Here is a 72,089-nt window from a genome sequence, read left to right on the forward strand (position 1 = left end):
GACTTGGTATATTAAAGATTGCACAACTTCTTTAACAACTTTACTATCAGCCAATCAAATTGGAGGGTTTCAGTAGCTTTCAACGGTTATTGCAAATTTATTATCATAGCCAGTTTTATGAAACAGGCCCCTGATATCTCCATTAGATATGAAACTACTAGATATCTTCCTAATGACTTCAAACTTCAGAGAGAACAAAACCAAACTTTTTTATACATCCTTTGGAATGATTTGCTTTCTTGCTAACTTTAGCTGCTTTATCTGTTCAAGACATTGGTTTTAAAGGACTTTGCATCTGCCTTTGGCCCGTTGTAGTGGAGTTGTTGAGGAGCGTTGTGGCCCAGTGGATTAGTCTCCGGACTTGGAAACAGAGGGTTGTGGGTTCAAATCCCAGCCATGGCGTAGTTTCCTTCAGCAAGAAATTTATCCACATTGTGCTGCACTCAACCCAGGTCAGGTGAATAGGTACCTGGCAGGAATTTATTCCTTGAAATGCACTGAGCGCTGGAAGGCTGCTTGAGCTACTGCTGGGGTAATAACATCCAAGTCCTTTGGAAGCTCATAGAGACATTATTCATAATGTGATATGCGCTATGAAAGAACTGTCTATTATTATTATTATTATTATTATCATTATTAGTGTACTGTAGGGACATGCGTAGCTATGTGTTATGCTCTCTAAAAGAAAATATTATTATTCTACTTCTACGATGATACTCAGCAGGATCCATAAGTCAGGATGTAGTGCTAAGGAAATATCTTGGGTGCTCATCTGCAGTGCATACTTGTCGGTGCTTTTAAAACTTTGTGCTGTTTGTGCAAATACAAATCTAGTTCCTTGGTTTAGATGTTGGTTGGAAGCGCCCCCCTGAAGGCCTCCAATGAAGGGGCATCAAGGATGGTTTGAGGAAGCACAAAATTATTATTATTAGTATTGTTGTTGTTTTTGTCATCATCGTTGTTGTTGTGCTGGTGGTGGTGGTGGTTGTGGATATTGTTTTTGTCGTTAGCAATTGGCCCAACAAATTTCTCCATGTATCTAAAACACATCCCCCTTCTTGTCTTCCCCTCAGTAGTCCTTATCATTATTCCTGCTCACTTTCATTAGCTAGCATTAAAAACGGAGGCCTATATCATATTTCCATTGGAACATTTTTCTGTATGACCGTGTAGCTTGTATAAACATTTCTTTGTTTGACCTTGTAACTTGTATAAACATTTCTCTGTATGACCTTGTAACTTGTATAAACATTTCTCTGTATGACCTTGTAACTTGTATATTTATTTATATACTGATATATGATCTGGTAGTCAGATTGGTCACATGGGAAATATAACAGACACGGCATCATAGTTCACTGATGATGGCTTATTCTTGCTTGAACAAGTAATAAGAGAACTGACACAGCATGCTTGACAGGTCAGGGATTTCATCAAAACAATATTTACTTTATAAAATAATGTCTGAACCACCAACTCATGTCTTATACAGCAGTAATATAATTTTTTTTGCTTATTCATTTATGACAAAATGTAAATGAAAATCCTTATTTTATTGTTCGAAATAAACATGAAATGAAATACTCCGAAAATTTGCTTTGCCCAATTGATCGTAGGCCTGGCAGCCACTGTGCAGTGCCGGATCGGTGAGGCTGTATCCCTTAAATAATTGAACGCGAAACAGGTTAGCAGCTTTTGGTCTGATGCAGGTGGGGGTTCAAACTTCCGAATGTGAGACGGACGCTTTACCAACTGAGCCAACACACCGGCTAATCTAAGTTATTTGTTATGTCTTTTTATCATAACAAATATGTGACCTGCCACCCCAAAACCATAAATCACCAAAAGGAATTTTTAGATTTTTACTGAGTTTGAAAAAAAACATCCTGAGCTTTTGTATGATGTATAACAATAGACCTCGCTAGTACATGTACTTGATTGAATGCAGAAGAAATTCAGAGAGAGCTTTGAAAAATGAGGAGAAAACAAGGATTGAAGTTTGATGTTCAGTCCAGAAAAAATGATGTCAAAGAAACTCCAATATCTTTTTTTAAATTGAACTTTAAAATTCCAAGTTTTGACAATATAAAGAAATTGAATTATTCTGTTGGATAAGCTCATTTTCATTTTTGATGGTTGAAGACCAAAGTGCTATTTTGGCTATATACATAGAACCTTCCCAGGCGATTTATTGTCAGTTTCGGGGTTGCTGTTGACAAATGTTAAATTATATGACCAATCTGCTTTATATAGCAATTCCAAATCCAGAATTTCACCTGTTCATAACAGAATTTTGTAACCTGCCAATGAGAACATCCTAATGCTTTTGGGGCTCAGGAAAATCCATTACTAACCCTCCCTTATGAATACTGATGGTGAAAATTATATCTGGTAATGATTAGCCTACATACAAGCCTTTGTGAAAGTGGATTAAATCAATTTACTAGCTGATTAACCTACATTCAAGGACAAGACCATAGCCTTGGTGAAATTGCAATATTTCTATATTCTCAGGCATATTGCTAATCATGCTCCAAGCTATTCGTTCCTGCCTTTGTTATCAAAGGAGGGCGTCATATGTCGGCTGCTTGTAGAAAGCAGCACTGCCTGTAGATGAATTGGAAAATACCAATGCCGGCGATGCTATTTAGAAAGCACTCTACCACTTGCGAAGTAATATGTCTTAAGTTTTATTTTGTCTGGAGCTGAAAACATTGTGCGTCAAGTATGAAATATCTGAACATAACTTGTGCATATTTACGCACAGACGTTCAATCAGTTCAATTCATTTAACCCATTCACAATAAAAAAAACTATACAATATGAACATTGCAATAAGTATTGAATGTATACTGTATCAAATACATAGCACTAATACACACAAAAGCAAACCATAACATTAAAGGTCAAGTCCACCCCAGAAAAATATTGATTTGAATAAATAGAGAAAAATCAAATTAGCATAATGCTGAAAATTTCATCAAAATCGGATGTAAAATAAGAAAGTTATGACATTTTAAAGTTTCAATTATTTTTCACAAAAAGTGATATGCACAACTCAGTGACATGCAAATGCGATGGTCAATGATGTCCATCACTAACTATTTCTTTTGTTTTTTATTGTTTGAATTATACAATATTTCATTTTTTACAGATTTGACAATAGGGACCAACTCGACTGAACCATATAGTTTTAAGCATGCTAGGTCCAACTGTTCATGGAGGAATCAAGCGTTGTTTCACTTGACAATGAGGAGAAAATTAGAATATTTCATATTTCATGTAATAGAATACAAAAGAAATAGTGAGTGGATGACGTCATCAGTCTCCTAATTTGCATACCGACCAGGATGTGCGTATAACTGTTTTCTGAAATAAAGTAAAACTTTAAAATGTCATAACTTTCTTATTTTACATCCGATTTTGATGAAGTTTTCAGTGATGTGCTTGTTGGATTTTTCTCTTTTTATTAAAATCAACTTTTTGTTGGGGTGGACTTGTCCTTTAACAAACATTTACAAATCTATTGTGGATGGGGAAAGCTATAGAAGAACAAGTCTTATTGGTTAGCTGCCCTTGAGAAATTGAATATATATAATTGAGGTCAAGATGAAGAGAGAAATTGCTCATATATCTTTTTAAATGTGGTAGATGATGTATATACCATCATGAAGTTGCCATATTATGTTTCTCATTGTCCTTTTATTCAGTACTGTACTTGTTAGGTATTCTTGTTTATGTATCATTTTAATGCAAAGTGATTGATTAAGCAGATTATGATATAATGCAGTTGTTATACTTTCACAATGAAAATGACTGGAATACTTCATTCTCATTGATACAGATTGAGATGATGTGAGACGCAAGAGAGATCCAGAGTAAGAAGAAAACTATTACCATGGAAACGGATGGAAGCTCTACTCATCATCTCTCGGTGTGTCGCACCTCTACCGTAGACTCCACCACCTCGACCAACACAAACTCATCCTGTGACGACGCCCAGCAGGATGAGGTCAAAGGTGAAAGGTCACGCCAACATGAAACTGAACATTGTGTTGTTGATAACACCCCAGGAGAGGCAAGGAGGCCCTCTGTTGGGCTACGAGAGACAAGAATCATCATCAGTCAGGATGATGGGGTTGCCGTTGACAACGAGGGTGTGGTGGAGGATGAAGAGGAAGAGGAAGAGACAAGAAAAAGGGCGGAGTCACTTCATAAGCTCCATCAACAGCATGCATTAGATTCTTGGGAACAAGAAGGTAACAAGCCCAGTTTTATCTTCTTCTTGACTGATCATTCCATTTTGATTAAAAATTTAAAAGTTCATTCATGCAGTTTTATTTGTACACTTAAAAAAGAGAGATGTTACACTAACATTCAAGTCTGAATAAAGGTGCACCTTAAGTTCTCAATTGCCTGTGGTATATAATGAAATGAAATAACCGCATTGGTCAGATGCACTTCCGCATAATCATCAAACAGATTCTAGTTGAAGAATGTCCAAAGTGGGGCTTGAAAATATATTTAAGTCACTCAAATCTCTTTCTGAAACACATCCAGATTCTTTCTATGCAATGATGTGTCTTTTTCTCTCACTCTCTCTTTTTATCTGTCTTTTTATATCAATTTATTTGTCTTCATCCCTCTCTTTCATTCTCTCTCTGTCTATCTTCCTCCATTCTTTTCTCTTTTCTCTCTCCCTACCTTCTCTTATTCTCTCTCTCATCCCTCCCTCACCTTTTCCCTCTCTACCCCTTCCTCTCTCTACCCCTTCCTCTCTCTGCCACTTCCTCTCTCTATCCCTTCCCACTATCCCTCTCTCTCTTTCTAACAGGTGATTCAGCAAGTTCAAGCAGTCGATCCTCTTCCACGACCAGAATATCACCACGTCTGTCTCCATCCCCTTCCCACCGGTCTCATTACCACATTAGACATACCAGCAGCTCATTATCATCACCATCATCTTCAGCACTTCCAAACATCAATAGTAAGTGCCACTCTTATAAATTTGCAAACCTTGCTAAATTGTCATTCAGTTTGGGCATATTACATCATCATCATCTTTATCATCATACTATCATAATTTTAAACCCAATCATAGTATTTGATCGCATCCTTATCATCAGCACTTCCAAACATTAATAGTAAGTGTTGCTCATATGTTATGTAACGTTAATAAAACTAACAATGATGGAAAACAGAACATCATCATCATTACCATCATCATCATCAGCAGCAGGAGCACTTCCAAACAAGAAGAATAGGTGTTGCTCAGATCAAATCTAACATCGTTCAACTTGCTTAATTGTCATCCAGTAAGGCTCATCACATCACAGCATCATTATGACTTTTATTTTTATCAGCATTATTATCACCACTGCATTTTGTAACATCAACAATAAGTTTAACTATTTTTTGTTAATACTTGCATCATAATAATCAACTCCCCTCACCCATTTACACATATAATCAACACTACAACATTGTCATCATCATCATTATCATCATCATCATCACCATCATCATCATCATCATCATCATCATCATTGGCATTATCATAATCATCATCATTTTCTTCATTATAAGTTATTGCTGTTAATTTTGTTCTTAATATTATCATCATGATCATCATCATTCATTTCCATCATTGTTGTCATCATTTCCATCATCATTTTGTTTGGCATAACATTCTAAATTAATATGTAGTGCAATTATCCACCTTGTTAGGTGCTCACTGTGCTCCTATATTACCCCAGCTGAGCTAGTCTATCGATTTGGTGCTCACAGCTTTGAGGAATTACTTCCTGCTGGTACCCATTTACCTCACCTGGGTTGAGAGCAGTGCAACTTAGGTAAATTTCTTGCCGAAGGAAAACACGCCATGGCCGAGAATAAAACTCGCGTTCCTCAGATTGAAAGGACAAGAGTCTTAACCACTTAGACCATGACACCCCCACAATCCTGTAATATGTTCTCATGCTTATTTTCCTGCTTATCAATAATCGCTTTATTCCTGGTCTGCTTTCTAAATCAGGCTCCATCTCTTTGATGTGCTTGGGGAGTTCAGTGATGAAGGTCAAACGTCAAGGTCGTACGTCATCCAAAATGCTGTACCTTGATAACACCAGGTCTCACATCCGATGGAAACCGTCCAAGAAGGGCCACAAGGCTATAGGTAGGAATGGGGAGGGGATATTTCACAAAGCTGTTTCAATATTTACAAATTGGACCAGCCACCCCAAAAACCAACAATGAGTCACCAGGGAAGGTTCTCTTTAAATAGCCAAAATTGTAATTTTGGTCTTCCAAAAGTGAAACTTATAGGTCTGAATTCACAAAGGTGGTTTTTAAAACCATCGGTTGAACCCATGGTTATGCAGATATCCTGTATTAATTATGCTTATTTTCTGCGTGTATTGCTAGGATCGAAAGCTTAGGCCCCTTTTGACTTTCTGTATTAAAAAATGTCCAATGCTATATAATGCACGCTTTTGTCACAGTACTCCATATTGACGCCTGTTGCCTTGGATATCCACGCTATCTTATTCATGAGTCCATTGTTTTGAATTAATGAATCCACTCTTCAAATATTGAACTCATGAATGAAATAGCGTATTTAACCATGGCAACATGCGTCAATTTGGCACACTGTGACAACAGCGCATCAGCATTGGACATGTTTTAATATACGCAGTAAATAAGCGTAATTTATACAAATTTGCATAAATCATTGGTTCAACTGATGGTTTAAAAAAACATCTTTGTGGCTTCGGGCCATAGAATTTGCTTATTTGAAAGAGAAGTTCTTCTTCAGAGTGACAAAATTTGAACATAAGAAATTATTTAAAGAACAAGATATGAGACTTTTTGACACCCCATTTTTCTGGATTTCTTGGAAGTTTCATTGAGATTGCACAGTATATATCTCATACTTGAGTCAACCTGAAACTTCAAACCCTGTCTTCTTCTTATTCTTTGAAGCTCTCACTGACTTTCTTTGGTCAAGTATTTATCTTGTTTATTGTTCATCAATTTTGACAAGGTATACATCCTTTTAGAGTTTAGTATGTGCCTTTTCAAGCTCAATAAAAATCTCGAAGTTCACTTTGGGCAATTCAGTGTTGGTTAGGGGTAGCTGGTCACCTGTCATGTAGAAATTACTGATATATATATAGTGCCAAAATGTGAATATTTGTTTTTCTGATGTTGAGATATATATGATTTTTTCAAATGATTTCAGTTTGTCCTGTTTCATTGGACAGTGTTAATTCTTTTTTAATTGAAGCATGTACATGTAAGTAACTACATGTATGTTATAATTTTAAGTGAGCCCACTCATCACTTGATGTCTTAGCATTGTTTATACAAATGCAGAGTGTTGTCAAATATCTGAATATGCATATTGGAATATGCCTAAAACTTAACTGAGTGTTTTTTCGATGTATTGTTGATTGGATGCAGTTCACGTCAAGAACGTCCGGGAGATCCGAGAGGGGGCTGGCACGGACGTCTTCAAGAAGCACCTAGCCAGCGCGGCAGGGCACAAACCAAGTCATTGCTTCTCCATCATCCACGGTACCAGCTGGGAGTCATTGGACATCATAGCCGGGTCCCTCAACGAGGCCCAGGCCTGGATCAGAGGTCTGAGGCATCTGATGGAACAGGCTCAGGAAGAGACCGCCCAGAGTGATCAACTCAGAGACTCATATCCTTGAACTTATTAGCAACTGAAGATTGTTTTTAAGGGGAAGTTCACCCTGACAAAAAGTTTATTGTAAAAATAGCGAAACAAAATTATTAAAGATATTGTTGAAGGTTTGAGACAAATCCATCAAGACTGATAAAAGTTATCAGAAGTTTTTTTTTTATTTGTGATGTCATTTGCATATCCATGTATCATGAATTTAAAAAAAAATCAATGGAATGACGTTTTCTCCAAAAATTATAAACAGTGTTTTATTGTACTTTTAGAATATCAACAGATAAATCATTTCACATCTACTCCTAGAAGAAAAATATTTTAGTCATCATGAACCATTAGAAAAATTGAAATTCATGTATTTATTTTACATAACAACTAGATTAGCTGCTTGTATATGAAAACACAAATCAAAACTTAAAATTTTGATAACTTTCAAATCTTTGATGGATTTTTCTCAAACCTCCACCAATGTTTTAAATCATTTTTTCTGGTATTTTTACATCAAACTTTTCATCAGGATGAACTTCCCCTTTAACCCTGTCTATTCACTAACTAGAATATGTTTCATTTGTTCTCGTTTTAACATTATTGTTGGAGTAGCATGTGTTTTTCTTATCAAAATGAACCCTAAATTGCTACATTCATATTTACTATAAATTGGCATGAAATCTGCACACCAACCATAGTGAGCAAATTGCCATTTTGTAGCCCCCTTTGTCTCCCTTTTAGACAAACTGCTAGAAAAGGGCAAATTTGGGCAATTTACAGTGTCTCAATGGGTTTTAATACACAATACGGCTACACAACAGCCAATGTTGTCCACTTTGCATCTCCTGCAAGTGTACCATAGTGGCTTTAAGCTTTTAAGAACTAAATGTTCATATTTCGATCCATAGTGAAACATGTTTACGTGAAATGTGCAATATAAATAGCTTTTGGCTTTACTGCTTTTCTCTTTTGTTGATGCAGAGCCTAGGTTCGAAGATGTCATATGACGTAGAGTATGGCAAGGGCATACCAAAATCCCAGACAAATCCAGCTTTCTTTTAGAGATTTTTTTATTCAGCCTGCAGAGGTACGATGTTTATCCTCTGTGATACGAATACCTCCCTCGGGGGTCAACGAGGCAGCGTACTGGTTTTATCTTACCCCTCATCAGTATTATTATCTCCTCTGTGTATATACATGCTGTAGGCTCCTAATATGTCTTGATATATATGCATAATGATCAGTTTTTCAGCTATTACCATTTTTGGGGGCTGTATTATAAGCTTTCTTCATCCTTTGACAATATTTTGATTTTTTTAATATTCTTTCCTTTTTTATTGTTTTATACATGATGATTTTATGACATACGTAAAATAAGACAATTCTTATATTTTGTATTATCAATTGAAGCACTTTGTTATATAATCTAAATCATTATCATTTTCAAACTTTCATTTTATTGTCAAAATTGAATTTTTCTGCATTAGATAACATATCTCGTGAAAGGGGAGATTGATGTAGTCTCATGTTGAAGTTTTGGGAAGGTAGGAAAATGTTAGAATAAAGTTTACATAACTATTTGTCATGTATTAATTAAATCTGTAATAATAGCTTATGAGAGAGGAAGTGCTATGATAATTTTCAACACTCAGCTTCAAATTTTGCAAAGATCCAATTAATGGTCATTTATGGAAAGATAAATGGGTACCCAATAGGATGCAACTCTTGTAACTTGTAACTCTTGTTGGAATGCTCCCCAGGGAGTGGATAAAGTGCATACATTGTGTGCGGGCATGTCAGGATCAGATGACCGGGATAATAATAATTGCAATGTAAAGCAGCTTTTGTTAACAAATTTTCGGCATTACTCCTATTTGTTTCAGATCAGTATGCTCGATCTGTAAATGAAAATCATAAGATCAGTATGCTCGATCTGTAATGAGAATCATAAGATCATAAGTCAGAAAAAATTGGAACCAGTGGCATTCGAACCTGCCATCTACTGCTTTCCGGGCAGCGACTCAACCACCAGGCTATTCCGGTTCACGGCTAAGCCACGATGAACTGGAATTCAAATACCCTCGATCCTCTTCTTTCTGACTCATTAATATTCAAATACCGTTCGCCGTGGACAATAGATAGTAAATTAAGAGGCTTTTATAGGAGGAAATTATAATTTGTTATATGATCAATGATCATGATCTTATGATTTTCATTACAGATCGAGCATACTGATCTTATGATTTTCATTTACAGATCGAGCATATTATTTGAATTCCAGTTCATCATGGCTTAGCCGTGAACCGGAATAGCCTGGTGGTTGAGTCGCTGCCCGGAAAGCAGTAGATGGCAGGTTCGAATCTGATTTTCATTACAGATCGAGCATACTGATCTCATGATTTTCATTTACAGATCGAGCATACTGATCTGAAACAAATAGGAGTAATGCCGAAAATTTGTTAACAAATTATAATTTCCTCCTATAAAAGCCTCTTAATTTACTATGTAAAGCAGCTTGAAACAAAGTGTATTAAGCACTATATAAATGTAACTATTATCATCATGATTATTATGAATAATATCAAACTACAATAGTTTTAAGACTGGTATACATGTACATGTATACCCCTTCCAGTTCCGGCTAAACTCAGTCAAACATTAGAATAGACATGTCATGATACACAAAATGCATCATAACATGGCATTATAGAAATGATATGATATTAGATTTTTAAAATTAAAATAATACAAATAATTCTAAGTGTAAGTAACTTACCAGTTCCCTTTTAGAAAGTGTATTTAGTATTTCAGCATTTTAAATGATCTTTTATGTATATTGTATTTTCTTCATGTGTGGCCAAGCCAAATTTTCATTCACTACGGAAAAAATTAATGAATTGATGCAAAAATTGAACAGACTGGTATATGTGGGAATATTATAACGACTTGATTGAAGACTAACACATGTACAGTGAAACGGAGTAAAGTCACACAACAAACCGTACTACTACCCTTGTATTATCTGTTTATTCCGAGTGATTCTACATGGTGGCAGCGTCGTGATGAACAATGGAGAGTTCAAGTTTACCATTGCCAGACAGTTTTGACAAAGTAGGAGGACTAAATCAAGCTGAACAATGGCCAAAATGGGCACGACGATTTGAACGCTATCGCACGGCATCGGGCCTGGCGGCAAAACCCGACGGGGAACAGGTCAGTACACTGCTGTATGCTATGGGTGATTGTGCGGATGACATCATCGTATCTCTCGGTGTAGAAGAGAAATCAGCGAAGTATGATGAAGTGATAACGGCGTTGAATAAATACTTCAATGTACGGAAAAACATCATTGTTGAAAGAGCAAAATTCAACAAAAGAGTACAAAGACCAGGAGAGAGTGTAGACACATTTATCAATGACTTGTACAGACTTGCTGAGGACTGTGACTACAAGACGCTTAAGGAAGAGTTAATAAGAGACAGAATTGTAGTTGGAGTGCTAGATGACTCACTTTCGGATCAACTGCAGTCTAGAGAAGACCTTACTCTCACAAAAGCAGTACAGTTGAGTAGGCAAGCAGAAGCCAGGAAACAAAACAAGCCTGTCGTGAGAGGTTTTCCTGAGAGTGAGAGTTCAAACTCATCCATAGAGCATGTCAGACACAAGAGCAGGGGAAATTTCTCAAAGAAAACACCTCAAAATCTGCAGGGAAACTGCAAGTGGTGTGGAAGGCAGAATCATGTACGTGCCGACTGCCCCGCAAAAGATGCAAAATGCCATCAATGTGGAAAGATGGGTCACTTCCAGTCTGTGTGTAGAAACAAAAATCCAGGAAAAGGAAAACAAAAGGAAACAAAAGGAAAAGCTAAAGTGAGCGAAGTGGATGCTTCTGATGCTTTCGATGACATTGACATCCCCTTTCTTGGCGAAATCAGAGAGAATGAGAAGACATACTGGAGTGCAGCTATTCTTGTAGATGGGATTGAAACACACTTCAAGCTAGATACTGGAGCATCAGTTACTGTTCTGTCTGATTCTACTCTGAACAGAAATAACCTACAACCAACAAACAAGAAGTTACTTGGTCCGGGAGAAAAGGTTCTGACTGTAATTGGACAGATGACAGCAACCCTCCAGCATAGAGATAAACAGATCAAGGAAACTCTCTATGTGGTTGAAAATCAGAGATGTTCATTGCTGAGCAGGAGGGCATGTTCAGACTTGAATCTAATCTGCAAGGTGGAGGAAGTAGACTACCAAAATGGAGAAAATGCAAACTTCAAGGCTGAATTCCCACAGCTCTTCACTGGATTGGGAAAACTGAAGACAGCATACCAGATCACATTGGCTCCAGATGTCAAACCAATGTGCCTGTACACAGCCAGGAAAGTTCCGCACCCACTCCTACCCAAGGTGAAGAAAGAACTAGAGTCCATGTTGAAGCAAGGGGTAATCTCAAAAGTGACCGAACCAACAAAGTGGTGTTCAGGGATGGTTCCAGTACTAAAGCCCAATGGTTCAGTTAGAATTTGTGTAGACCTCACATCACTGAACAAAGCAGTTGAACGAGAGATTCATCCGATGTCTTCAGTGGATGAAAGCCTTGCAAAACTGGGAAAGAGTACGATCTTCACAAAGTTAGATGCCAACAGTGGTTTTTGGCAGATACCACTAAGTGATGAGTCCAAGCTGCTTACAACTTTCGTCACTCCATTTGGGAGATTCTGCTTCGACCGACTGCCATTTGCCATAACGTCTGCGCCTGAAGTCTTCCAAAGAACGATGTCAAATATCCTGGAAGGACTTGATGGAGTGATTTGCCACATGGACGATGTGCTAATCCATGGTGTAACACAAGCAGACCATGACACCAGAGTTCGAGCTGTCCTTCAACGTTTGCAGGAAGCAGGAATCACACTAAACCATGACAAGTGTGAATTCTCACAACAGAGAGTGAAGTTCCTGGGGCACTTCGTAGACAGAACTGGTGTCAAAGTTGATCCAAGCAAGACAAAAGCCATTCGTGATTTTCCAGCTCCACGTACAGTGAAGGAGTTACAAAGATTCCTAGGAATGGTGAACCAGGTGGGGAAATTCCTCCCCGCACTAGCTTCTATCAGTGAACCACTACGTCAACTTCTGAAGAAGGACAATATATGGTGCTGGACAGAAGTACAACAGAGATCTTTCAAACAGATCAAAGAGATGCTGATCTCAACAGAAGTCTTGGCTCATTATGATCCTGAACTACCAACAGTCATTGCAGCAGATGCATCCTGTGCCGGAATTGGTGCAATCCTGTATCAAGTGCAGAGAGATGGAAAACGTAGACCAGTGTGTTATGCATCTCGATCACTGACAGAGACTGAGCAGAGGTATGCTGTGATGGAAAAGGAAGCACTGGCAGCTACTTGGGCATGCGAGAGATTCTCTGAGTATGTCCTGGGTCTTCACTTCGAAGTAGAAACTGACCACAAGCCATTGGTCACACATCTGAACTCGAAGGAACTTGCCAAAATGCCTCCACGTCTCCAACGCTTCAGAATGAGAATGATGAGATTTGACGCAAAGACTCTGTATGTTCCTGGAAAACAGCAGACTTCAGCTGACACCTTGTCACGAGCGCCAGTAGAGAGGCCAGGAAGGAGTGATGTCAGTTTCATAGAGGAGGTTGAATCCTATGCGTCAACATCAACCATCAACCTACCAGTAACAGTGAAAAGACTAGATGAAATCAGAAAAGCACAAAAAGCAGATGAAGTATGTGCAAAAGTCAGGGACTACTGTATCAAGGGATGGCCAGAATATATGCCACACAACCCTATCCTGAAGAACTACTTTGAGCAGAGAGGACACTTGAGTGTGGTAGATGACTTGCTGGTCTATGATGAAAGATTGGTGATTCCAAGAGCTCTGAGACTTGATATCCTTGAGAGGCTACATCAAGGACATCTAGGAATAACCAAATGCAGAGGAAGAGCCAGAGAATCAGTGTGGTGGCCAGGTCTATCAACATCATTGGAGGAAATGATTTCAAACTGTACAGCCTGTGCTATCCATCGACAAAAAGTCCATGAGCCTTTGATGACCTCGTCCTTCCCTTCAAGGCCATGGGAACGTCTTGGAATGGACTTGTTCGAACACAAAGGAAAAACATTCCTGATAGTCGTTGACTACTACTCAAGGTGGATTGAAATCAAACAACTGCAAGGTCAGACAACAGCAGCAGTGATTTCTTCCCTGAAAGAGATCTTTGCAACACATGGGATTCCAGACCTTGTAGTAACAGACAATGGCCCACAATTTGCCAATGAGAACTTCAGAAAGCTTGCTGAAGTGTATGGATTTGTCCATACTACATGTACCAGTTCTCCAAGGTACCCACAGGCAAATGGTGAGGCAGAACGAGGAGTTCGCACTGTCAAGGCATTGCTGAAAAAGAACCATGACATCAACCTAGCCCTTCTCAGCTACCGAGTGTCTCCACTCCAAAATGGGCTAGCTCCATCAGAACTTCTCATGGGCAGGAGATTGAAAACTCAGGTTCCTGTGTTACCACACACGCTCCTGCCACAACTACAACAGCAGGACCTGAAATCTGTGAGAGAGAAAGAGGAGAAGTACCGGTCAGATCAGATGATGACCTACAACAGACGTCATGACTCACGTGAGCTTCCAGAGCTACAGCCAGGAGATCTGGTTTGGATCCGTGATCAGTCTCGCTATGGGAGAGTTATCCAGAAAGCAATACAACCAAGATCCTACCATGTCCAGACAGAGCATGGTACAATACGTCGCAATCGGAAGGCACTGATTTCCATTCAGGACCAGGCAAAGACGACAGTGCCAGATCCTTCCAGTGACGTGCCAACCAGCCCTGATGATCCTGATGGTGAGCCAGATACCCTGCAGCCTACCCAGCAGACTGGCCAGAGTCAGCAAGGTGCATCACCAACAAGAGGTATGACGGAAACACGAACAAGATCCGGACGACTTGTAAAAGCGCCCAACAGACTGTCTCTTTAAACTAAACAAGAGTTGGACAGTAATATTGGGATAGTTAATATTGAAATTAAAACAGAACTGGACTCAGACTGAAAGAACATTTTCAAGGAACTTATCAGTGAACTCTATAGCCGGATCTTTCTTTGGAATATTTTGGACTAAGTTTTTGGACTCTGGAATTAATTGGAACTTTGTGGAACTCTGGACTGTTAATAAGCTTGGGGGAGATGTGGGAATATTATAACGACTTGATTGAAGACTAACACATGTACAGTGAAACGGAGTAAAGTCACACAACAAACCGTCCTACTACCCTTGTATTATCTGTTTATTCCGAGTGATTCTACAGTATATACCATTTCTTGTTCTTTTATACTCGATAAAACATGGTTGAAATCAGTATTTGAGTCTGCAGATAAAAGTGGTGATGGTCTCCTCAGCATGGATGAAGTATTAAAACATTTATCAACCCATAGAGTAGCTTAAGACTGGTATATATCCTTTCTTGTTCCTTAACTCAATCAAACATGGTTGAAATCAGTATTTGAGTCTGCAGATAAAAGTGGTAATGGTCTCCTCAGCATGGATGAAGTATTAAGACATTTATCAATCCATGGAGTAGCTTAAGACTGGTATATATCCTTTCTTGTTCCTTAACTCAATCAAACATGGTTGAAATCAGTATTTGAGTCTGCAGATAAAAGTGGTGATGGTCTCCTCAGCATGGATGAAGTTTTGAAACTCCTTCACAAACTAAATGTCAACCTTAGCAAAAGGAAAGTCAAGCAGCTTTTCAGGGTAGGTTTCCAATTCCTCTCTAAATCCTGTTCTTTCCCTTTCTATTTTTATATAATGTATTCTCCTAATGGGTTGAGGGCTTGTATTCAATTCAAATAATTTTTTATTCCTTAACATTTTACTTTAGAAAGACAAATTTTATCCAACGTTCTTACTAAAAAGGATTGTGATGTAATCTCTTGTTGCCATGTAATGCACAATTAATTCATCTCACCAACAGCGCTGTTGAATAATTCTGCACATTTCGAGATGATTACATACAAGAAACCTTCATATACATGTGCAAAAGAGATTTCTGAATCCTCTGGCTTAAGTCTCCTTAAGAGTTGTCTGAAATGAAATAGGGTTTGGGCTAAAATTCCCAACAAAGGTCATAGATTGGAATCTCAAAATCCGCTAAGTAATAAATCTTAGTAAATCCCCATTTTTCTGAAGTGAATAATGCATTGTGTACAAACTCTGATCTCTGTCCCCATGTTCCTCTTTCTTACCTTGTTTCCTTCATCTCTTTTTTTTCCCCTTTCTCCTGCCTCCCTCTTTCTTTTAATTGTTCCCCTCTCCATCATCTGTTGTCCTTCCTCCTCTCTTCCTGTGCATTTTCTTTGCCTTCTTATATACATGTATCTCTTTCTAAAAATCATAGCGATCCTATGATATTTCTATCTATGTTCTCCTGTTAATGGATGTTAACAAAATGGCTCCGCTAATGTTTTGTTTTAAGAAAATGAATTCCATCAATATCAGAAACTATTCCATAAAGTATATATTCTACTGCGCTTTATGGGACTCATATAGATGTGTTTTGAGCTTTGATATAAAGTTTACGGATGGTGCTTTCTTAACTTCCAGGGGTAAACTATTCAAGAGCAAATGCTCGATCACCTAGTGTTACTTTTGTTTTGAAGGATGGAATCTGTAAAAGCAGAGGATCCGTTGAATTGCGCAAATTGCGACCATGATTACTGGTTTTATACCTCAATAATTCTGACTTTGAATGCTATTCTCTGCCGTATTGGTAACCTCTATATCATGAATATTACTCTAAATCACCTCAAAACATTCATATTCATCAAAACTTTCTCACAGGAAGCCGATACCAACATCGACGAGCACTTGGGCAAGCTGGACTTTGACGAGTTTGTCCACTTCTACAAGACGTTATCGATGCGCCCTGAACTCTATGCGCTCCTCAGGGAATACAGCTGCGGGAAGGAGCATATGACCCTGGAAGACGTAGACGTATTTCTGAGAAATGAACAGGATATCAACATGCTGAATGAAGAGGCCTGTCGTAGCCTCATACAAAAGTATGAACCTGTCCCAGAGAATGTGTGTAATGGCAGATTGGGCATTGATGGTGAGTTCACACAATAGTTAAACTTAAGGTTTTTTATCTGTAGCATCATTAAAATGTGTGAACCTGTCCCAGAGAATGTGTGTAATGGCAGATTGGGTATTGATGGTGAGTTCACACAAATACTTAATATTAGAAGTTTGTTTGAAAAGTGTGAACTTGTACCAAGAATGTGTGTAATGGCAGGTTTGGTATTGACGGTGAGTTCACATAAACAGTTAATACTACAAATGTGTTGTTAATGTATAATCCTGTCTCAGAGAATGTGTGTAATGTCAGATTTGGCATTGATGGTGAGTTCACACAAATTGTTAATACTATAAGTTTGTTTGAAAAGTATAAGTCCGGAGTGCACTAGGGAATGTATGTAATGGCAGGCTTGGTGTTTCTTTGCAGCAATTGCCAATTTGCCATAAAAAAAGAGAATTATAAAGTCCTCACTATACAGTAGGCCTAGTTATTTGAACTTTTCAAGCTTTGGGAAAATTGTCCTCTGCCCTTTGTGTTTTCATTGGGTGGAAATATGTGTACATGAATGTGCAGTTAAGTGAAGCTTTCATCTTTGTAAGTCTATACCTTGTTTGTCAAAGACTCATGATGTGTTAATATCATCAAACACTCTGGTTGAATAGCTTCCATCAAAAAGCAACGCGTTATCCTCACTTATGAAGAGCATCATGTTCCTTTCTCAATTCTAGAATGAAAGGAGCATTAGTGATTCAAGTGCTCTCTTTGCCCCCCCCCCCTTTCTGTACTCACTTGAAGTAGAGGAGTACATGTATTTGGACTTCATGTACCCCCTCTGTCCCTTCCCCCTCGCTTCTATAAGGAGGGGAGCATTCCCAATTCAAGTTCCCCCTGCACTCCCCCCCCCCATTCCCCTGTGTTAGGATTCAAACCTTGCTGCTTAAGTACAGCCTGTGCCCCTCCCCCACTCCTCTAAGGAAGGGAGCATTCCCACTTCAAGTTTCCTTGCACTCCCCCCTCCACTATTCGCTTACATGTATGTTAGGATTCAAGCATTGCTGCTTAAGTGCAGCCCATTTCCCTCCCCTTAACTTTATGGAGGGGAGCATTACCACTTCAAGTTCCCCCTGTACCACCCCGACTTGTCTCCTTTAATGATTGGAACATTGCTACTCAAGCGCACCCTGTGTGCCCCCACCCCAACCCCCACTAACTAATCTTTAAGTATAGGAGCATATTACTGCTTCAGGTACCCCTTTCCCCCTCCCCGTCCCCCATTCCCAGAAGGAGGGGTAATTAAAACTTAATTTATTCCCTATGCCCCCCCCCATCCACCTCTTTCGCCCACTGAAACGTGATAACGAGAGGAGGGAAAGCTCATTACTTTCTGGAACGCTTTGTTGAATTTGATGGATGAGTGTGAAGATGTAGTTGAATTTGAGGTCTTTCATGCAAAAGAACTATTGAATGCTTGTACTGGGTGTGTAACATGGCAACAGTATTTGATAGTGGTATTTTCACCTTTGATCAGACATTAGTGCATCCTTTGAAAGTATTTATGGTGATTGGTTTCTATCAATGTGTATTCATCTCTTATTCCTTTCTATAAATAACTGTCTCATTCCCACCATCCCCATCCTGTAATTCACTCTCTCCTATCTCTTTCTCTACCATTTCTTTCTCCCTCTCTCTCTATTCCCTACCCTCTTCATCTCCACCTTTCTAATCATCTCTCTTGCCACTATCCCCTCTCTCTTTCCCCTTTCACTCTCCTTCACCCCCTCCCCTCTCTTTCTTAACCCCCTCCCCTAATCATCTCTCTCTCCTGAGGATGACAAGAACACACTTGTCGAAACGTCGAGATTGAGTGGTCCTTTTCAGGACCAACACTTGCCCAAGAAAGATACATGGTGTACCGTGAAACCTACTACACTATTCTTCTTCGCCATGGAAACCTTCAGAAGTTACATCTCTCTCTCTTTCCCCTCCATCCCTCCCCCAATCTTTCTCTCCTCTCTCTATTTCCCCTTCCTACCCCCTCCCTTACATTCTCTTTTCTTCCTCCATTTTAATATAATTCAATATTTTTCAATATTCATTGGTTTTCTTCTTTTCCTTCATCCCTCCTTCACCATCTCCCCCTCTCTCTCTCTCACTCTCTCCAGGACTAATGAGGTACCTCTTGAGCGATGAGGGTGACCTCTTCAACTCAGGTCATCGAGGGGTCAACCAGGACATGACCCAGCCCCTGTCACACTATTACATTGCCTCGTCACACAACACGTATCTACTCGGCGATCAGCTGATGTCACAGTCTAGTGTGGATGTCTATGGTCTAGTCCTCCAGGCTGGATGCAGATGTGTTGAATGTAAGCAGTTATTACCTCTTTTCGGTGTTTTACCATGGCAATCATCTTCCATATTTTGCATTCTCTGCTTTCGCTGACGTCAATATCATACCATGGTTCTTCTTTTCCGGGTTTTCCCATTGACTTTGTGTGTTAATTTGCCAGCGTGCAATATTCGCAAAAAACTGGTTGAAGCGTGGTGCGCGCCTGCGCTGTATATCTATTAACGCCCCAATTATTTAGCCAGGATTGCTTCATCGAATTCATGAGCAACTTGAAATCAGAAGTAGTTTGAGTCAAGCAAACAGGCATTTAAGTTGTTCCAAATGATAGCTCGAGTTACACATTATACGGCCATAAGCATAAGTATGATAATATTGACTGGTCCTCATTCGGGGTATATCAAATATATTAGCCTTTAAATGAACCATATTGCCCTCCCCTAAAGACTCGGGCCAATATGATTCTGTTGTGGGCAATATATTTGATGTTCCCCTCAAGGCCAGTCAACATTATATAATTATGCTATAGAAAGTAATAGAGGTTGTGTATTCTTTTCCTCATCTGAGCTATGTGTTATTGAGCAGGAAAGTTGAAGGACAAATATTGAATTTGATTCAAATTGGTCCCTGGTGCGGTGCAATGCTTCAGTAATGTATAGCCAAGCTGGAGCATGGGGCCTACACACATTACACATGTGTGGGTCGCAACCTTTGAATGACTGGCTAGGTATATAGATAAAACAATATGAGGTCTTATGAAGTTCAATAATATTGCACTTTCCATTGAAATGATAGGCCTAACTTGTGCATATATAATATTAATTAGAATTTTTATGTTATTTTGCCCTCACACCCTTTCCAAGTTTGAATTAATGAATATTGGTCAAATACAAATGAAAGGGGTTTCTTAATAATGTAATACTAAGAAGGTAAATGTGCATGCTGAATTTAGTTCCATATGTTATCCTACCCCAGCAATAAAAAATAAGGATCAGTTTATATTGCAAGTTTGGCTAGGTAGAATTTCTCTTGCAAATGTAATCTACAGAAGATGTGAACTCACTCACTGTAACCAGAATATGTCTCTGTTAGCCCTAAATTGTTGATTTTAGCTTTTGAAACTATATTAATATTTTTTCTTAATTGTCATTTTATTTGTCCTGAAACATTTGTTGAATTGCACACATTTGATTAAAATTGTGATCAAGTATTAAGTTCTTCTTCTCTCTAATATTATGATAGCATTGGAATACATAAAAATTGTTATCCTTAGAAGATTTGAAATAACTACTAACATATTAAAGAAAATAATGTTCCTTGAATTGTCTCTGTTAGCCCATCCCTTTTGATATTTTTTTTTATTGCTACATATAATTTTTTTTCTTTCTTTTATTTTTATTCCAGAGAATAAAAAAAGAACCTTAATTTCATAATAAAAACGAAACAATAACGAATCAAACTATTTTACATAACTCTTTTATTTTGGCAAAACTAAAACATTTGAATCTCCTGCCCCCTCCAATATTGAGATTTAAAGTGAAAATAAAGATAAAATGGGAGCTTCAGAAATTTTCATTCTTAAGTTGAGAAAATGCTATCTAAAAAAGATATGAAGATACTTTCATTGACAATAAATATTTTAAAAATATAATTGTCTACTTTGTCACCATAAACATATCAAATGAATAGATTTTGGGGTAATTTTAATTGCCTGTATTTAAATTATTATGTAAATAATGATTAGATGTGCACTTTTGGGATTTACTTTCTGTATCATAATATGAATTTTTACTCTGAAAGAAAGGGCTCTTTTTGTCAGATCTAATTTTACTGAATAGCATTATCCAAAGAAGATATGGAGTCACTTCCATTGACATAATGTAATTAAAGAAAATATAGCATTTCTTGTCTTGTATGTCTTCACATTTTTGGTGAGGGTTTCAAATCTATGCATTATTGTAGCTGTGTAGAATTCAAAAACTTGTTTGTTTTAAACCAATTTTTTTTTTAATGTTAGCATCCACATTTCTATGATTTGATTTCCAGTGGATACGTGGGACGGAAAGGACGGTGACCCGGTCATCTACCACGGCTACACACTGACCTCCAAGATCAAGTTCCGAGACGTCATCACGGTGGTCAACAAGTATGCGTTTGTGTCCAGTCCGTACCCGGTCATCCTGTCCATTGAGAACCACTGTACATTGGAACAGCAGAAAAAGATGGCTAGATATCTATTAGAAATCCTGGGTGGTATCCTTTTGTTGATAATAAATAATGATTGCTGGATTTATTAAGCGTTTTTTGCCTGAGGATACAAAGCGCTGCTATTATTACCCCGGTTTTAGCAGTGCTGCCATATAGGCGCTGAAGAATTCAAGGAATTTCTTCCTACCGGGTACCCATTCACCTCACCTGGGTTGAGCGCAGTACAATGCAGGTAAATTTCTTGCTGAAGGAAAACCTGCCATGTCCCTCAGATTGAAAGACGAGAGTCTTAACCACTAGATGACGACTAGCTAGTCTTAAGAAATACACAGTTTGAGAAAAATTCTAATAATACAGAGATTAAATTAGCCTATGATATTAATTGTATAGATAACCATTGTATCAAGAAAAAATGTTTTTTAGAGGAAGGTGCTTGTTTTATTACTTGAATTACTTCGTTGTGAATGTATTGAGTAGTTTATTATGTTAGATTAGATGAGATTTATTTATGTCCGTTCAAAAGAATGATATAATCGAAGTAACAGTGTAAATACATGTTCAAAATAATACATACTCAAAATAATACATACAGTTCAATGACATTTCATAACAAATATTGAAGATAAATTAACTGAATCAAGAAAAGCGGAGCTTGTAAAAAAGGCAAGTCCCTAAACTTAGTTCCAATACTAATAAACATAACCTATATACAAGAGACGGACGGAAAACAAACTTAAAATACATAATATACAAAATACCAAAATTAGTGTGTTATCATTCAAGTGGGCCTATATTTCAAGACTACACTGCTCAGAAGGTTGTATTATGAGTAAGGGATCCTTAACTTGTTATTACAATCAGATCAGCTGATCATATCGAGTCCACCTGAAAGGGGTCCTGACGGTCTTCCCTCTCCTGATTCACTCAAATATAAAATCCTCATCAAGGTTGGTTTCATGTTTTTTTGTCATATTCTTTTGTCAAATGGCTTAAATCTAGTCACTTATACTTAACAAAAGATTGTAACCTGCCATTAATTACAAATTTATTTGTCATTTCTTCTTTAAGTATACACTCTTTAATTGAACCTATTTATTCTCTGTATATTTGGTATTTACCATTTTAATCACACCGTCAGATATCATCTAATTGTCATTGAAATATACCTGAATCTTCTTTATTTTAGCCCACTTTGTGTAAATTATTTCCCTCAGTCTTAATAAAAAAAATTTAATTTGCTTATTTGATTCTTTGTGGTTCCAAATCGTGGAATAGTTTGCAAGCTCATCTGAGGTTCAGTGCATCGGTAAATCTTTTTAAAAGACATCTTATAACATTTATTTCTATTGTACTGTAAATTTGGGGAGCTGTGTATGTAAAACACAAAGAGCAGTTTTAATAGGTTGTGCGCTTTAGCACCAGATTATTATTATTAATTTCTTTACTTTGCTTTTCAATTTTCTCTCTTTTTTCTTGTCCATTCCTTCTCTGCCTCTTTCTCCCCCCCCCCCTACCTTCCTTTTCCCCCCCTACCTTCCTTTCCCCCCCCCTCCCTCACTCTCTCTCCCTCTTTCCCTCTCTTTTTGATCTTTCTCTTGACTGTATCACATCTTGTGTTTTATCTTCCAGGCCAAGAAGCTTCCATTAGACCACGATGCTGATCTAGAGGCTGGTGAAGTGAGTGAGGAAGACAGTGCCGATGAACTTGATGAAGATTTCAAGGTAAATCAAAACCTCTCAATAATAATAATAATAATAATATAATAATAATAATAATAATGATCATAATTATAATAAAAGCATGTTTACTCAATGTAGCCACTTCAGTCCTGAAAACTGTTCTCCCAGTGGCCCCTGCTACTTCCTACAGCCATTAACAATGCCTTTTATCTTTCAAATCAAATATGATATTTTTATCCTACAGAAAAGAATTTAACCTTGAAATTATATTCTTGATTGTCTTTGGATGGTATGGCCTCTTACAATTTTCTTCTTACTTTTTTGGCTAATTTGCTGGCAAAGTTTCCTTCAGCAAGAAATTTATCTACACTCTGCTGTACTTGACCGACCCAGTTGAGGTAAATGGGTACCTGGAAATGCTGGTGTGCTGTAAGTAATAACAGCAGCCAAGCTAAAGCCGGGGTAATAATATCCAAGTCCTTTTAAAGCGCATAGATATGTAATAATCAAAATGCGATATGCGCTATACAAGAACCGTTTATTACATTGGTATTTATTGTTATTATTTCACGTATTCACTTCTCTACTTTTCTTTCTTCAGTTGGAAAAGACAGAGACGAGAAGTAAGTTTGAATCCATTGCCATGGCACAGCTTGCCTTGATGAGGAAGAAACCTATCTCACCATCGCAACAGGCATGGCAGAGGATAGCACACAAGGTATGGAATAATATATGATAACACACCCCTGTTAGGGCATTTAATAGTAAAAACTATAATATGTTAGGCTAGTCATTTCAAGACTTCATTTTGGTACAGTTCAATTCAGTAATTTAGATACAGGTATGCAAAAGTATTTTCAAAAAATGTTTGTGCCGATTGTCATTTTGTTATGATGATGTAAGAGGAAGACAAGGAAATTGGTATCGCTACTGTTTGTAGTATGAAATAGAAAAAAAAATGTTTTGATTACAAAATATTCCACTTCTTCCTTATATTTTGGATTCCAACAGTTACAGATTATATTTCTGTAGTGTTTTAAGATTTAAACTTTTTTCTGTATACAAAGTTTGAATAATTTTGTATCAATTGACACAATTATAATAGATCTACGCTATTAGAATTGATGGATATTTGAGGATAGGATCTGTTACTGTGCCCTTTTGTTCTAGATCTATCTATGAAATCCTTCTATTTCAGAGCTTTCTTCCTTGTTTTCAATTTCAAAATTTCTGATAATTGAAATGATCTTGCCATGCACGTGATATTCATTATCATAGTTTACATGTTGTCAAGCATGTTAATTCTCACTTTATGATTTTAAAGAATATCTCTCTTTTTTCCCTCCAATTGTCAAGCTTGGAAAAACAGGAAGTCGGCCTGAAAATAAGGTTATCAGCAGATATATACAAAATGTGAGAGTACACACGTACATAGCAAATCCATGGAAAAAGAATAGTTTCCAGCATCCCAAATATACAAGCAGAGCAGATTCATTATCGTCATTTGCTCATTCATATAGGTTTATGTTTAGGTTCCATTCATTTAGATACAAAATCTTACACTGATACATGTAGTTTGTATTCTTTACAAAAAGCAAGTTAGCCCCATCAAAGCTGTGAAGCCTGTAGTGTGTTGGTGATTTCAACTCATTATTGGTCACTGCCATAGGGTTTAGACACCATTGTTAAAACCATATGATGCTTCATTAGATTTGAAAATCATTAATAGACTCCAAAAGGGGGGAAATGTGTTTGTATATGTACCTGTTTTGTGAAAAATGCATGGCACTGATCCCTGACTAATTTTACTTCTAAGAAAATCAAGCTAATTTTTTTCCTCAACTAGTCCAGTTAAATTGTGTTCAATCTTTGTTCTGAAAATCAAATTAGAAGTGCAATTGCTTGTATACATTATGTTTTGCAATATGAAACTGCCTGTGCCACTTATAAGCAGTACAATAAATCATGTTACAAGTAATATAGTTATCATAAGCATTAAAAGCAGATGTACAGTGTTACCAAATTTTGTACCAATGCCATTTCGATCCCACCGCTGCCACCAAAAGTGATATTAAGATCTTTAGAATCAACACAGAACTAACAAATAATGATTAAACACATTTTTATGTAGATTTATTTCCTAAAGTTATTTTTCATTTAATATAACCTACAAACACACCCATATCCCCACATACACACCCACAATCACAAACCCCCACCCAACTTATACACTGCAAAAACTCCGGTGTTGATTTAACACCAGCTCGGAATCCCTATATGTCCACACCAGAGAAGTATTGAAACAACACCAATTTGGAATCAAACCGATGCTGTTTTGATACTAATTGGTGTTGTAGAAACACCTATCTGGTGTCAGACTAATACCAAAACCGGTGTTGTTTAACACTTCTCTGGTGTGGACATATATAGATTCCGGGCTGGTGTTAAATCAACACCAGAGTTTTTGCAGTGTACGTAATGATGAGAGGGAAAGCAGTATTGTAAGGATTAATATCTATCAATTCCTATATCTGTATACCCGTATATGAAAAGATTTTCTCATGTCTTAGACAAATTTATTTGAAAATGATGCAGAAAAAATAATGTATATTATACTATGACCTACATGTATTTTCACTTCATAAATATTTTGTCAGAATTTCATAATATGCCAATTTGGTATAATATTTAAACGATTTGATACATCCAACTCCCCATTTTTCTCCATCATTACTTCATTAAATGAAATACTCAAGCCATAATGATTTGAAAGCATTGCACCTCTTCAAGTGAACTACACAAGGGCCCACATATAGGGCTTGGGGCCCGTAACACAAAGCTTAGCAATGATCATAGAACATTATTCTACGATTAATTGCATTGACTACAATGTACAATCACTCTTGAAAATCAAGTGCACGATTAATCGCTAATCTTTGTGTTATGGAGCCCTGGATGTACATAGGCTATGGAATTACCCAATAGAATAATTCTTTGTTATGGACACTGGATTTGTCTGATGTCATAATTAAGATTCCTTCAGGATCTCTTCTTTTATACGCACTCTGTGATTTATTTTGGCTGTATGTAAATAATTTGAATATTGTATTTGAATTCTGTGAAGCATGTACGGCAATTAAGACATCATTTAGAATTAGAAATAGAATTTCTCCAACAAATATATTCATAATTCCAGTCTTTTTCAGATATCTGATGTAGATGCACATATTCATTAGATTCATAAATATCAGTTTTGCACGTCAGTCACAAAGAAATTACTATTCACATCTTTCTGTAAATTTTTCCCTCAATTCATTGTGTATGTCTGTATCATTTATCACTGATTATTGCACGCAGCGATTAGAGAGATTGAGAGCCCTTCTAGAAGCAACTGAGGTTTGTATGTCTGCTTATCTTTTCATTGCACATGCCATCTTTCATTGCTAACGTTTTTCATCCATAAGCCTTGCATGAACCTATTGCCTTCTAATCTAACGTATTGCTAGGATGCAGAGTATGAAGTATCCTGGAAAATTCAGGTATTTCCTGCCCAGATGGGAAACACTGGGAAAAACTTGTAAATGCTGGGAAGAACTAAGGGAGGGTACAGGAAGGTACAGTGAAATGCTAGAATATTCTTGAGAAACCTGGGTAATACCTGAAAATATTCAAGAAGTATATTTCATAGTATTTCCTTGCATTTCCAACTATTTTCCAGTTTTCCAAGAAATTATTGAAGCATTATCTACCGGTGTTTACCAGAGTATATCCACTCAGCCAACCCTTCTAGAGATGTGTGTTCATTATATGTTTCTTTTGTATTCATCAGAAATGATAAGGTACTATTGATAATCAAACATGGTTTGTTGGGTTCCATGACATTTGCTCTGGTGACAATTGCTCTGATGGAAAATCTACATGTTAAGCCAAATATAAAGCCTAATTTCCAAAACCAAGTAAACCCTTATACTTACCTTTACCATGTCTACATTATTCTAAGCCAACATCTCTTTTACAATCCTAACTACAATCCTATGCCCGCTGAGATATTAAGAGCGGAGTAGTTGTTTGCAGGAGCAAATTTCCTGTCACCGATTTGGGGTGGTGAAAATGTTAGGAAGGGGGATACATGGTGGTTAATTGCTCATTTAATAATTTGTGCTTGTTTTTACAGTCCATTTTAGAACTGGACTTCATTTACTCCATCTCTATTGAATTGTTTGTCAATTTATAACAAAAGTAATTACAGAACTACATATAAGCAAAGATCATGTAGCTGTGTGTGAAGTGATTCTGCTTAATTTTTGATATTCTTTGGTATTGTCAAATTAGATAATCAGGTCATTGTTTTCATGGAATAACATGCCAAACAATATCGGAAATATATTTCATTGGTTGAGGGCAGTGGAGTTACCTGCTTGTTTTATATAATTTATCTTTCCTTCGTTTGATGACCATGGTCAAAGAGTTGATTATTTAGGAGGGTGAATATAATATTTTGATGTTATTTCACTCATAACTAGATGTTCTAAGGAAAAACAATCATTACAAACTAAAAAAAATTGAAAATCACTTAAGCATATTCCTTCCAATTGTTAGTATTCTGATTGCAGACGAACATGAATGCGCCAATCAAGATTGGCGCATTGCACGTATGATGTCCATATTTTAGAAAACTAATGAGTCATGTGTGTAACCTCCCCTTTCCTATCAACCCTATTTTCCCTGCCCAATATAACAATCCACCCTATCTTGTATTTTTAAAGTTCCTTATCTGCCCCCACTAATATCAGATTGCAGTTTAACTCAGTCCTCATACTCAGTCCTCCTTAGTAACTCATGCGTTCCTTGCACATTACCCAGAATGCAACAAACCTTGGACCATGTCCTGGAGTTTTAAGATAGATCGAGTAATTATTTCAGTTTAAAAAAAAATCCTGAAATAATCTTCATATACCCCAGTACATTGTGTTGTTTGAATGTTTTTGATGTGATGCTACATGTATGAAAAAAAATGCTAGATTAATTGTAATCCCCCACCATCAATTGGAAACATTATTAAAAACATTATTGGAGACATTATTGTTGCTTGTACCGATCCCTAACTTTTTAAGTCAAAATATTTGGAACTGAATAGTTGCTCTGAAGGTGTTCAAAAGTTTAAAAGCCGGAGTGGTATGACGGTGTATTTGGGTGATTTTTAGGCATTTTGATAAAAGTTTGAGAAGTGTCTCTCTTGGAGAATCCTGCTCAGTCTCTTTTCCTTGCTAACTCTCCCATATTAGTATAAATTCACAAAACAATTTGGGAATTCAAGATAGTTGCACAGACCATTTTATGTTGCCAAAAGGTTAGCATGGTGGTACTGAAAAGATGGAAAATCATTGTGGTGCACAGCAAAAAATGCGGTGTTAACCGGTGTACATAGAGGACCAAACCAGTTATTTTACACCGGTGTTAAATTGACAGTGTTAGTTTAGCACCTATAGGTGTTATTGCAACACCTTTGGTTGTTACATGTACACTCTTTGGTGTTATATTCAATCTCTAGGGTGTAATTTTAATACCAGAGGGTGTGGTCCTCTATTAATACCCACTGGTGTCAGTTTTAACACCACAGTTTTTACAGTGTGTGATGTTTAGTCATGATGGACTGTTGGATTGAGTATATGACTATTTATCATCAGGGTGCTGCCAGAAACAATTTCAGTTTCACTTCGGCCGATCAAATCTTAACTTTTCTTGAATATCTTATCTGTTTAAAGCCTGGCGCACACTTAACAATCCATTTCTATCCTAATTTAATTCCAACCTAAGAAATCTTAATGATCAAAAATATGAATTGTGGTATGAATGCTGAAATAAAAACTCAAGTTTATTTCGAGCCTCAATGTTGGAATAGAAAATAAAATTAAAGAAAAAATCAGTTGTGATCATAATGACATCTTCATCGCCTGTGACTGGAAGCCAATTTGGACTTTACTCTGACAACAAGGCTTGCAGTAAATTTGTATTCTGATTTTAGTATCCCTAGCTTTATGCTTAAATCATTTTATTTCTTGGAACTTTCACATTTAATTCAAAATGCTTTTAAAAAGTGTGTCATATCGGATCGTGTAGTGTGTGCCTGGTTTCACAGTCCATTTTAGAACTGGACTCCATTTACTTCATCTCTCTTGCCTTGTTTGTCAATTTATAACAAAATAATTACATAACCACATATAAACAAAAATTATGTAGCTATGTGTGAAGTGATTTTGCTTGATTTCAATATTCTTGTTCATTTGGAAACATTAAAAAATGTACCTTTCATATTAAACTATTTTTATAAATATTTCTTTATTCCTGCATCAATTGTGTTTACACATGGTACAAATAATCATTAGGTATTTCCACACGTGTGTTCATGAGGATGACAAGGTCAAAGGTCATCTAGGGGTCAAGAAATCATAATATATGCTTTTGTTATTGATCGCTAAAACAGGTGAATCTTGTGGTTCTTGTACCACCTTATTCATAAAATTGCTTTTTTAAATTGCACTGTTATATAGCAAAAGGGTACTACAAACAGACTATGAAGGGAAACATTGCATCTTTTACTCTGCCTATGTTAAACGGACACCTCCCTTGCTGTTCCATTTTTCATGCAAACATAAGCTGCGCTCTCATCCTGTAGAAGTCTATAGTCTCTAACTCTCTCCATGTGTCTTAGTTCCAAATTGTAGAGCTTTGTCATATTTCTGAGGTCTTTGAAAATGTATTTGACACAGATTGAGTAATCCTTGAGATATAAATTGATATTAATCAGTATATAGTTTAAAGTCCTGGAGCATTTTTTTGTCTCAATTCATAATGGTACTACTTTCATTACATGTATATATAGCAGAATTCATCACCTTATATTCTTCATAAATTGTGAGAAAAAATATTTTTGTATTACATAAAAGGGCATAACTTCAAAGGAATGAAAATAAAATGGTTATAACATCTATCAAAATACATGATTTGAATAATGATGTTAACTGACTGAAAAAATATCTGGCTATGGATTTTCATATATATACCTTCTTCTCAACCAGTTATCCTGGTTTAACATTATTTTCTGCATTGGTATTTTTCAATGGGAGCTTAAGAATGGATTGAATGAAGAACATAGCACATAACAATGATAGTTGTTGAAATGATGCTCTTAGTGCTTTTTTTTTTTTTTATAGAAGTAGCACTGTATAACAAAATTGGTGTTGGAGAAGTGCCAAAAAGGGTACAATTTTATGTATGGTTATGTTTAATAACAGAATAAACTAATAAATAAAAATAATCTTACTTTTACGTTATTCCAACTTTTAGCTTAAGGAAAAGAATACTGAAAACAAGGCTTCCAGGAATGGCAGGACAGGTCTCACAGGAACCTTCAAAAAGTTAAAAGCCACCAGAGTAAGTTCATTCATTTGATTCTTTATTAATGATAAGCAATGATAGTGATAACAATTATAACAATGATAGTAATCATGATGATGATGACGACGACGATGAAGATAATGATAATGATGATGATGATAATGATGATGACGATGATAGTGATGTTGATAAATTATGATAATGATGATTATGAACAAAATGATTATGATGACGATGATGATGATGGTGGTGGTGGTGGTGGTGGTAATGATGGTGATAACGATTATTATGATGATGATGAAGATGGTGGTGGTGGTGGTGGTGGTGGTGATGATGATGATGATGATGGTGATAATGATAATTATGATCATGATGATACCAATGATAAAGGTAACTCTGCTAGATGCATGTTTTGAAAATAAAGATGATACTCGTTTTAAGTCCAATCTTGTCATGGTTTTATAAGGATTAAAAAGGATGCTTGGAATCAACCTCAACATTGTCTTAATCTTTACTGCTTTCATTATTTCAGAGGAGAGCCAAGCTTCAGCATTCATCAGAGTCAGAAAACAACAGCAGTATGGAATTTGATCGATCATCATCCCGTGACGATGACCTAGAAGGTTGCACCAATGAAAACCAACATGCAGAGCATCGGAAACGACTCAGCTCCACAAACCGGAAGAGGGCGTTCGTTCTCTCGAGACAGCTATCCGATCTTGTCAAGTATACCAGATCAGTTGCCTTCAAGGGCTTCCCTGAAAACAGTATGTGGAAATGGTTTGACTTTTAAGTGTGGTTCAGAAGTGGTTGTTTATTGCTTAGTGTATACACCAGTTTAAAGGGTTTCCCTGAAAATAAATATGTGGAAATGTTGGCCTTTTAACCATTGTTTAGAATTGGGTAGTGCACATACTTAGTGTAGAATACCAGGGGGGTGTTTCACAAAAATTTAAGTATGACTTAAGTAGCTCGTAAATGCCAATGCGTACATGATATGCAACGTGTGATCTTATTGATAGATACGCAGTATAGTGCACGTCCTCATGACACGATCTGACCAATGCGGTCAAACCTTTCATACTGTAAGCAACTTGGTATTTAAGTGCGACTCTAAGTCATACTTAAATCTTTGTGAAACACCCCCCAGATCTGTTGCGCCTTATAAGGGCTTTTCAGATGAAAAATATGTGTTGATGTTTTCTCATTTAACTTTAGTTAGTTTGATAGTGGTTATTTTACAAATGTAGTGTATTACACCAGATGTTTTGCACCTAATGAGGGGTTCCGTGAAAGCAGTTTGTTGAAATTTGAATAAGCGTGGTTAAGAAGTGGTTATTTCGCAAATCCCGTGTCGTACACCAGATCTGTTGCTCCTGATAAGGGTTTCTCAGAGAACAGTATGTGTTACTGGTTTCCCAGTCAACTTTTCATGGTTTAGTAATGGTAATTTTAGCAACTTAGTGTTGTACACCAGATATGTTGCCTTTAAGGGCTTCCCATAAAGGGCTTCCCATAAAACAGTAGGTGTAAAGCGTTTGCCATTTACCTCTGGTTTAGTTAACTGACCGAGTCAAGTACACCAGGGTCCTGTAATACAAAGGTTATGATTGATTGATCGTACATTGTAGTCAATGCAATCAATCATGAAGATTCTTCTGGGATGATTTCTGAGCTCTGTGTTAAGGACCCCCAGGCTCCATAACATAAAGCTAAGCAATTGATAGTGGGGCTCATTTTTAGTGATCATACACAATATTTAATGCAATCAGTCATTGAAATCAGCCCATGATCAATCTCTATGCTTTATGTTCACGGCCCCTGATGCAAGTTTCTCCATTAAGACAGGGTCACATGTCTTTGAGCTTGGGACCCATAACATGAAGCTTTGCCATTGATTGTTGGGCTCATTTTTACAAATGATCATAAACAATATTCAAAGTAATCAGTCATTGAAATCAGCCCATGATCAATCACTATGCTTTATGTTAACAGTCCCTAATGTAAGTTTCTCCATTAAGACAGGGTCACATATCTTCAAGCCTGGGACCCATAACATGAAACTTTGCCATTGATTGTTGGGCTCATTTTTACAAAAGATCATAAACAATATTCAAAGCAGTCAGTCATTAAAATCAGCCCATGATCAATCACTATGCTTTATGTTAACGGCCCCTGATGTAAGTTTCTCCATTAAGACAGGGTCACATATCTTCAAGCTTGGGACCCATAACATAAAGCTTTGCCATTGATTGTGGGGCTCATTTTTACAATTGATCATACACAATATTCAATGCAATCAGTCATTGAAATCAGCCCATGATCAATCACTATGCTTTATGTTAACGGCCCCTGATGAAAGTTTCTCCATTAAGACAGGGTCACATATCTTCAAGCCTGGCACCCATAACATGAAGCTTTACCATTGATTGTTGGGCTCATTTTTACAAATGATCATACACAATATTCAAAGCAATCAGTCATTGAAATCAGCCCATGATCAATCACTATGCTTTATGTTAATGGCCCCTGATGAAAGTTTCTCCATTAAGACAGGGTCACATATCTTCAAGCCTGGGACCCATAACATGAAGCTTTGCCATTGATTGTTGGGCTCATTTTTACAAATGATCATAAACAATATTCAAAGCAATCAGTCATTGAAATCAGCCCATGATCAATCTCTATGCTTAAACGGTCCCTGATGTAATAAGTTTTTCCATTAAGACAGGGTCTCATATTCAAGCTTAAGACCCATAATATGAAGCTTTGCCATTGATGGTGTGACTTAATTTTACGATTGATCATACACTATAGTCAATGCAATTAATCATAGGAATAAGCCCCATGATCAGTCACTATGCTTTATGTTAATGGCCCCTGATGTAAGTTTCTCCATTAAGACAGTCTCATATCTTCAAGCTTGGGACCCATAATATGAAGCTTTGCCATTGATTGAGGGGCTCATTTTATGATTGATCATAAAAATATTAAATAGTATGATAGACTGGCTATCATGGATCTCACAAGGGAGGGAATCTAATAGCGAGGACCTACCTAAACGATAGCCCTTTGATAATGATAATGATAAATACATGTATTATGCAATCTCTATCTTTTATATCAATTGAAAATGTAATGGGAAAAGGGGTCAATATTCCTTGCCAGTTATTGTATGTAATAAGGTAAATCAAGACATTTTAAAATGCAAGTAACTATTCTTGAATATCAATCTTTCCTTTTTCTCAGTGCCATGTTGGGAGCTGCCCTCACTTGGTGAGATGAGAGCAAACAATCTAGCAATGACAAGAGCTCCGGACTTTGCAAACTTCACAACACACAACCTCTGTAGAGTCTACCCATCAGCTTATCGGATCGACTCCAGTAATTTCAATCCTCAGACCCTCTGGAACTGTGGATGCCAACTGGGTAAGTACCTCTTCAAATTCATTCTAAAGTCATTTTATTTTATCCTTTTGTGATATTTTTGTTAGTTTTTACACCGGTGTTACATTTTCATTGTGTGAGTTAAGCCCAGCGCAAACTTTTTGACGCAATTGCACTTAGATCTCAGTGCAACAAGTTTATAATTGCATCTCAGTGCAATTGCATCAAAGGCAAATTGGTTGTGACACCATCATCTTAAACAAGTCTGATTGACTGAAATTATCAAAAGCGCAGGAGAATCACAGGAATCACAGGAAGATATGATAAGATCTTACATTTGGTCTGCGATTCTTCGGCAATGACTTGGATTGTGTTGCAGGTTGGCGCACACTCTCCAATTTCATTGCAATTGGATCTAAGTGCAGTCACGTCGTAAAGTGTGTGCTGGGCTTAATACATTATATTGCTTTGTAATTGATTATTCCTGATATGAATAAGCATGGAACTTAATACAGTTGCGCATAACTTAAATCTTTTGGATAGTGAGTGAATGATAGACTGAAATAGAACAGTGTCAGGAGCATTCTTTAATCTAATCCTCTGTAGGGAAATAAAAACTTGTAAAATTGGGAGATATGAATTAAATTGTGTCACACCAAAGATGCTGCCATCGGTAGAAAATTACAACCATTATTAGAGGGCTAGGGGATTTCATTGTAATATATGCTATAAACCAAGTGTTCTTATTGTTATCTAGTAGTGTTAGTAGTAGTAGTAGTAGTAGTAGTAGTAGTAGTAGTAATAGTAGTAGTAGTAGTAGTAGTACCTTTACTGTCATTATAGTACACAAATAGAGGTGGAATAATATGAAGAAATTGCTTGAATATCAAGATTAATTTCTTTTCCTTTTTTTCTGTGTTTTTCTCTTAGTTGCTCTCAACTACCAAACTGAAGGCCGTGCTATGCAATTACTGAGAGCTAAGTTTAGAGCCAATGGAAACTGTGGTTATGTACTCAAACCTAGCATCCTCAGACAAGGTAATTTCCTTACATATTGCACAGGGAGTGGAGAGAGTTTTAGTGATGAGATTATTGAATCATATTGTATGTAGTTCACAATGAATTGGCAAAAAACACTTATTCATTTATAGTATTATGTTATTTATTGGATTCTGCCTTGTCCACACACAATGTATGCACATCCTCCACTCCCTGAGTATTCCAGGGATGAGTAAGTGGTGCTTGACTTGCTAAGTAAACTACTTGTCCTAACTAAGTCATCCAATAGAGCTTCCAGTTAAATCCATTGCCTTTGTAGCATTATAGATCAATCAATCAATCCCTTGTTCAATTAAGTGTAACTGTATGTCTGGGGCTAAATGATTTACATGAAGTTATAATCAATTTTAAATATTTATCACATCTCTTTATGAAAACCCACAATCTTTCACTGTATTACAATGATTTTTTTTGTTTTCAGATTGTACACATTTTTATTGTTAAGTGTAGTTTGCCCCACTACTTTTATTTTACTGGATGCCTTTCAAGTTTTCTTGCCATTGAAATCCATGTGGTCAATACCAGATATTTTGGCATCCTCTTTTTTAAATAAATATGTAAAACTTTGTTCCATATGGCATTAGTGTCCAGTGCATTGTTTTTGTTGTAAAATACTATCGGCCTTCATTCAATGATTCTTTCCAACTTTTGCTTTTCTTATCTCAGATAAAGTCCATTTTGATCCAACGTCCAATAATGCCATCGCCGGTGTCCAGAAAAAACAGCTGACCATTCATATAATCAGCGGTCAACAGCTTCCTAAACCACCACAAAGCCTGCTTGGAGAACGTGGAGAGGTATGACTGGTTTTGATAAAAATAATTTTTTGTAAACTTGTTATTAGCATAATTATACAGTTCAGATATTACACAAACTAGATTCAAAAGCCTGCAAACTTTGTATGAAAATATTTCTCTTCAATCATATCTGAGATCAATGTATAAGATTTCTGGGTTATTTGCAAACTCTCTAACATACCTGTATAGGGGAGCAAATGTCATTCCTTCTTTTTAATTTCATTAATTAAAATTTCAATTTGTGAGCCAATGCTTCCTCAAAGTTTGCATACATAATGGTCAAGTAATGATCTCACATGTAACTTCTGAAGGTTTCCATGGCAAAGAAGAATATTGTAGTAGGTTTCACGGTACACCATGTACCGCATAATCTTACACTTTATTATGGAAATACATATATCAGTATGAACATTGTTCTTATGCTCCTTGTCAAAAGTGAAAGCCACGTCTTTCAAGCAGGAATCCTGCAATCAGCTTTCCTTCTCACATCATGATAGTCACCATAGACAAAACAATGGGGACTGCAAGAAAGCTAGAATGGAAAGACGCATGGCATCCTTGTATCAGGATTCCTGCTAGAAGATAAGACGCAGACTTATGACAAGTTGCCTTAGACATGATAAATCAGAATATCACAAGGCAATTAAGAGTAATAAATTGACTTAATTGACAAAAGATACATATGCCCAGATTCTGAACTCGGGTTTAAATTAAACCCTGGTTTAAAGCTGTGGTTTAACTATGGAGAGCCAATTTGGGCACAAATCCCTAACAGTACACATCCAATTTATCAACTCATATGACACCCAAATTGTTCATAATTATCTGGGAATAATAACTTAAGTATTTTTCTTCATTATGAAAGCAAAAAGAAACAATATAGTGAACATCAGAAATATAAAATATAAACATAATTTTTGAATTTTTGGCTTCCCATAATTTTAGCAAAGAGTTAGACCATGGTCTAAGTTAAAACTGACTTCAGAATACAGGCCATAGCATTAAGAGTGAAAATATACCTTTAGATATATTTGACATTGTTATAAACTTTTATTTGTATACTTTAGTGATATTCTACTCATTTCCCAAATTATTAAATGACATTTATTATGGACTAGCCTTATTGTATACTTTAGTGATATTCCTCTTTTCTCCCCATCCTTTAAAGTGCATCTATTATGCACTTGCCCTCAAAGGACATCTATTGCAAATCACAAATTTAATCTTCCTTAAATATAATTCTTGATATTTTAAAATCAAAACATGAAACATTGAATGAGATTCTTCTTCTTTTTTTGCTTTGTTAGATCATCGACCCCTACGTGGAAGTAGAAGTGATAGGTCTAAATGGGGACTGCACCAAGGCACAGACAAGGACCGTTCAAGACAATGGTAATGTACCTGGAGCTCATGATGGACCCTACCCCAAACAACCTTTTTGCAGGAACATTTGCGACTTGCCCCCCTCCCCCCAAAAAAAAATAAAAATAAACAAATAGAATAAATGAATTAAAAAATTAAAAAACGACAATCAGTTGCCTAAAATTAAGATTTTATAGAGCTTGCGTAAGCACATCCTAAGCTTTACAATGTTTTATAACTTGTCAAAATTTATCAACAATCACTCACAAAAGTATTTGATTAGAATAAAGAAGAAATTCAGTGCGAGATTAAAAACAAGTTTGGGCATTACTCAAGCATGAGCATTGCACACTGTGCAATCTCTATGAAACTTCCAAGCAGTAGTGGAGCGTTGTGGCCCAGTGGATTAGTCTCCGGACTTTGAAACAGAGGGTCGCGGGTTCATATCCCAGCCATGGCGTAGTTTCCTTCAGCAAGGAATTCATCCACAGTGTGCTGCACTTGACCCAGGTGAGGTAAATGGGTACCCGATAGGAATTAATTCCTTGAAATGCGTGTGCGCTGTAAGTAATTACGGCCGCCAAGCTAAAGCCGGGGTAATGATATCCAAGTCCTATGGAAGCGCATAGAGACGTTATATTCATAATGTGATTCCGCTATACAAGAACTGTTTATTAATTTATTATTATTATTAGTCCCCCAAGAAATGGAAAAACTCCTGTACCTTGTCATTTATTCAACTTTACAACTTCAAATTTTGACAGTATGAAGAGGAAGATTCTGTTTTTCAGATAAGCTAACTTTCCCGTTTAAATTTTTGAAGACCAAATTTTGTTTCAGCTTTTTATTGAGATCCTTCCCAGGTACTTTTTGTTGGGTTTGGGGAGGCTGGTTACATTTTACTCACTTGATTTTTACATGATTTGAATTGGATTTTACATGACAAACAAGGGATTGAGGAGGGCGCCATGCAAGAACAAAAACAAATGGGTTGGGTTATGTTATATTCGCTTCCAGACAAAGACACACGCTGATCATTAATGTGAGTGGAGCATGGCGCAAAGGAGGTTGAGCTGTAATAAGATGAAAGGGCAATTCCTTAGGTTATGTTGCATGTCTTCACATACAGAGAAAAACTTATTTTTCAATCTAATTAATCATAATTTTGTACATGAAAGAATAAGAAAAGAAAAATGTGAGAACAATTTGTATAGAGTGTGTTAATCATTGGATTAAATCTTCAGTATTGCAAGGAGCAATGCATTTAATCAGCTGACGACCGACTGTTTTGTGATGATATTATTATTTAGAAGTTCATGCACGCTACTGAAGGATGACATGCGGGTTCCTACATGTATCTGTAGGATACTTCAGTAGGATATTTTTTTAAGATGGGATTTTATTCATAGGATACTCTTTGTATTAGATTTCTTGGATCATGGACCCAGTAGGTCCAGGCTTAAGTTTTAAATATACTTCTTTTGTATGTATTCTCTGGGTTTCAACCCAGTTTTAGATTACGTAGTAAAAATCCCGATAACCCCACCAGAGTGGGGGCCTATTTGTAGGATATGTCAGAAGTATTTTTAATAGGATAATTATGTTTGGTTTTGATTCATAGGATACTCGTTGAATTCAATGTTTCATATGTACACCAATTTCTTGAATGCCCTTTCTTTCCAGGATTCAATCCAGTCTGGGACTATGTAGTCACATTCCCAATCACCCTACCAGAGCTTACACTCGTCAGGTTCGTTGTATGGGATGAAGATCCTATCGGTAGAGACTTCATTGGCCAGGCAACCTTCCCTTTTACAAGCCTTTGTCAAGGTATGTTGCTCATCAAACCTTTCGGTTTCATATGATAGTCCAAAATTGGCATTAGGAATATTAGTTCCTGAACAGACGGATACCTTGATCTTAATTTGACCAAAGTTATTTTATTCAGAATTGGTTTTTAAGTGTTATCAAAATTGCCCCAAATAGAAAATTCATAAACTTCATATTTGCCTCAAAATGTGGTGGATATACAGTAGGAGATATTTGTAATTTTACACTGTGGTAGTGCTAGTAATATATTAACAAATCTTGAACATGATTGCACAAAGGGTAACCAAACTTACCCTTTAACATACTGAAATAGAAACACTCTGAATAATTTTTAGTTCAATTTGATGTATTATTATTATTCCTCTGTTTTTTTCCATTAAGGATACCGTCACATCCATCTTGAAGGTCTTGACCATGCCACGATCTTTGTACATGTCACCATTGAAGACTTCACTGAAAAGGTCTGTCTTAAATGACACCAGTGTGTTTTATTATGTGGTTATCAGGGTTCCTACAGTCATGGAAAATCCTGGAAAATTTTTGGTCATGGAAAGTCAGGGAATTTGGGAAATTTGTGAAAAGTCATGGAATTGCATTTACCTCTTGGCTATGGCAGCTTTCCAGTTTGTCGTGTCCTGCAACTCTCATACTCTGTGATCATACTCTGCTATTTTAATTGGTGTTCATGATTTCCAATATTCCCAGTTTTGTGACATCCAAAATTCTACATAACTCCCAGGACGTCACGGGAAGTCATGGAAAGCAAGAATTTAGTCATGGAAAAGTCATGGAATTCTGTTTTCAAATTTCTCTGGGAACCATGGGTTATGGTCATAGAGAACGTGCAATGATTTTTTTCCCATTCTGGCATTTCCTCCTTAGCAATGGCAATTTATCCCATTACAGATTGCACATAAAATTTGTATAGTATCTCATGCACCTGGTTAATCAAGTTTTCTAACATGTTATTAAGTGCCACAGTCCAATATTGGTAGCCATATTTCTATGATTGAACTCATTTTTATATTTTATAAAAGCAGAAAGTTATCTTTACATTTGTTAAATGAAGTGATCCAAGTAACTTTCAAATACACATTCTTACAAAAATAGTTGGAATTACATTAATGGGGTATTCTTTTCCTACATTTTGTTTTAAATATTACACATTGATAATTGCCTTTATGTAACAAACTGTAAATACTATTGTTCACCTAAAACTAAGGAGTAGTTTGCCAAAAAATAGTTTTGCAGTAAATTTGACTAAATTTATTTCAAAGTGATTAATCTTTCTTTTACAGAAATACATCAAGAACAGTAAAGGCCTGCGCTCTGCTTCCATCACACGAAGCACTTCTTCCCCGAGCCGCGCCCGTACCAAGTCCGTTGACACAGAGGTCAGTCTCATGACCGGTGGAAGCCCCGCCCACCAGGCCTCGCCCAAGAGACGAACTTCCCTAGCAGAAAGGTACAGGACTCCCATTTACTACAGAATAATTACCATATACTTTTGTTATCTGTCATCAAAATGATAGCAAGTTTCTCACTTATAGCCTTATAAACTATTTCAAATCCTCATATTTTAGAGGATTATTATGATCATTCTTATAATTATATTTATTTTGATTATTATTGTTATTATAATCGTCATTATCATTATTTTCATGATTATTATTATTATTATCATTATTATTATTATTATCATTTTATTATCATTATAAACTTTATCATTATTTGTATTATCCTTGTTTTATTAAAGGCTTGGTATCAGGAGGAGATACAGCACCACTGCACTCCTGGTTAAGGCATCATGAATGTTGGCAGTGGCAGCGGTGGGATGAAGAGCCCTACTTCAACCACATATACACCTGCCATCATTGTCATTGTTATTTAATAATGATAATTATAATTAAAATAATACTTATTTATCATTAATCTTATGATTGTTACACTCAAGGCTTGGTATCGGGAGGAGACACAGCACCTCTGGACTCCTGGTTGAAGGCATCATTAATGTCAGCGGTGGGATCAAGAGCCCTACTTCACCCACCTTTATTATTATTGTTATCATTTATCATTACTGTTACTATTATCATTATTATTATTTTTGTTTTCAATCAAGGCTTGGTATCAGGAGGAGACACAGCACCACTGCACTCCTGGTTGAAGGTATCATGAATGTTGGCGGTGGCAGCGGTGGGATCAAGAGTCCTACTTCACCCACTTCCACACCCACCTTCGGTATGCTGAGGCAGAAGAGGCGGAGCTACGAAGGGGAGATGCGGAAAGGTCGTCCAAACGGTGACGAGGAAACATGTGAAGATGGTAAGTTGAATTTTCATTTATGTTTATTATGACAATTGTCAAAATGGCACAGTCATTGTTGAGTTGAAGTTCATATTTCTGCTAAAATACATTTAGCTTGCGTATATGACTTTTGCTGAAAATGCAGGGCAAAACAAAAGGATTGTTGCAATATACATATATAGAGTGAAAGAGAGAGAATTGGCCAATATATTCACTATTTATCTGTACTAATTTTGCTTAACCCAAGTTTTGGCAAATGTTCTCTTAAAGAAAACTGGTTTGAAAGCAATACTACACCATATCCATATTCTTTAAAAGATATTAAGATACCGCCCATTTTCAAACACTACGTCAACCCTGTTTTATGCCTACCACTAATCCTTAAAAATGTCAGTTCATATTGTGACAATTTAATGGACATACCCTTTAGATTTTTGTATAAAAAAAAACAGTTGGTAAATACTTTTGTCCTTTTTATTCTTCACATATACATGACTAACCCTAGAAAATTACACAATATTAGAAAATCTTTCAAATTAAGTCGATTTTGAAATTGTGCTTTGTAACATAGTGTAAAAAACTTTCTAAAGTTTAATATTATTATAATTAGTACTAGTATTTACAAATATCTATTCTGTTTGTTCCTGACATACATGTGCTTGTATAGATTTTTTGCTTGTCACTTTGATGTTCTACATTCAGTAATATATTCAGGTATTTATTTCAATATGTCAAAAATGTATGTCTTTTGATAAGAAAACTGCCAAATATATTAATTTACATAGGAAGATCTTGTGCTATTTTCAGCTTACAGAAATACATAAAGCAGATATGATTTTGTATTTTTTGTAGAAATTGTGTGTTTTATCTTATCAACTAATTGTAGGCTTTTCACATTTCAAGTCTGCAATTAATTTTGCTGCCTGCATCATGTTTGAATAGGGATGCAACAATTTTGACATGATATGTTGCAAGTTTGTCACATTTACGAATATGAAAGTCTCTTATAAGAGTGATTTACCTAAGTGGCATTATATTCATGATGCCATCCCTTCTTGCAATGATTTTGATACTGATGCATGCCTCGCAAGATCCGAGAAAGTAGAAATGCAGTATTGTTTAGGCATGCAGTTTGTTGTATTTTTCCTTTGGAATTGTTCATTATAGGGTGACTCACTTAAAGGTGTCACAACTAGAACCCATATTTTCTCTGGCAAAAAAATGTTCCATGGCAAATTCTGCTCATGAAAGCCAAACAAAAGCTCATGGAAAGGGAGACATAGTGGACAATTAGGACTGGAGGGAGAGAAATGTCCCAACCCCTCCACACCAATTAGAGCCTGTCCAACAAGAACTGTTATCCATATCGTCACATACTCTTAGTTTCATTCTCTACTGCAAACGACTTTATCATGAATCTAAACCTTACCCAAATTCTACCAACAATAGTCACAGGAGGGCAATTCCATAAAGTATGTCCGTCCGACCCCTATACGTGAGACCTTCATGACATTTTCTGTCTCTGATTTCTTGTTCTTTTGACAGTCTGTAATGCTCTCAAATGACCATGACTTTGTCAGTTTATAAAACGAAGTAAGACTTAAGAAAAATGGGGGTCGAACGTACAAAAAGGTTGATCATTTTATGGAATTGCCCACGAGTAAAATTTCAGCCCACTGCTTCACCCATAATAAACTGAAGTGATTTTATTAACAAAAGGTTTGTTGACTCTGCTGACTTTCACACTGCGATGAGATTAGCTTTGGAACACTTTGTTACATTAGGGTTTAATCTTGCATAAATGGTTGTGCTATGAGCGAATGAATATTAGTATTCTTTTTAAATTTGTAATGATATAGGTTCTGAATGTATGTTACATCTGCCATTTACTACCCATTTTGATCACTTAACATCATTTTATTCCATGTTTTAACCCATCATCTTACAAAAGGATCAAAATGACAGGTAAAATTCCTTTGTGGCATAGAAATTAAGTCTGATAGTGTGTCGATTTTGTTAAAAGAGCATTGTGTGTTTCATTTCTGCATGATATTTATATATTCGCCATATATGGTTTCTGTGTTGTATATAGGACCACTATATAAATGCTGTAGACATTGTCTATTAAATTTTGAATACCTTGCGGTTCATTCACACGGAGTTAAGTATGATTTGAATCATGCTTTAGACTGATTTCAAGTCAATTTAAAGTCTATGTGAAACACCCATTGGATATGTAACTAAATTGAATATGTACTTTCTAATAGTTTTTACCCATATAGCTATCCATGCCTAAACTACGCACATCCAAAGGTTGAAATTGAATTGAAGTTGAAAATGCAGACCATTTTTTGTGTATAATATTAGTTTGCTTCATTTCCTTTCAGCTAATATTTTTTGTGTAGTTTCTGTTATATATTTTGTTGTATTAATTTCAGTAAGGGTTTCAGAATGTTCAGAGTGTTATTTTGGCATTCTAAGAAATCGGAACTCACTGACTCTAAAAAGGAAAATCTGTTGTCCATGATATCAACCTTAAATAATTTCATTTCTTTTGATCTACATGCTTTTTTTGTCAAATGAATTATACATATCTAATCTTCTTCACTTTTTCTCTACCACTATCTCCTACTTATCCACCCCTCCCCCTTCCTCCTACTTATTCTCTACCTCCACCCCTCCTTTGTTCCCTTCTCATCCACTTCATTCTTCTCCCCGCCCCTCCCCTCTACGTCCCCTCAATCCATCCTCCTCAATCTCCACCTCTCCCTCAACTGGTGTGTTGGCTAAGTTGGTAGAGCGTCCGTCTCACAACCGGGAGGTCGTGAGTTCGAATCCCGGCCGCGTCAGACCAAAAGACATTGAAAGATGGGAGTTGCTGCTACCCTGTTTGGCGTTCAACAAAAGGGATAGAGCCTCGTTGATCTGGCGCTGCCAGAGCGGCTGCCAGGCCCACGATCAATTGGGCAAAGCAAATTTTCGAAGTATTTCATTTCATGTCTATTTCGAACAATAAAATATGGATTTTTTAATTTTGGATTTTATTTTTAATCTTTCCCTCCTCCATCTCCCCCTCTCCCTTCCAAATGCTGGTTTCCTACTTGCTTCAGGGCTGGCTGCCTTTGTCTCCTTCATAAATGTTTCCTTTCTTCATCATCCTTTCTCATTGCAAGTGTCTATGTTTTACATTATCCTTCTGGGGGGCTGTTCATAAGTTAAGAGTGACTTTAAGAATAACTGGTGATCCTTTCTTGTTAATGATATTCACCATTACATGTTCATTGGTGATTATTTAGCGTGTAAGAATGGTTCACCAGTCGTTTGTTAAAGTCGCTCTTAACTTATGATCAGCTTTGTGAAACACCCACCTGGATCTTTTTCTTAGTCTATTTTCCTTCAATCTCAGTGTTTACTTCATCACTTGGTTTATTATCCTTCTTGATGCTTCCTCCATCCACTTCACATGTCCATACTGAATTCTGCTATTTTAAATACATCTTTCCATTAATTAGTTTATCATCAAAATTTTCCACCCGCATGCTGCACAGGTAAACAAACCAAAATCATGCCATACATGCAACCTGGATAACCTGAATGTATGAAAAAAATGAAAAAATGTCTTTACATATTATCTTGTCTATATATAATTATTGATAGATTTCTCAAGGTTGAGAAATACAGCAATGATAAAACTTAAACCATTTTGGCATCAATCCAGTGCTTGTGATGATCTCTGGATGACTTAGATTTTAAGAATTAGATATTCAGAAGTCAGTGGGTTCATATTTTGTTAAGATGTCCTTCTTTCTGTCATGATTCTAACATTTAGCTTGATTGAACTATCATCATGTCTTCTCTATATTTCCACTTTTGTTTTCACAATCACATGAATGTAGTGTGTATTCTCACTTTCTTTCCTCTAGATTTATGTGTTACCATCCACTGTAGGTACTGTGGCATCACAAAGTTTGCATATAAGACTTACTAGCGTGACATGATTGAAGCAAAAGGAGCAAAAAACAAATTCAAAGTATCAATTATTACTGATTTCCAAACAAAACTAAATCAAGAAGCTGTTAACAATCTAGATGTTTAGCATATAAGTTTAAACCTTATAGGTATATGCTTTTCACATAGTCTTGTATGCAGACTTTATCAATGCAACATTTCATCTGATAATCCTAGATGTGTCACAATTTTTAAATAATGTTGCTTTTCTTTTATGTACTCAGTTTTTGGTGATGAAGACTGTGACTTGATTCCCATTGACTGCGATGCCATTTTGGATCGTATCATGACGAGTGAGGTTGGCGTAGAGCTAGAAGCAGATGGCAGTCTGAGCGTACCACTCAATGAGATCATGCTCATCCTCAATCTAGGAATATCTCCCTCACAAATCATCCAGGTGATTCAAGATGGTCGTTTGAGCCTCAGACCGGCAGTACTTGATGTTCATCCACTTAGACCAACAGGGGATGCCTTGGATGTTGAATCTGGAGATGGAGTGGACTCTAGTCCAAGGAGCTCTCAAGGAGAATTAGGTAGTGGAATCCTTTCCAAGTCAGAACACTGTGTTGCTAAGCCACCTGCTACCCTGAGTAGAGTATTAGATGATGATGATGATCTTGTGTTTCCTACAAATAACAATGATATCTCCACCGAGATGGAAGCACTTCTGTCTGCCCGCTTTACAAAGGAGAGATTAGCCTTTGGGATGATGTCCTATGATGAGTGTTCTTCTACCGAAGACTGCTCTAGTCTAGGATCTGCTGAAGAGATTGTGGTAGACTCTCCAATGACTGATCATGTGATCAATAATGCATCATGTGATAATGTAAACAATAAATCATCAACTGACCATGTGATCAATAATGCTTCATGTGGTCATGTGATCAATAGCTCATCAACAGATCATGTGATTAACAAATCATCAAGTGATCATGTGATTAACAATGCATCATGTGAGCATACAGTCAATAGCTTATTAACCAATCATGTGATTCATAATTCATCAGGTGATCTCTCAGGTGAGAATAGATTTGAACCAGGAAAGTATCATTCACAGTCGGTTCAGAAAATGGTTAAAGAAGATACAGAAACAGGGTTACAACAAGAAACAAAATCTTCTGAATACAATGTAGAAGGTACAAGTAAATCAGATGGGATTCTGGACAATCCCGGTTTCCAGGAAGATCAGGGTAGCAACTATGACAATAAAAATGAAATTGTGCATGTTGCACAACAAGTTGATAATAAATTACATGTATCTAGAGATGTTGAGATGGCATTAGAGCCAGATAAGTTGGTCCAAAGTTCAGGTCAAGAAAGTATTTCTGTAGATGGATTTGAGGGTAGGTTTCCATCAATCATGGGGAATCCTAGTCATTTATCTGAATGTCATGGGAAAAACCTCTACAACAATACATCCATTAATACCTCAGATTTAAGCAATGTAGGTTTGCTTAATACAAGTACTTTAGGTAATACTCTTGAGCATATGCAATATTCAAAGGACATAGAAGGGGATGTATCTCAAGACTATGTTGAACAACTAGTGCCAAGTCAGACAGCAGCTGAGCTGGATTGGATGCCTCAAGGGCAAAATGAAAATTTAGAGCGTCGTAAAACCGAAGAAGAAATGGGTTCTTTGTCCAACGTTGTAGATTCCATGTTTGATCTTGTAGCCAGTCTAGCAAAACAGGAGAGGGAATTACAATCTTTAGAAGAAAGAAACAGAGTGAGGGAAGAGATAAATGCAAATGTTGGCCCGACTGACAGGGTAGGAAACCTACAAAATGATGGTGTCAAAGACCCACCTCCAGATGTAGTTCCATTGGACCCTACTGAGGATGCCAAACTGCAAGTGCAAACAGTAACAACCACACCTCCAGAATACACTGGAAGTGCAGAGTTCCATGATGGAGATTGCAAGCAATCAAGACAATTGGAAGGGCTTCACAGTGACTCAGATTCCCTGGATGCTTCATCTTATCTTCCTGATTCTACTAATAGTTGGAATGCCCATGACAGGCCAAGACCACTAACACTCACAGGGCTCTCACCAGAAACACCACCACTGAAGAGTACAACCCTTATTTCACAAGAGAAAGAAGACATGCTATGTGATGTAGATCCTGTGGAACATGGTAAGGTCACATCTACCAGCACTTCTTCTAGTCAGATTCCTCGAAAGAAGTCATTGTTGAAAGTTCTTAGTGAGCTTCTACAAAAGTATGAATTATTCGATGCCAAGCCAACAGATTCATTTAGCAAAGGGATAAGATCATCACTTAAAAAGAAGTTCATGACTCAAAGCGTTCCAGACATCAGCAAGATGAGCTTCAAGGATGATGGGGAAGGCAAGTTCAGTGAGGGTAGTGGATACCTGAAGGGCATCAAGAAGAAGGTGTGGTCATCCAGTAATCAAGACATAAGACCTACAAGACTAGAGGGTAAGAGCTTTGAAGATCTGTGTGGCATCATGGAAGAATCTCAAACATCACAGATGGCTCAGAGATATACTGACAATGAGACAACCCATAGAAGTTGTTCACCATACAGTTCTGACCTTTCAGCTGATTTTGTGACTAGGATGATTCCTACAGAGGACCATGAAACTCATGGCTGTGCACTAATGAAGGACCAAGATGTTGATAAAAGTACTCTTACCACTGTGATTGTTCCCACAGAGGACAAGGCAGTTCAGACTGAAGAAGTTTCAAGGGTAGTTCCTTTGAAGGACCAAAAGCCTAAAATCAACAGACTGATACCATGGAACCGTGATGGCCAGCCAACAAGGCCCCTTAGTTGCCCAGTACTACCTCAGGAAACTAGCAATGAGAGCAATAAACACAGAATCGTCTACTTTCATGAACAACCCATTGATATGCCAAAAGATTCCCAATGTTTTAAGCAGAAGAACTTTACAGAAGGACCAAAGTTAAATGTTGAACAACAATCAGTTAATCTTCTTGACCTTGAGGATATCAGAGTAACGTTGGCAGATGTGTCCTCAGAAGATCCAGATAGTAGTGATGATGTAGGAGACCTGAACAGTCACATATGCATAGTCCAAGGATGTGACTGTGGAGTCAATGACCTTTCCAACCTCCTAGACTCTAGTCTGTTGGTTGAAACTTGCTTTACAGGTGAAGGCAAAAGGGTGTATGAAGCTGAAAAACAGAAAAAGGACAAATTTCAGAGAAGTGGGGATGGTAATGGAAACGATGATTCCCAAGAAATTGATCAAATCGCTGATTTGATATTACGTTCTGATGGCAGGGCTGTTATCCCTCTGGAAAGCACTTCTAATGAATCTAATGATGAGGAATCCAAGACTCCCTTTAGCACAGGACACAGTATTTCATCCATACATACCCACCTAGGTGGAACTCGCAGGAGCATAGGTACTTTTAGAAGTGAATACAATCGCAGCTTTGATGACGGTGACAGCACTGATGAAGAGGGCAAAACTTTGGAGAGTAGCCCACCAAAGACAATTTCGTGTGATTCTTATACCACGGAAGAAACTCCATCTGGTCTAAAGCAAGAATTGATCGTCTGTCTCCCGGATCTAAAAACTATTCAAGAAGTTGACATCCTTGAAGACAGCTTTAGCAGTGAGAGTATCCCCTCAATCAGTTCTGAAGATGGAGCTTCAGCAACAGAACATATTGATACAGATCCAGAACATCTTGACAATTCAATAGACCATGTAGGGCAAATAATAATGGATGAAGAGAGAGATTCTCAGGATGGAGTCCTCACACCTACTAATGTTATTCATGATCTGTCTTCTTCAGAGACAGAAACTGATGAAGAAGAAAGAAGTCCTTGCCAAGGTGTTCAAAAAGAAGATGATGTCAAAGATGGAGCGAGACCTAAGAGCATTAGCAGCGAATCTTCTTATGATATGTTTAAGTCTTTGGAGGAATTGAGTTCAGTGCTAGATGATGAATTGCTTCGTGGGAGGAATTATGGCAGAAGATCTACTACCTCCAGTACATCCTACACATCCCATTCCATCCTGCCTTTCAAAGAAATGACACCTATCAAAGGTGATGATACAAGTCCCACAAGTTCTGATGCTGAGAAGAGCGAGGATATGAGGGATGTTAAAAGTAGGATCAATCTGTTTTCTGAAAAAAGAGGCAACATTGCATTTGCTAGGCCTGAGAAGCTACCTGCAGATTTACAAAGTGGCAGTAAAGATTTCTTAAGCTCCGAAAAGGGAAGAGTCCATGAAAAACCGCCAGTGCCTGCAAGACCCCTGATAGGAAGTGCCATTTCAGTCAGGTTCTTGGGTCCGATCCCTCGCCAGATGTCTGCATACACCTACAGTGATTCTGATTCAGATTATGATTCAACAACAAGTGGCTCATCCCAAGAGACTGTGGTGGAGCTCATTCCTACTCCACTGCAACTTGCAAAGCCGCTGGCCAAGCCTCCAGTCCCACCTAAAAGTCCAAAAGTCAAGGTGCAGCTAGTGAAACAAGGCTCTAAAGAAAAACCTCCAGTCCCTCCCAAGCCACAGCACTATAGAGCTCTCGTTGCAGAAAAAAGAGCCAAAGAACTCCAAAAGAGTAAAAGTCTTGAAACATCCTCTGATATTAATTTTCCGCAATCGCCTTCCGCCAATAAAAGTCAGTCTGAATTCAAGTTTAATGATGAATCATTTGCAGTTAGAGGGCAATCAGGGCCCATCAGTGAGAATGGCCACAAAGAAGTATTTCCCTCAGGAATCCTATCCCCTGGGTTAGTGAATTCCTTGGCAAGTATCCCACCATTGTCGTCCCCTACTGCAAGGGATCCTAGCCCTCCCAAAGGCACCACATCTCTAGAAGGACATTTGGAAGACAAGTACAGTGTGACAACAAGAAGGAGATGCAGAGTCAAGCCACCGCTTGAACATCGACATAGTACAGGTTCTTTATTCTCTCTGGCTGATCTCCCAAGCATTAAGGGTGAAGCTGCAGGACTCCCACAGGAAGTCATCCAGGAAGAAGTATTCCTTGATCAGTGGGATCAGTCTCTTGAGAGTTGGTCTTTGGATAGAAAGAAACGATCAAGTCAGAGAGTCTATTTCATGCTAAATGTTTGAGGAAAGAGTGATCTGTCACTTGCCATTTTATACAAGGTTTTGATAAATAATACATGATGGTGCCTTTCCTTGCTATTCCTCCATGAACAGATCTAGATTTCAGATGATATCATTGAAGTATACACAAGGCTCATTGTGCATAAGTAGAAGTTATAGAACTAAAATCAAGCCAGGTTTACCTCAGTGTTATGCCCTTTTGATTTCTTTTTTAGATATTTTTTGAACTGTTCTATCAAGCTGCATTTTCTATACAAGAGGTTGAGCAAATTGAAAACTTTATATCTGACAGAAACAGTTCTGAAGGTCAAGCGGAACTGCTATTTGCGGGTTAGAGGCATTCGAATGATGCATTCCCTGTATCAAAATGAGAAGGGCATAGAAAGGTTTAATTTAACTGAATTCAATTCATTTCAGTTGAATTGTTTTGTTTTCCACTTTCAATTTGTCATATTTATAATAATAGTAGAAATAAGATTAATATTTTGACAACGGTGAGAGTGTGAAGACACCCTCTCTTTCATCACCAGCGGAGAGAGAGACAGAAAGGGACAGGGGAGAGTAGAAGAGAGTGTAGGAGAGGGGGATGATGTTTTCTTTTTCTGGTAATATGTCTGTAACAAATTGGTACATGAATTAGTTCTGCACATGATTAATTGATTATTGTTTATACTTTATATTCACAAATATACTCAAAGTTTAATTACTGAGTGCTATTCTTTACTTAGTTCTTTATATGTTACTGAAATTCATGTTGATTGTTTTAAAATTTTGTATGATTTTCTCTTTGTTTCATTAATATTTCAGTGTACAGTGTTTTTCTATGTTTCTTAGTCCGACTGTTATTGGTTTTATTCCAATGAATTTGAAATTGTAGGTTTGGGTGTACTTTTTAACAGTAAATAAATTTGTTATTTTTTACATTTATCATGACTGCCAAGATTTTATTGAAACATGGAGTGTAATGAATCTAATATTTATGCAACTGACTTGTGCATAATAGTTTACATATTATTCTGCAATCATGATGATTGTGTATGTGTGTTAAGGGCTATTGAAATTGTAGGTTCATATGTACTTTTTACCATTAAAAAAACAATTTATATAGTTTTTACTATGAATATTACTGCCAAGAAAAGAAATACACTGTTTCTCTGTTTATTTATTGATGGGATTGACTTTAGTTACTATATATGTGTGGTCTTTGCCAATTTCATTTGAGGTTAAAGGTAATAATGCAGAATTCATCAATTAACAATCATATTTTTTATGCGTTTGTAAATCATTATTGTATAAATGAGTAATGGAAAATTAGTATTATTTATTAATTGATTGAGAATATGTGCAATGTATTTACTTTATTTACTGCTGCTGAATACTGTTAAATAATTTTTCATTTTGTGATATTTGATATGAGAGTTTATTTCCTCAACTTTTGTTGTTTTTTCCAAGAGTTACATGTATGTTTATTTTTCCCCTAATACTAATGGATGACAATGTTCGAATAGATTTTGAATTGCTATGTGTCTGTGTTTCTTTATCATAATGATTTGTACTAGAATTTTATTTTCATATTTTACCTGATATTTGTGTGTTAAAAGTTGTGAAGCGTATTACAAGGAGACAACTGGATTGAAAATATGCATTATATTGGTAATTATATTTGTACAATATCATTTTCAAGTATCCAGTTGTTATGATTATGTTAAGACCCTATTGTTTTACTCTCAATACATTGTATTGTAGAGGAAATATCAATATTTAGATACCTTGTTTTTGTGTTTTTGTTAGAAGAATTTTTTTTATTTATATCCAGTCAATAAGTAGAAAGTTGGTGTGATTCTAACCAATTTGATTTAATTATAAGACCATATTATTTAGTGCACTTAATAGTTTACATAATTCCATGCGTATACTGCCATAACATTTAAGATTAAATTAAAAACTTGCCTGTATAATTATTTTTTATCAATTTTATGGAGTATACTATTTCCTTACAATTACTTATCTTACCCCTTCCCCAATAAAGGTATAATTTGACAATGTTGATGAAATTAATGTATACATATACATATACATTGCGGATTAAAAAAAGGTTTACACTTTGAAATAATCCTATAAAATAACATATTTGTATTGTAATATCCTGAAGCTTTTTTCACATTTATACATTGTCATATGCCTCTTTAAGCAGATGACGATATGACCGATCAGTTTCTATGACAAAGGACAGTGATAAATTGGACTAAACTAGACTACTAATGGTTTGGCCGATAACATTAACCACTAGGGAACAATTATATCCTGTTCTAATTTATATTCATGGACTAATCTACCCTAAGGACTAAACTAAAAGAACTACCTTAACCTGTTTACCAAGTTATTCTACAATTCCCAAAATATTGTCCAAGGGTAATTCTCATGGTCAGGACATGGTGGTCATTGTTCATTACCTTAATTTGCAGGTAAATGAGGGATTCTTTCCATGGATTGTAGAGGAGTGTCCGAGTATCATCAGATTACTGTCAGGAAAGTTGTCCTACAATTTTTTTGTCCAACTTTGTCCTACCACCTAGCTCTAGAATGCGACAGGTTAAATTACCTACATAAGGCTACTTGAAGAAGCTAGCCCTTCATAATAATTCACAGACAAACTTACCCAAGGACTCTCAGACCATGATTGACCCCTCCTTAGACAGACAATGACACAAAATAGAGTTCTGGTAGCTACGAAGATATAACTACAGGACGGACAACTACCTTTCTTTATTATTTTTTTTATCGTCGGACAACAGAATTGTAGGAGAACTTCCTTGACGGTATTCTGAAGATGATGGTATTAATAGTAAATCATACTCGGACACTCCTCTACAATTCATGGAAAGATTTTCTCACTTTCCCCAAAAATTTAGGTTATAAGCAATGACTACCAAGTCCTGACCATGAGAATTGCCCTTGGACAACCGTGATGGAAACTTCATTGTCCACTTTAAATATAAAGTATCCTAGGACAATAGTACTAGGAAATGTAATATTCTAATTTTTCCAGAATAAGCTCCATGTTAGGGACAACTATCCTATCAAATGCCATCAGCAGACAAATTCTACCACCTTGAACAACCAACCTCCAAACTACTCAGACAAACCACACCTCGGATCTTAGACATACCACTGATACCATTCACATCGTCCAGGCATAGGATCGAGTGTATCAGAGACCAACAATTCAAACTGTAGCAACCATGAATCGCTTTCTAAAGAAATGCTTGGACAAGTGAACTCTTTACAGAATCCTCCATTGGTCCACATCGGAATAGACAGGAATAACTGTCTTTTGTGGGATGTATTAACAAATTTCTGACTTTGGACTTAAACCCTCGACCCCACCCCCCCCCCGACACTAGGTGGGTGTAGTCAACTGAGTTCACCGGAACAGCCGATGGTATAGGGACTGAAGTTTTTGGTATAACCTTGGAACAGCTACGACTTGACTTAAACTATCACCAACGAGACCTCTTTGGACAATGATGGGATTTAATTTACAGTCCATCTTCTGACCTAAGAGACAACTGTTTGGCTGATTTCCTCATCCTTATCATAAAATCCGAGATTTTTCATATATTTGAATAGTCGTCCCAATTATGACTGCAGTTTGGTGAACTATTCTTTATAAATATAAATGTGATTGCTTATGCCAGGACTTAAAGCTACTGAACAAATATTAATGGAGATAAACGCTTTGGTCGTTTTGGAATGTTACCAAGCAGTTAAGAAGAACGACCCTTTAAGAGCACTGATTCAGACAAACTGACATGAACTCCCCTGTATTTCGGACAAAATACCAATAGGATCTTGGACAACAAACCTATTGTTGGACTACTATTGTGGTAGCTGCTATTACTGGACAAACTTCCAATATAGGACGAATTTAATGGAGAAGACTGTCACTTTTATATTGTTCCCCTTTGAAGACAACTTTTAACATTTCAGCAACTTACCTGGTTACCAATTATGGACAATCTTCAAACATGACAGATTACCATACACAGACAGACTCGGAAGTAAGGTTATTATAATATACTCAATTATTCCAGTATAATGTTCTACTTGGATTGCACGCCTACTTTCGGCACAGTGTACTATTTCTGAACAGACTTATACCGGGACAGGTGGCCATCCTTATATACCAGTGTACATATACTGATCTCCTAAAAAGAACAAACCTTTCATCCGACGACATGTTTCCAGGACAGTATTTGGCAAATCTTCAAACATGGCAAGTAGTCTCAATGATGACCTTCCTTCTCCATGATGACCTTCCTCGGACAAATTTCACTAGGATTTGAAAATTACATTTTACAAAAGGACGATGACTTCAACTGAACAGACAGACCTTCGATGTACCAACTCTGGACAATCTCTGGACGGACGACCATCCCACTGGAGAACAAAAAGTAAGGTACAATACGAGTCATGACAACGCACTGGGACATTACATTTACGAAAAATGTACTGGGGGAACAAAGTTCTGTCGTTATATTTATTGCAAACATTCACATTGGCAACTCTATAGTATTCCATAATTTTTACTCAGACATTGATGGAAAATCCTTCCTACGGACAACCTTCTTCCGGATGACTAAACCTTCGACCAACAAACTTTCCAATAGGACAAGTGACGGAGTAGCTTTCTCAAATATACTTTGACTATCCGAGCATCATTTCTGAACATATCTCTCTCTCTCTCTCTCTCTTTGATAACCGCCGTTTTATCGACCACCACCCCCACAAGAAACACAACGATTTACTTGTCAAGAATGTTTGTATGTGTTGATATTGTTAGGTGATTTTCTATTCCAGTGGAATAGAAACATTCGGTATAAATGGGTAGGCATTATTCTGATCTATATTTACAATGAATCTTTTCCCATTTTGGGGCCTTTTTTTCCTTTAAAAATTGTGTTTTCTGTTCTTTTATTGTTACTCATTGGTCTGTTCTGTAATTGAAAATATTGCAAATACATGTTCTTTACTTGATTTTATTGTGTATTGTAACATAATCAATTTAGTGCATATAGCTGCAAAAACAATGATTTTATTACAGTTCTCATATAGACTATTATTACATATACATTTACATTTTCATGAAGAATTTTTGCGTTCATGTTTATTACTGCTTTATTGATGGCAGATTTGGGCGACTTTTTTGGTCCTCGCAATGTATGTAAGATTTGTAAATATCACAAAACATGTAAAATTTAAAAATTGTATACACAAGCATGTATAAAGATATTGAACATTTGTTGCATTTAATAAAGTTTAGGGATGAAATTTACATAGTGATTCAGTAATCATTGATGTGTCCTGTTTTTTTAATCTGAATATTGCACTTCCAATCGTACTTGATACCATTATTAACAAGGAATCATCCTTTGTCTAGTATATGTTACAAGGGTAGTGACATAACATTACTAAGAACCATTCCATCATTGACACATATAATAAAATGATTCTGAAGATAATATTGATCATGATGGCGATAATGATGATGATGATAATTATGAATATTGATGAAAACAAAAATTAATATAGAAAATTATTAAATGAATAGCTAAAATAAGTTAGTTTTGAAAAGGAAATAATGCCAAAATATAAATAATAGGAAAAAATAAAACAAACAATATCTTTATTTCTGTCACAAGAAATTATTGAAGTCAACAACTAATTCGCTAAGGAGTTTGCTATTTTAGTATGCTGGGGACATGGCAGATTCGGAACATTGTAGACAAAAATTAGGTCAAAGTACATCGAAGACCAGCTGGTTACAATCTCTGACAAATAGAGGTGAAAGTTTGTTGTAAAATGTCAATAATACCATTGGCGGATCCAGGGGAGGGGCAGGCAACAATAATATACTTCTTCCCTAAACCCGTCATACCACCAATGTACGCAATCGGGTCATACTGTCCATCGGAGATATTTACCCTATTGTTGATTAGATGACTTTTAGCTCCCGAGCAGAATGTCTTCAATTTTGCTTCAAAGAGAGATATCTCTTTTCCTTAATTGGCTTGGTTGTCCCCTTTTTTCTCATCCCCTCTTAATTTTCCTGCAAAAAAAACACCAAGACGTAATTTCTTGTCGACGAGAATTTTTTTAAAGCAAATTTTCAATACATTTTGGGGGCCTTTAAGAAAACCATTTAATCACAAACAATGATTATCATGCGCGACAATTATTAATATTTATCTCTTTCTTGATGCATGTTCACAAGGCCACAAAATTAATACAATGTAATTTATTACACAGGCGATACATAACATGAGTAAGTACATTACGAACTTACAAAGGTGCTACAGATTGAGCTTATAACTTGATTGATTGAAACATCTACTTAATTCCAATAACTCTATAAGGCCTGTACATGTAGTTTCGAAGACTTATTTTCCTTTATCTTTCCTTTCTTTTTCATGTTCTATAATCTTTTTCGGCCTTTTCATTTTCCCCTCTTTCACTGCAAAATCTCTGGTGTTGATTTAACACCAGCCCGGAATCTATATATGTCCACACCAGAGAAGTGTTCAACAACACCAGACTCGTTTTGGTCTAACACCAAATAGGTGTTTAAACAACACCAATTAGTATCAAAACAACATCGGTTTGATTCCAAACTGGTGTTGTTTCAATACTTCTCTGGAGTGGACATATATAGATTCCGGGCTGGTGTTAAATCAACACCGGAGTTTTTGCAGTTTTGCTATCATTTTTTTTCGCAGCCTTCTTCTTTGTCAACGACGATGGCATGAATGTATTCACTTTCAGAGCGAAAACTCTGACCTTAATATCGTCCTTTTGGTGGTATTTCATAACGAGTCAATTTGGACTTTGGACCTCTTTCGTAAGTCGCATAATTTCGGTGTATGTCATTCATAATTCACAATGCAGGACAAGAGGAGGCGCGCTCGGGCAATATCCGTAATATCCACCGGAGATGAGATTGATGTACTAATTGGTCGAGGGTCGTTTAGCTTGTACGTTCTTTATTTTATTTGTTAAGGTAAGGGTTCAGCCTAGTTTACATCATAAGGAATTATTGGGAACTTTGGATAGTATTTTCACAGAGAAGGTAAGTACTTGCCGATCATTTTTATGTCAAGAGCAAGTGCCTGGGGAAAGAACGACAAAGAAGACTCGTTGGAGATGTGTACGTGTGTGTGGGTTGTTGGTGTGTATCTCAGAGGGTGTGTGCGTGAGGGTAGGGTAGGCTTTCCGTGTCCCTGACACTAGCGCTCGGGGCAACTGCTGCCCCCTCCCCCCCCCCCCCATTCATGCACTGATATTTTTTTTGTGAGATTTCACTCTGAAGTAATTTTTTATAAGCTTTTATTTGTGCTTCTTATGATCCCCACTATACCAGTATTGAATATTTTATCGATTTTTATATTTGTTTTTTTTTTAATTTAATCGAATATCTACTGTCTATTGGCCATTTTAGACCTTCTTACATCCATATTATATGCATTCTTTCTGACCTTTGCTGCTCTTACGGGTGTAAAAGGTTGCCCAACAGTACGTAGCTCGTGGAATTGCATTCTGATTGATCATTTATCTTTAGGACCACATCTTCACTTCTTGAAGGGGCGATTATAAGCTTCACCGATTTAGATGGCGGTTCACCGAAATTTGCCCCCAAAGTTGCAGATGCAATCAATCCGAGAGCCCTTCTAAATTTAGCCACTTTGTTTTCCATGGGCTGCAAAGACGCGTATAGCTTTGTTAGCATAGGCGGCGGAAGCGGGGGGGACGTGTCCCCTCCTAAATTTTTTGTTGGTAACTTTTTTTTTTTTTTTTGCTTGTCAAAAAATTGTGTGGTTGTCCCCCCTAAATTTTTTGGCTTCCGCCGCCAATGTTTGTTAGGCAAGCGCAATTCAATAGAATTTGCGAAAAATTGCAACCCACTTAAAGCGAATTGGCTACACTAATAACCACCCTTTCACATGGTGAAGAAATCGTAATTTAAATGATTCCAGTGATGACGAATTTTTAGCACGTGTAAAACCAAACAAGAATCACGAATTCAAATTCTACTCTGGAGGTGAATTCCAGTTAAGTTTCATTCAAATTACGGTACAATTTTTTTCGTGTGACAGGTCCGATGATTCTAAAAAATAATTGCAATCATCTTTACAATGATGATTCAAGATTCACGTGTGAAAAGGCCCTTTGTAACAAAGGGTTCTGATTGTATCCTGTACCTTGGGGGAAAGCCGCCTACGGAATCTCATTAGGCAGTTTTCGCGCCATGACGCGTCGTGTCGCGACGCACTGAGGGATTCAAAAGCATATAAAGTGTATTGTCAAATGCTACTTATGACAATGCACAACAAAGAGGTCTTTGTCGAAAATTTTTGAATCAAAATAGTAATTTTCCCCTGGACTATTGAAAAACGACATATTTGCAATTTTTCGTCAGCCCTGAAGCTTCGGACGAAACTGCTGTTCCAGTTCATCATTTTTTCACATAGACGTCCCAGCTGTTCTTTGTCATTTGACGGGCATTTTCAATACATTTACAGTGTTCTTGAATCAGTCGTGCGTCGCGAAGTAGAAACTCTCTATTAATGGGGGGTTGCAAGAAACTTGCGATCAATTGAAAGTATATTTGGTCTCTTAAATGAATACTAAATTGTGAAATCAATTGTGACTTTGCAATGGATTTCTTATCTGTTTTAAGAAACTAGCAGTGCAATCGGATTTGCTACAGTTAAAATTGATATATCAATTGTTAGCTTGCAACAGAATATTTGCAATTGATTGCAAATGTTTTCTTGCAACACCCCCTAAGTGGACAGTGAAAAGAAATCAACCATCGATAAGCTAACAAAACGACTTTTCACACCTGAATCTTGAATCATCATTGTAATAATGATTTCGATTGTAATCTTGGCTGTGATTAGCGTTCGTGATTCTAATCATGTTAGTTTGGTTTCACATGTGCTAACTATTCGTCAGCCTTATTTTTCACTGGGATCATTACGATTTTTACATAGAAAGCGTTGTGTAAGTGGCGTCCCTCTCACAACCGGAAAGTCAGGAGTTCAAGCCCTGGCTGCGTCAGAACAAAAGAGGTTTAAAAATGGGAGTTGCTGCTATACCATGTTTAACGTTTAACGTTAAGAGATAGAGCAGCGTCGATCTGGCACTGCACAGTGGCTGCGATCAATTGGGCGAAAGTAATTTTTGGAGGATTTCTATATCTGATTTCTGTTTCGAAATTATAAAATATGGATAGATGGATGGATGGATGGATATTCACGGTCATTGTTTTGGTCTTAAAGCAAGCTACGATCTGGTTTGTTATTTGTCCCGTTTTCCATTTTTTGCAACACTTTTATTACACAAAGAATTCCTTTTACCCATTTCAAGAAAACCGACCTTGCGAATGAGATTAACTTTACAAGTTAATGCTTACCACATGAAAAGTAGTTACCAGGAATTATATTGTCGTTGTGAACGATTGTTTTCTGTGAACAGCCGACTTTGGATTTTCAGACATGGAACTGTGCTATCTGTTGCTTTCTGGAGTACTTTGTCTTCTAATTGCCTGGTTCATCAAACATCTGATATCACGACCAAATAATCTCCCACCTGGTCCTACTGGATTCATCAATGTTGCTTGGCAGCTCTTCAGGTACGTACCCTTTTTTTTTTTAATGAGTGAAGTTTTTTTCGATTTTCACTCTCCGTGGTAGTGACGTCAATGATCACTCAATTTGGATTGGATTTGGAGAGATGATACTAATGTTTCATCTAAATTTCAATCTATAAACGGTAAAAATTCACTGAATAACAAATGAAAAGTCACTCTCAGTCAAATTTATTTAGACCATTTGCTCCGTGTTTCTTTGTATTATTAGAAATGGGTACTCCGAGCTGAAAATGTTTTAAAAAATAGTTCAATTCAGAAAGGAAAATGATAAAAAATTCATCAAAATCTGATGACGAATAAGGATGTTATTGAAGTTTTCAGTTTTGCAATGTTTTGTGAAAAAAATATAATTATGCACGCCGTCATGAATATGCAATAGGTGTGTTGATGATGTCACATCCCCACTGTCCCTTTGTGTGTATGATATATCTTCCTTGTAACAAAATGAGTTGCAACAATGATTTTCTTAAACACATTAAATCACTTTTCATTTTTATTTTCGATTATTGGAGAATAAATCTCAATAAACATAATATCATATAGTAAAATGCAAAAGTACAAGTGAGGGTATGACATCATCAATTTGTTAAATGAATATTCATGAAGACACGCATGATCTGTTTTACCGAAATAATTCAGATCTTTAAAATGTATTTACTCTGTAATTCCTTGTCCGATTTTGATAAACTTTACAGTGTCATGTTTGTCTGATTTTTATTCATCTGTCATATGCTTTTTTTTACTTGTAATGCCCCTTTATTTTTTAAATATTGTTTTATAATTTTTGTGTTAATAGCAAAGGCAGTTCAGACCCTCTAGCTCTTTTCTCTTCATGGGCTAAGAAGTACGGTGAGATCGTATCCTTTTACGTCGGTACGAAAACGATCGTCATCCTCAACTCTTATCCAGTTATCGTAGAGGCCTTCCGACATCCTGATCTTCAAGATCGACTTCAGAGTCAACTTCTTCAGGAAATACTAGGATTAAAAAACTGCGGTATGAAAAGTTTTCATTTCGGTTCCATGGATTAGTACTGTCAAACCTCCATAGAGATTTGGTATTTGTGAAGAACTTCTAACACTTATAAGAGTAAATAAAAATATATAGACCTTTCAACTAGTGTCCTATGGAAAATAGTAAAAGTTACTTTATTTTAATAGGCCTATCTGACAAACCTACAATTATGGGGGCGGCACCAGGGGAGGGGGCGACCACCATATATTTTTTCCAAGTAGTGAAAGTGAAGAAGCCAAAAAAAAGTTAGAGAAAAGAAAATACAGATTAAAAAAGACTATTCGAACTAAAATACAAATTGAATTCTATAATGTCCTTATCATTCAATGAGAACAAAACAAATACTATACTTCAATCGTCTCAACGCGTGTCAAAATAGAGCCTCGGACATATTGATCAATTTCATGAGCTTGATGACCAAAAGACTAAAACTTAGGGTCATATCCTAGTTCTTCGATAATGATTGAAATTGTTTTTCTATCGACTGTAGGTATTGCTTTTTCCAGTGGGGAAACTTGGAAGCAGCAGCGGAAGTTTGGATATTCGACATTCCGGAGTCTCGGTGTTGGCAAGAAGAGTTACGAAGATACTGTCTCAGCCGAGATGTCTCAGCTCTGTTCTGCCATCGAAGAAACGAAAGGGGCCCCGTTTGATCCTTGTATTCTCCTCATGCAAGCTGTTTCAAACATCACCAGCAGTATCATCTTCGGAACGCAGTACAAGTATGGAGATATCGAATTCAAAAAGGTGAGCTAAACGTATTGACAATCGGTCTTACCTCTTTTTCAGGGGAGGGGAATCCGAGAGGTCTATAACATCACAGGTATTTTCGAATAAATGCATTTATGTATGCATCTATGTGTTTCTGAATGTATTTAAACATTGCAATATCAAATTGCTTCTTCATTGATTAATTCATTCGATAATATATCCACAAATTTATCTATTTATTTGAATATTTTGTCCGGGAACAGATGTTTTGTTAGTCAATTTACGCCTACTTTATATATATTTAGGCCATTTTGGCGGGACTTCAGCTTTTAGAGGTATAGCCAACAAGTTTATATCCACCCCTCCGCTTCCCCAATGCCAAAAATGATATATTTGCATCATTTTGTTGTCTTTTTTTCCTTCTGTTCGTTCGGTATACGAATGATTTCAACATTATCGTTCTTTCCTTCTTGTAGCTTTTGCACCTGATTAACAAGAACGCAGAGTTGGCAGGAGGGGGCGGAGCAATTTTGTTTCTTCCAATTCCTGGCATTTCCCGGATACCATTCGGTATAGTGAAAACTATGACTGATAACATCCGGGCTTTGAATGCCTTCATCGATTCTCAAATTGAATCCCATGAATGTAATTGGGATCAAACGAATCCGAAGGATTTCATCGACCAGTACCTTAATAAGTTGGAGGAAACTAAGGTATAAATTTCAGTAGATAATTCATCAGGTTTATCACAATTATTAATTGTTAAAAAACGCCCTTTGGGCAAAGAAGTGGAATTTTTACAACAGAGAAATTATGAATAATATTTTCAGTCCCAAACTAACAATGATCGACTGACACTTATGAATGAACTCAAGCATGGCCATTCAAAGCCCTTCATCGGTGATGCACTGCATCACATACTCCTCAACCCCCCCCCCCCCCTTCACCACAAAAAAATGATAAATGTAAGCAATACAATGTTAACTGTAAAATTTCCAAAGGGGGTATGATATGCGAGCGGATGTAGAAAGGTGTCCATGGTGTGATTAAACCTTGTGTAAGATAGATCGTGTTTATGTAGACCTATGTATGAGGGTATGATGATGTGCGCGTGTGGTTGAGGGTGAGAGAGGAGGGAGCTCTGTGTATATACTTGTACAAGGTACACATATTGTGTATGATCGAAACTAGTTGACATACCACATACGTTTAGTGCGTGTGTGGGTGTGTGTGTGCGTGTGTGTGAGTCTGCGAGCGTGCATATTTGGGTATGCGTGTTCGTGCTTAAGGGTGGGTAATGGGTAGGGAAGATTTCTTAGTTGCTCATACCAGTTTTCATGTTGTGATTGCAGATGTTTGTTAATGATATTATATCACTTTTTTTGTTCAGGACATTGCGTCTTCATTCAGCAAAATACAACTGATCGGTTGCATCAACGACCTCTTCTATGCAGGGTCTGAAACAACAACTACTACCCTAAAGTGGTGCATTCTCTTCATGATGGCATACCCAAAGGTTCAATCACGTGTTCAAGATGAACTTGATCACGTGGTTGGCAGAGAGCGAACCCCAAGACTCGATGATATGAAAGACCTTCCCTGCACCAATGCTGTTTTATTAGAGGTAATATCTGAAATGTTTCCTTACAATACATGTAGGTAATAGGGACCCTTAAGAAACTCGAGTCTTCGACTTCAATTTATGCGTAAATAGAATCATGGGACTATAACAATTATTATGTAATTATCATGGAAATCACTAACCACATGCATGATAAATCCGAGTTCACCATTTTTTTTTAGGGGGGAGAAACATTTATAAGCAGACATATATTCGCATTTGATGAGTCCGTATAATAATGTTCGAGGTGTTATATACCTTAACCACGAGCGCATTAGAGACCTGGGGCCCGTTGCAGAAAGAGTTGCGATCAAACGCAACTCAAAAAATATTGCGCAACTTGATTTTCAGCCAATGAAGCACCCGTAGTCAGATTCATATTTTTATTTCCAACAGAAATGACATAAATATTGATACAAATCATTTTCACACATTATAAAAAATATTTGCGATACAAATCATTGTCATTATAATCATATTAAAAAACATCCATGATAATTAACATATAAAGATATTTACAAAATATGGTGCATTTTGTAGACAAATTGTAATATATAATTTACATATAAAAAAGGGTAGCAGTGGAAATGGGAGATTCACTCAAAAGCATAGCTTGTATAATGTGAACCTCCCTCAAGGAAGAGAAAAGAGGAGAGAGGGAGAGAGAGAGAAAGAGGGGGGGAGACGCAATGGTTGCTATTTACCTACGGAGACTTACTGAATAGATTAAAAAGAACAAGATAACCCACAGAACAAGACAAAACTAAAAAAAGAGTAAAATAAAACGAAGATAAAAACAATAACAGGACGACAAAAGGAGAAATAAACATAAATACAAACAGGACAAATTGCGACCGAAAATACAGAATAAAACAAAATGATAAAGACTAATAAAAATAACTTGATGTCTGAGAGGGGTTGGTAACGAGCGAGAATTAGTAATGAAGACCTCGATAGGATTTAAGTAAGACGTTTTTCAGTTTTCTTTTAAAAGAATGTACGGAAGGGCTGTTTTTATGTTATTGTCGAGGGAGTTCCAAAAACTAGGATCATTGAACACAAATGTACTCTTTGCCAATAAAGTTCTAAAACGGGGTAAATGAAAGTCGTTAGATTACCTAGTAGGGTAATTATGAAAAGACCGATTAAGAGGAAACATAGAATCAAATAGACGTGGAAGGGTATTTTTGTCAAATTTAAACATAAATTGTCCTTAATGAAATAAGTGTAGGTCGCTTATCTTCAGCAATTTGCTATCAAATAATAGTGGGTCAGTGTTTGAACGAAACGCTGAATTATGAATAATACGAAGGGACTTCTTTTGCAGTAATAACAGTCTATCCAAAATGGTTTGATGGGTGCTGCCCCAGGCAAGTATCCCATAATTCAAGTAAGGTAGGATCAAAGAAGAATATAGCATTAAAAGTGATGACGAGGAAAAATGATGTTTCAATTTGTTGATAATGCCAATATTTCGCGAAATAATCTTACATGTACAAATTATGGGTATTTCCAGGAAAGCTTATTATCAACGGTAACACCAAAAAAATTGTATGAATGTGACACTTTCTAAATTAGTGTCATATAAAACAATGTCCATCGGAAGTGTATCAATGGAATTGCTAAATAGCATATATTTAGTTTTAAGTAGATTAAGAGACAATTTGTTGGATCTTATCCATTGTGTGACTTTTAAAAGTTCATTATTAATAGTATTTACTAAGGTATATGGATTTTTATGGGAATAAAATATATTAGAATCGTCTGCAAAGAGTATGAACGAAAGGACATCAGATGATTTACAAAAGTCATTAATATAAATGATAAATAATAACGGGCCTAACAAACTGCCATGCGGGACTCCACAATTAATATATTGCATGTTGGATGCATGACCATTCAAAGATACAAATTGGCGTCTATAGGACAAGTAGCTTCTGAACCACTCAAAGGCCTTCCCGCGCACCCCATGATGAGAAAGTTTATGTAATAAATAAATGGTATTCGGGACTTGCGCTTGATATTTTCACTTGCGTTAACGCAACTCTTTCTGCAACGGACCCCAGTACAATTAAAGCCCAACTACATGAACAAAATCTCTTGAATATCTAGAAACGGGTTCCTCTGAAATAATGAAAACGATTCTCATCGAATTATGCAAAAAAATTAAAATAAAAACAATTAGGTTCGTCACATCAGAACAAACATTCTCTTACATTATAAGAGTCATGATGCCAATAAGCACATAGATGTAGATTTTCTATTTTGTAACAACATTGATGCCTTATTTCACCGTATAAATATATATGTATATATATATATATATATATATATATATATATATATATATATATATATATATATATATATATATATATATATATATAAAACAATGCATTACCACTTTGCCTCATTAATATCATCTATGTCCAACACGCGGAATGTAATATCGTTATATATATATATAGTGCGTCCCACAAAAAACGAAACCGGGATTTAGCGATGATTTATCATGACCTATCAATGTAAAGCTTAGAATCTCCTCCTTTATCTGATATTACTTAGATTATTCCCCATTCACGCATGAGTGAGCAAAAACAATTTGAAGAAAGGATACCAAAAGCTCATTTGGCGGGGTATCTCAATTTCAAAAAGAAAATCACATGCCTAAAAAGTTCAATATCTGCTTTTTTATTTGATACCTTAATCACAAAAAATGGTCGATAGGTAAAAAAGTTATGTTCCCTCGAAACAATGCTTGTATTTCCATAATTTCATTAGATAAACGTGTTTTCACCGGTTTCCCACAGAAGCTATCGCACGGTTAACGAAAGACTTAATGTATGGCTGATCGTCAACAAAACGGAGTGTCGAGTGAGTTTGAACGCTAGCCAACAAAACCTCTTCATTTTATGAAATTATTGAAATTCAAGCCTTATTTCAAATAACTAGAACTTTGTTATTTCTTGACCATTTTCTGTAATTGAGGTATCAAATTAAAGAGCAGATATCGAACTTTTTTAAAATGTGGTTTTCTTTTTTGAAACCAAGATACAGCCCGCCAAATGACTTTTTGGTATCCCCTCTTCAAATTGTTTTTGCTCACTCATGCTATTTCAGATGAAAGAGGAGATTCTAAGCTTTACAATGGTAGGTCATTTGTCTATTGTATTTGTGATTAAGTTATGATAATTCATTGATAAATCTCGGTTTCGTTTTTTGTGGGACGCACTATATATATATACATGTATAATATATACATGTATAATATATATTTATATATATATATATATATATATATATATATATATATATTATATACATGTATATATATATTTAACAAGTGCACATCTGGTTACCAAGAATGCGTATAGCATTTCCATTTATTTGAATGCAGGATAAAAGAGCATTGTCGATTAAATGCCTTGTTCAAGGGCTTAGGATCCGTGGCCGGGGATCGGACCCCAGTCTTTCCATGTATAGTCAGGCTCCTTTGACCACTCGGCCACGGCACCTCTATTGTGTGACATGCGTACGATCATCGGTGGTCTATTCAAACTAATTTGTCAATTTTCGCACGTATAACTCGTACAGTATATATGCTAGACGAACGAGGCATGGATACAAATAAATAATTAAACTAGAAATGTTAAGGTTTTTATTTAGTCTGTCCCATATCCCCCCCCCCCCAATCTTATTCAAAAGGTCCAGCGAATGGGTTCGATAGCACCGCTAGGTGTGCCTCATGTGGCTGCTGCGGACACCAACATCAGAGGCTATACCATCCCAAAGGGCGCCATTATTGTGTCTAACATCTACGAAGTTCTGAACAGCGAGGATCTGTGGACGGACCCTAGTGACTTTAAACCTGAAAGGTTTTTGACTGCAGATGGAGATCTCATTCATAGGGAAGAACTCATTTTCTTCGGAACTGGTAATGTTGATCGAGTCATTCCTAGTCGCCACACGTTTCAAGAGATTGGCTGCATGGCCAGATTTACAGACGCCAGTCAACAAACTCCTTTAGACTGATATACCAAAATTTCCGAAGAAACAAGTATTCGTATCCACAAAATCAGTTTGAAACCCCGATTTAAAAGAAAAATATGATTGGTCAAGGCTACCTGGTCACCGACTGACTATTTTCAGAGAACAGCATCTAGTTTAATTTGCCACTTTCATGGTCAATACTTTAGATAGGTGGTCTTTATCTTTAACGTTAAATTGTTATGTTATCTTAAGCAATCTGCTTTCAAACTCTCAATCAACCCTTAGGTCGCCGTGTGTGTCTTGGAGAACAGCTTGCCCGGATGGAGACATTCTTGGGTTTCACCAGTCTCCTTCAACGATTCACCTTCCAGAAACCTGACAGCTCACCTACCCTCTCTTTTGATGGTATTCTTGGATTCACTAGGAACCCTCTACCCTATCAGACGAGGGCAGTTGTAAGAGTATAATATTGTCACCGTGATTCGATGAATGGATACTGAGCTGAATAATGATGTCCTAGTGGGAAAGTAGAATGAAACAGACAGGAGTAAGCCTATTGATGTTTTGGAATATCCATGAACTGATGAAGAGCGTCTGACATGTCTGATTACATTTTTACCCATAGTGGAAATAAACAGGGTTTTCACTACTAAAAAGTACACTTACTCTCAAACTACATATCAAACTAACTTCTCAAACGAGAAGAAATTTTCATTATTCCTGGAAAAATGTTGTTGTGTTGTGTTTTTTGTTTCATGTCATCAATTTCTTTATTTCTTATGCAAGATTATATTTAGGGAAATGTAGAACAAGAATACTAAAGTTGTATGATAAACATTAGGATCGTTCCTTTCTTTTGATATGTAGGGGAAGGCGGGGTAGTTGAGCATAGGGGCAAGTTGAGCTGCCACCCCCAGGCCAATAATGAATGAGTCAGACATTGTGGTGGTGTCATGTATTGATGACCCATTACATAACCCTTTACCCCACCACATTGTTTTCGACTTTGAAACAAAAAATACCTTTTTTGAGGGAAAAATACAAATTTCATCCAAAAAAGTAGTTTAAAAAAGGGTGTAAAATAGATCAGTGCTTTTTGCCCACACACGTCTTTAAATATAATAAAGAAATAAGAACAATATTGTTAGTCCAGGTATGGATCTTCATTACTGGCATAGTCTTTTACATGATGGATGCATAAAAAATGTGTGGATATGAAATATCGCATTAACTTCGGACTGGGGTTCTTTGAACCAGCCAACATGGGGCAAGTTTTTTTCTTATGGTGATGAATAATAAAAAAAAAACCTTGAAAAGTCATTGATATGCAGGCAGAAAGGTGCAAATTCCCATGACAGTTCTTTTACTTTTAGAGGATGTTAGTACTCTTATTAGCAAGTGAAAAGACTTGAAATAAAAAAATGATATTCTGATTCTTCCCGCATACATTTTGTACATAGTTTTTGTGGCTCAACATACCCTAGAAGGTGGCACAACTTACCCCACAGATGGGGCAAGTTGAGCCATTTGACATTGTTTTTTTCAAAGGTCACAATGAATTTCAGTGTGGGGGGTAAAAAGTTATATATAGGTGAAACATACTTCCCAAGAATCGAATTTAAAGTTAAGGTACTTATTTCGACAATATTATTAGTCATATCAATTCTAACATACAAAATGCAAAAAGTGTCACAACTTATCCCGCCTTCCCCTTCAGTTGGTATACAAGTAGAACCAATGATAAGAAGTGGATGGTATAGGTGTCTATCCGCAATTTTGCGATGTAAATGTTAATAATAAAAGGTTGGGAATTGTAATGATATTTAGATTCACCAACTTTTTTCAACGACTGTTGCAATTGCTCATGAATGTTTGTTTGCGACATCAAAATCTATTTGCGAATTGTTTGTGATTGAAAAACATGTTTACAAATGTTGTTTAATCGCAAAGTGTTCTCGATGGGTCGATTTTATATAGGATCCGTGCCATCATGCGGTTGCTATATAGGCCTCAACGAATCAAAAGGAACTTTTCAGCGAAAATAAAAATGAAACTTTGAAGTGAAATTGGGTGTTAAATATGTAAATAACATTTTTCACGAATACATTTGCAGATAAACATTACAGTGCTAAAAGACTCGTCGAACGAGCAAGAGGGAGGGGTCCAATTACACCCATGTTGAGACGCCTTCCCGGTAGATGATAGAATTTTTAGTGGATCCCTCCATTTACTCGACAACCTTATTTATTGAAGAAAAAAAAACATTATAAAGGTAGCCTTGCATTTTTTTCCTTTTTTCATCGAGAATGGCATACACTTTGTTCTATTTCCATTGTATATATTGTTATTGGTAATATAGTTATCACTTTATACAGTGTTCACCATAAAAATTTATTTACTTTTCTTGTATAGTCATATTACTTGCAATGTATATTCATTTGTATTGATTGTATGGTTATCATTTATATCTGTGCAATTATTTCTTATCTTGTATTGAGTTGAGAAATGAAATAAACTTGAAACTTGAATTATCTATAAAGTTTTAATGTTGCGTCACAAAGTCATCAACCATTTTTATAAATCTCAAGCTTACCTGTTGGATATTGTTGGTTCTTATGTACCGATCAGAAACCTCCGTTCTTCAACTAAAAATCTTCTTACTGTTCCATTCTCAATAACCCAAACATATGGCTCTTGTGCATTCTCAAAATCAGCACGTAACTTTCTTATGGAATGGGCTTCCTAACCAACTGAGAGGCATCGAGAGCTCTGGCACCTTCGGGAGAGCCCTAAAAACTTATTCTATTTCTAAGCTTTGATAGGATTTTCAGTCTGGATCTGCATGTGTGTGATTGTTTCATCTCGCACCCATGTATTGAAAGCTGGATGCAGGCTGACTCACATGCATCAATATCTAGGCTGGGTTTACATTCATATTACACAAGTTGCGCTTTTTCTTTGATATTTGATTTACGTTATATCATATTCTGGTTTATGTTATTGTTATAATTGATGAATCTCTCTTTTTGTATATTTATATTTTGTTCATTCGTAATTGTATAGCGCATAGAGAACTATACATTATGCGCTTAATTAACTTTGGTTATATGTTATGTTGGTGTGGTGTGTATGTATGTGTGGGGTTAGGGGGTGTGTGTGTGTGTGTGAGGGTGCATGGTAGATGGTTGCTCGCTACCAGCCCGAAATAACTAAGGGCCTTTTCACACGTGAATCTTGAATCATCATTGTAATGATGATTGTTATTGTAATCGTGACTGATTAGCGTGATAAGCGTTCGTTATTCTAATCATGTTCTAGTTTGGTTTCACACGTGCTAAATATCCGTCATTAGCCGCCATTTTTCACTGGAATCATCATTCAAATTACGATTTTTTACTGTTTGAAAGGGCGGTGTATCATAGATACGTAGACCCATTGATGGTCATGAATCCGTATGAACATCGTACAAAGAGATTGGACGATTACAGTAACAGGGAACAATCACCCGACGTACATCCTTCGTTGATCGTAGGCTAAACGCAAATGGGGCATATAAGAACAAGTGTGAGTACCACTATGAACCATTGTATTGATGATTGCAATTCGTCTTTATTAGAATCATCGGACCTTTCACACTCTCACTCGAGAACTGATTCGAATTTGAATTCCTAGCGGTATGTGTCCTTGGTGACTTGTCAATCAAAGCACTGCATCGATACGATGAGTGCAATGACACTTGCATTATCTACGGAAGTGTTTGAAAAGACACGTAAGCTCCCCCCCCCCCCCAATAAGATGTTTTCAAGGTCAAGCCTTTCACACGTAAAATTCGTATCGTAATTTGAATGAAAATTAACTGGAATTTGAATTCGTGTGATTAGCATTCGTGATTCTAGTTAGGTGATCTGTCATTCTACAGATAAACTATTAATTTTGTACGAATTTTCTTTTTTCTTTTTTTTTTCTTAATTTCATTTATTTTACCACCCTTTTCTTATTAGCGTAAAATCTCAAATATACATCTTCAATTTTCTTCAAAGTATCATCAGTTATGGGGACTTACCATGTCATCTGGGCTCCGTAACACAAAGGTTTGCGATGGATTGCAAATATAAAAGAACCGCACTGATTGGTCCCTGGTCAGTATTTTAAACCAAATGCGTCCTCAATATACAGAATTAAGATAATAAAATTGTTAAATTATACTATTTACATATTAAAAATGAAAAAAAAAAATCTGAATTTACTATTACCAATAAATGAGATATATAGACAATAAATAAGATATATACAATAATATAACGAAGAAGAAGAAGAAAAGAAGGAGAAGGAAGAGGAGGAACAGAAGAAGAGAGGGGACGAGGAGTAGAAGCTTAGGAGACGGAAGAAACTGATAACGAAGGAAAATAAATAACGAGAAGAACAACAGCAAAAACGTTACGACAATAACAACACGAAGAGGAGAATAGGAAGAGATAAAAGAAATAGAAAGAATAGAAGAAAGGACATATCGAAGCTTCAATCAAACTATGTAAAATACATAATAATACCTAGTAGAGAAGAGAAAAGAACTAGGTCAGTATTCGGGCTAAATCAACCGTACAACATATCATTTGCATCTTCTTTTTGACTCTCAAGTGAAATATATTCTTTCAATTTCCTCTTAAAATGCAAAAAGTTTCCTATTTCCTTTATATCATTGGGAAGGGAATTCCAATGTTTTATAGCATTGTAATAAAATGAGTTCCCAATACTACC

At 36.5% G+C, this 72,089-nt stretch overlaps 2 protein-coding genes across 5 annotated transcripts; both read left to right on the forward strand.

The window, feature by feature from the left end:
- Positions 1 to 3,842: 3,842 nt before the first annotated feature.
- LOC129276566 (uncharacterized) lies at positions 3,843 to 50,810 on the forward strand. 2 transcript variants are annotated; one of them, XM_054912950.2, is made up of 23 exons: positions 3,843 to 4,259; positions 4,835 to 4,987; positions 6,035 to 6,175; positions 7,462 to 7,705; positions 15,364 to 15,493; positions 16,580 to 16,850; positions 18,980 to 19,183; positions 21,211 to 21,417; positions 22,234 to 22,319; positions 23,002 to 23,094; positions 23,654 to 23,770; positions 26,410 to 26,448; positions 30,400 to 30,486; positions 30,983 to 31,217; positions 33,700 to 33,879; positions 34,768 to 34,875; positions 35,563 to 35,693; positions 37,001 to 37,085; positions 38,739 to 38,885; positions 39,267 to 39,346; positions 40,184 to 40,350; positions 41,005 to 41,207; positions 45,422 to 50,388. In XM_054912950.2, exons 1-23 carry the CDS (start codon positions 3,899 to 3,901, stop codon positions 50,287 to 50,289), a joined length of 8,337 nt encoding a protein of 2,778 aa, XP_054768925.2. In that variant the 5' UTR covers positions 3,843 to 3,898; the 3' UTR covers positions 50,290 to 50,388. The 2 variants fall into 2 exon arrangements, with proteins under 2 accessions (XP_054768925.2, XP_063965330.1); XM_064109260.1 differs by lacking the exon at positions 26,410 to 26,448 and having other exon boundaries at positions 45,422 to 50,810.
- Positions 50,811 to 57,215: 6,405 nt separating this feature from the next.
- Positions 57,216 to 69,866, forward strand: LOC129275795 (cytochrome P450 2J4-like). 3 transcript variants are annotated; one of them, XR_010295667.1, is made up of 9 exons: positions 57,216 to 57,412; positions 59,821 to 59,977; positions 60,792 to 60,991; positions 61,500 to 61,756; positions 62,197 to 62,433; positions 63,111 to 63,344; positions 67,047 to 67,275; positions 67,617 to 68,194; positions 69,049 to 69,865. XR_010295667.1 is itself a non-coding variant. In XM_064109333.1 (8 exons), exons 2-8 carry the CDS (start codon positions 59,841 to 59,843, stop codon positions 67,796 to 67,798), a joined length of 1,476 nt encoding a protein of 491 aa, XP_063965403.1. In that variant the 5' UTR covers positions 57,216 to 57,343; positions 59,821 to 59,840; the 3' UTR covers positions 67,799 to 69,866. The 3 variants fall into 3 exon arrangements, 2 of the variants coding, with proteins under 2 accessions (XP_063965403.1, XP_063965401.1); XM_064109333.1 differs by having other exon boundaries at positions 57,216 to 57,343; positions 67,617 to 69,866; XM_064109331.1 differs by having other exon boundaries at positions 57,227 to 57,412; positions 67,617 to 69,866.
- Positions 69,867 to 72,089: the final 2,223 nt, after the last annotated feature.

This window comes from Lytechinus pictus, chromosome 14 (genome assembly GCF_037042905.1).
Source record: "Lytechinus pictus isolate F3 Inbred chromosome 14, Lp3.0, whole genome shotgun sequence".
In the NCBI taxonomy this organism is placed as follows: Eukaryota; Metazoa; Echinodermata; class Echinoidea; order Temnopleuroida; family Toxopneustidae; genus Lytechinus; species Lytechinus pictus.

Bases quoted from the DNA above. Each gene is read 5' to 3' on its own strand.
- LOC129276566 (XM_054912950.2), top strand. From the start codon at position 3,899: ATGGAAACGGATGGAAGCTCTACTCATCATCTCTCGGTGTGTCGCACC. The intron at 16,851-18,979 runs GTGAGTTCACAC...CACTCTCTCCAG, and splicing joins TGGCAGATTGGGCATTGATG to GACTAATGAGGTACCTCTTG. The intron at 37,086-38,738 runs GTAATGTACCTG...CTTTCTTTCCAG, and splicing joins AAGGACCGTTCAAGACAATG to GATTCAATCCAGTCTGGGAC.
- LOC129275795 (XM_064109333.1), top strand. From the start codon at position 59,841: ATGGAACTGTGCTATCTGTTGCTTTCTGGAGTACTTTGTCTTCTAATT. The intron at 61,757-62,196 runs GTGAGCTAAACG...TCCTTCTTGTAG, and splicing joins GAGATATCGAATTCAAAAAG to CTTTTGCACCTGATTAACAA. The intron at 67,276-67,616 runs GTAATGTTGATC...ATCAACCCTTAG, and splicing joins ACTCATTTTCTTCGGAACTG to GTCGCCGTGTGTGTCTTGGA.